The sequence below is a fragment of the Helianthus annuus genome, chromosome 13 (genome assembly GCF_002127325.2).
Source record: "Helianthus annuus cultivar XRQ/B chromosome 13, HanXRQr2.0-SUNRISE, whole genome shotgun sequence".
NCBI lineage: Eukaryota > Viridiplantae > Streptophyta > Magnoliopsida > Asterales > Asteraceae > Helianthus > Helianthus annuus.
This window is the reverse complement of record NC_035445.2, coordinates 27120843-27192931: the sequence shown is the minus strand read 5'-3', so window position 1 is coordinate 27192931 and position 72089 is coordinate 27120843. Positions and strand designations below refer to the sequence as shown.

Sequence of the window (72089 nt, the reverse complement as noted above, 5' to 3'; positions counted from 1 at the left end):
AAAAGATGTCACCCTGGAAGGGTGTGCCAATTTGTTAATTATCAGACTAGTTAAGCTCTAAATATATAAAATCATTTGAAGGAATCGAATGTATCAAGATCAAATAGCTTATGAGCTAAAACCCATTTAAGGAGCTTGGTGGAACTCGCACTGAGACCCACACTAATGGTTTAAGGATATGTTTCCCCAATAAGTCAAGAAGCATTATCATCTAATGATATGCATATTAATGAAGATTTTTGGTTTGATGAGAAGCCCGTATCAATTAAAGATCGGCAAGTTAAGAAGCCCCAAAAGGATACATGTACCTATTATAGAGGTCAACTCGGGAGCTTGGGAAAGCTCCAGATATGCTATACAAGTTAAGTCCATTATGCAACAAAAAGTACTTCCAGCGTTTTAGCAAATCTCGAGGTCAAGATTTCTTTTATGTGGGTGAGGATGTAACACCTCGAAAATTCATGTCCAATAATATATCGACACGTGTCATGGACTTTAAACGTGTAAAAGATTACTTTAGAGGGACTAAAGTTGACAAACAAAGAAACTATGTGAATAAAAAGGGTTCAAAATGTCAACAATGAATACATATATCTTTCAATAACCCTACATGATGTTTATACCCTTAAACGAATAAATCATGGATCATACGAAGCTAATTGTGAAATAAAGTGAGGAATTACAAACTACAGGGGTTAAATGTGTCAACATGTTTAAAGTATACCTCTGAGTGACCTTTTAGCGAACCCAAAGCTTTGTAATGATTAATTATACTCACGAGAATAAGTGATAAAAAATTTTACAAGGTTTCGATAAAGTATGAGAAAGTTATGACAATATTCGTATACGAGGGGTTAAAAGCGTCAACGTTGAAATTTATGACTTTTTGGTGATCGTATGAATAACCGGGGACTTAACAAAGTTGGTTTATGACTTGGGGTCCTTGAAAGTCAAGTTTGGGGGTTAAAATGCAAGAAACCATGTTAAAATCAAGTTTGGAAGGACCAGGGGCCAAAAGTGCAATTATGGCAAACTTGGAACCCGGATGAGGAGCCATACCGGGCGCGTAAGCCCTCAAGGGATCCTTACGCGGGGCGCCTGAGGTGCCTAGATGCAAAAAAACTTGGCAGCTACCTGTTCCAGCAAGTTGCACCGACTTAGAAGCTTGTTTTTCGATTCTATGAGCTTGTTTGATGGTTTTTAAGGGCCTAGTGACACTTGGAATGATCAGGGAACATTCATAGACTTTGTTGGAATGATCTTAGAGATCTAGAAAACCTATATAAGGGCCATGAGTTCATTTGTTCAATTGCTCATTCACTTCATATCTTCACAACTTCACTTCTGGAGGTTCCTTGAGCTCAAGCACCCTTCCTAGTGATCATTAGTCGTGCATAGGACCTTGGTAAGCATCATTAACCTTCCTAAATTCAGTTTTGCTTAGTTTGTTAGCGTTAAGTGAAACCGTCGTAATTAAGATTTGACTTCGTCATTAATCTTAATTTGTCCAGTCAAATTTCAAACTGAAAGTATCTATGAGTTGGTAATTATGTGGGCAATAAACCCTTTAAAGGGCACCCTTTGATTCCCACTCTAACTAGGTCAATTGTCGAGTCAAAGTTAATCTTAAAAAGTCAACAGAAAGCTAATTTTCAAATAAATGCGTAATTAGCAATGTAGAAGCTATGCAACCTGTTTTGTCATTAAAATAACTTGGTAATTAATGTAAGAACATGTCTAAACATGTTCAACTCGACAATTTTCAGTTTAAGCTTGCTTCGGAACCGAAAGTCGCAAAAGTAGACTTTTGCTTTGACTTTCAGTTCTGACCCATTAGAGCATAGTTTAGAAATGTCATAGAGCCTTATTAGGACCAGGTTTCATGTTAGTATAACCCTCTGTGATTATACAACTTGGTTCATTAGTTATCCGATTCATATGCATATTTCCGTTAAATGCCTAAATGTTGACTATTATGCCCATATGACCTTAAAACATGAATTTTGAAAATGTAAAAGAATAGAAATCTTAGCTACTGATTTATAAACTTGTACCTAGAATTTGACATCAGTTTGAGGTCTAGATTAAGAGTTACGCTCCATAGCGTAATTAGAAAACTTTTTAGTAATTAAATGGCGTAATTAGCATATAGCCTATCTAAACCCAATTTTTGATACCAAACTTTTTGCCCACTGATATAAAATAATATTTTGGGATTTTTGGAGATTTTTTTTATTTTTAGGCTGAACATAACCTAGAGTTCTAAGCTTAATTCGGTAGTTGTCGGTTTTACCCTTTAGGCTATAAAATGAGTTTTACCAAACCTTTTGATACCAAACCTTTTTCTACTAATCTAATATGATAAATAGAACATCTTAAGCCTTTAGGAATAATAAAAATATCAGTCTTTCTTATAAAACCCAGAAATAGCTCAAAATCGCCTTTTTACGCGTTTTTAGCGCATAGTATGTATTAAAACCATTTTAGATATATAAGACTTGATACCTACTGATGTTTTAAGTGAATTTCTATACTTTAGCAGTAAGAAAAACTTTTAAACTCAGATTTCCAGATTTGACCTTTAAACCTTAAGTGAAATTACCAAAATGCCCCTTCGATGCATAGTATGGTTAGAAATGATAAATTTCACATATAGGTTATACCCTACTGATATAACTTAGTAAATTAAGTATTTTTACTGATTACATCAGACCCGAAACTCAGAATTATATTTAAACTCTTTTATAACCTTTTAAATGACCAAAATGCCCTTACGGGGCATAATTTGAGTTTAAATTCATATGGGGCATAATAGAAGATATCTTACTGATGTCACAACATATTGAAGGCATATTAACTTAGGAAACCTGGATATGACTCATTTGGTTACCCGTTACGCACTTTTCGCGTTCGGATCGGCTTATGTAACTAGATTGCATATAATAGCCGAAACGGGTCAAACCATATCATTTTCATCTCAAAATCCAGAATGTGTTTAGTTTACCCATATTAAACAAGTGTCCAAGCTTGTCGGGTCAAAACCACATTCTAAACCGGACTTCGCTTTATCATGCGTTGAACCGTGTCTTCCTTTTGAAAACTAACCGGTCTAAGTCTAAGCTTAATTAAAGACCCGTTAGAATTCTAATAGGTTATTAAAAACCTTCGTTCCAGATTTAGGAGCCCAGTAAAAGCTACCTGTACTTGCTTGGTGGTATACGGCTGGGATAAATTGTATAAATTTGCTCAGGTAAATACTTTTAACTTATTTTCCTATACGGGCTTAGGGTACGGTATATTAAAATACCGCTTGGTCGGGCATTGAATTTTCAATCGTATGAAGGTTAATTTATCTGATATGACCCGTTTAAATTGTTTTATTTGCTTAAAACCTTTGGGGAGTTAATGACCATGTCCCGGATATCCTTGGCATCAATCATGAAATGGCCACGACCTAAGCACGGGGTTTAGGCTTACACTTGACAGTGCCTATGTAAAAACTGGTAATCCACTTAGAGGAATCAACCTTGTGGGCATTATACCTGTGGTGTGTCTATTAATCTTTAACCCGGTATACAGGCCGGGGTATTATATACAACTAATTATCCCAAGTTATAAAAAGTTTTGTGCCATGCGCACTCAAATTAATTTTCTTAAACATTTTCAAAATGAGCCAGTTAAATTGTATTTACCAATGTAAACTGACGTATTTTCCAAAAAGGCAAAGTGCAGGTACTATACGTAATAGGCTGGCTACTCCAGGCATCAATAATCAAGTCTCGCAAGCTCTAGATGTTAAAGTCTGTTGAACAATTTCCTTTTTCTTTCGATCTGCCTGTGGATCATTTTCAACTATCTTGTGATACTTAATATTACAATTTATTTGGTTGAAATGAATCTATCTTTCTGCTTCCGCTATGCATTTAAATTTGTGCTGTTTGACTATGATGATATCAACTACGTCACGATACTCCCCACCGGGCCCACCGGTAATACGTGGAAATATTGGGGTGTGACATACGTGAATTCCATCCACTGGGATGATAACTGTTTCGTTGGTTCGACCTTTCTTGAGGTTCGACACATGAAATGTGTCGTGTATGTTATCGAGTTCTTCTGGAAACTTTAATTTGTAAGCTACTGTACCAACCTTTGCCAGAATTTCAAAAGGCCCAATGTATCTCGGGTTTAGTTTTCCGCATTTCCCGAATCTAGCTATGCCTTTCCAAGGCGAGACTTTTCATAAGAACTTGTCTATTACCTCAAAGGATAATGGTTTGTGTCTTCTATCTGCATAGCTCTTTTATCTATCACGAACCGCTTTGATACGGTCTCGCATTTTTGATATCTTGTTAGTAGTCTCTTGGACTAGTTCGGGGCCAACAAGTTGTTTGTCATCGACTCCCACCCAACTTGGCGGTGATCGGCACTTTCGTCATATAATGCTTTGAATGGGGCGGCTTTAATGCCCATGTGATAACTGTTATTATATAAGAACTCTACCAAAGGTAAATGAGTATCCCAGTTCCTGCCTAAATCCATCACACAGGCATGAAGCATGTCCTCTAAAGTTTGGATGGTTCGTTCGCTTTGGCCATCGATTTGCGGATGAAATGTTGTGCTCAGATCTAAACGAGATCCAAATGATTCTTGAAATGACTGCCAAATCCGTGACACAAAGCGACCATCTCGATGCGCGATGATTGAAACACGCACTCCATGAGTGCCACAATCTCTTTGAGAGAAAGTTCACCTAACTTCTCGGTACAGTCTTTCTCGCGAATCGGTAAGAAGTGAGCTAACTTGGTTAATCGATCAACGATAACCCAAATCATGTCATGATCTCGAGAGGTCCGTGGGAGTTTTGTAATGAAATCCTTTGATATCTGTTCCCATTTCCAAACGGGAATCTCGGGTTGCTGTACTAAGCCAGAGGACTTTTGATATTCGGCCTTGACCTTTGCACAAGTCAGGCATTTCCCAACATAGGTCGCAATATCTCCCTTGAGATTAGGCCACCAATGGTATTCTTTTAAATCTTGATACATTTTATCGGATCCTGGATGTATTGAATATCTTGACTTGTGTGCTTCGTGCAGCACCAAGTCTCGTAGGCCACCAAAATATGGAATCCAGATCCTTCCCATGAAATATAGAGTATCATATTTATTTGTTTCCATGTGTTTTTCCAATCCCCACAAGGATTCTGCTTGAATGTTTTCCGGCTTTAGAGCTTCTTGTTGTGCATCGTGCACTCGAGTAATGAAGTTCGTTTGAATTGTCAACTCTAAGGCTCTTACCCGTAATGTTTTGACTCGTTCTTTCCGGCTTAAAGCATACGCTACAACGTTTGCTTTGCCCGGATGGTGCTTGATTTCATAGTCATAGTCGTTCAACAATTCCACCCAACGGCGTTGGCGCATGTTTAATTCCTTTTGACTGATTATATGTTGACGACTCTTGTGATCGGTGAATATGGTGCACTTGGTACCATAGAGATAATGACGCCATATATTTAAAGCGAATACCACCACGCCTAATTCTAGGTCGTGAGTGGTATAGGTTTTCTCATGAGCTTTTAACTGTCGTGAGGCGTACGTGATGACTTTTTCACATTGCATTAACACGCAACCCAAACCTTGATGTGGTACATCATGTAACACCTCGAATTTTTGTGTCCAATGATGTGTTAACACGTGTCATTTGAATACACGTGGCATCCATAATAAATAAAGGACTAATTTTGACAACCTTGAAAGTATATAAATTCGAGGGTTATAAATGTCAACAAGGGTAAATATACTGTATAATAACCCTAAATAAATGCTTGTACCTTCAAACGAATAAATCATAAATCGTACGGAAGCGAAACGCGGAAGAAAGTGAGAGATTACGAGCTACAGGGGTTAACTGTGTCAACATGTTTAATTATACCTCTGAGTGACCCTTTAACGTTCCCAAGGCTTCGTAACAGTATTATAAGCTCACTAGAATATACTGTATAAATTCCGCGAAGTTCCGTCTTAAAACAAGAGAGTTATACTCAAATTCGTATGAGAAGGGTTAAAAGCGTCAACAGTGAAAGTTAAGGCTTTCCAAAATAATTAATAAATTAACAAGGGACTTTATAATGCGGGTAAATAACACGAGGCCCCTATCGGTAAATAACCGAGGGCCAAACCGCAAAGTTACCCCTTCAAACCCGAAGGGTCAGGTAAATCATTACGAAAGATTTCGTTATTAATTACCAGATTCTGATAATCATTACAAAAGATTTTAAAAATCTGAAAAACAGACCTCTCGCGACCCGCGTGAAGGTTAGGCTTAAGTGTAGGCGGGCCGCGAGCCTCCTAAATTACACGCCTGATATTTGAACTTTAGGCGACCCGCGTTAAAGGAGCATGGAACTTCCATGCGGGTCGCGTAAAGTGCCCAGATGCAGAAACTTTGTAGTTTCTTGCCTTTTGAGCATTGTGAACGATCAAACCTCAATAAATGAGGCATGGGCACCCTACACTTGACCCATATCACTCAGGAGACATCTACCCATCATCATGATCAGTGTAGGTTGTTGTGTAGTGATCTAGAGAGCTTTCCTTGGCTATAAATAGCCACATTATGTGCATAACATTCACACAACACAAAACACATTCATCTGATCATTCCAAGAGCTCTCTAGCATCCATCTCTGCTCTATAAGCAAGAACACACTTCTGTAAGTCGTTCACAACCATTTTAGTCATACATTTCCATAGTTTTAGCCTATAAACACAACCGTCGTAACTAACGGTTGTCATTACAATAACTTGCAAATGGTTCAGTCTTATGACGAATCAAAAGTGGTTATGAGTTGGTATTTATGTGGGTAATAAACCTCTAAAAAGGTTCCCCCTGATCACCACTCTAACTATGTCAAATATCGAGTCAAACGTGCGGTTAAAAAGTCAACAGAAAGCTATTTTAGCGATTTATGCATAATCTGTAATATATATGCTATGGAACCTGTTTTGACACTCATAAAATATGATATTAAGTATATAAACTTGATTGCGCTCGTTTGAATCGACCATTTGCTATATTGAACCGGTTCGGAGCCGAGTGTCGCAAAAGTTTGACTTTTGCTTTGACTTCAGTTCTAACCCGTTTTAGTGAGGTATAGATATACCTTAGGACTCTCTTAGGACCAGGTCACATGTTGGTGTAAACCTCTGTGATCGGTTCATGAGTTATCCGAGTCTTTTGCGCATTTCCGTCATTCGCCTAAAAGTTGACCGTAACGGCCTTTTGAAATTAAAACGAGTATTTCGGACACGTGAATGGACCAGAACCTTGCTTATTAAATTATAAGCATGTCCTTAAAGTTTCACGTCAATCCGAGGTCTAGAATGAGAGTTATGCTAAATGGCGCATTTAAAGTAAACTTTAGTAATTAACGGCGCAATTAGCATAACACCTATCTAAACCAAGATTCCGTCACCAAAACTTTTACCCACTGTATTAAAATAATATTTTGGGAATTTTAAAGATTTTTAATAATTTTTACCTCGCTCATAACCTGCGGTTATGGCTACGGTTCGGTAAATACCGAATATGCCCTTTTCGGCCAAAACATGAGTTCTACAAGGTCTTTTGACCCGATTCCAGTTACTACTGATTTTAAATAATAAATAAAGTATTTTAAGCTTTATAAGCTGTTCGGGAAACTCAGATTTCCTGTAGAACTCGAAAAGCTCTTTAAAAAGTCTTTAAAATGACCGAAAAGCCCCTACGGGGCATAATATTAACTTAAACTCGTTACGGACGTCACGGAAGGTATCCTACTGATACCACAACCTATTTAAGGCATATTGACTTAGGAAATAAGCGTACGACTCTCATGGTTAACCGTTTCGCCTATTGCGCGCACGGTTCGGCTTATGAAACTAGTTTTCATAAATTAGCCGATACGGGTCAAATTATATTATTTGAACCCCAAAATCCAGAGTGTGAACCATAAACCCGTATAAAACAAGTCTCTGAACTTGTTGGGTCAGAATCACACTCCATTCTCGGTTTTCGCCTTTTCGCGCGATTAAACCATATCTATATATATCGGAACCAACCGGTCTAGGCTACGGCCATTATAACGACTCGTTGGGATTCTAAGAGGTTAATTAAAACCTTCGTTCCAGATTAGGAGCCCCAGTAAAAGCTATCGGTGATTTAATCCAAATTAAGGAAATATACTTGCAAAGGTAAATACTTTAACTTATTTCCCCTATATGGGCTTGGGTTACGGTATATTAATACCGCTTGATTGAGCATTATATTCTTCCATCGCTTAGGTGGTTAAAGTAAAATAATATGATCGGCTCATTTAAACAGTTTTGTTGCTTATAAGCCTTTGGGGGGTTTAATGACCGTTGTCCCGGATATCCTTGGCATCATTTTACGAAATGGCCACGACCATCGACATCCCGGTGTAGGCGTACACCCGGTATATAGTGTCGACATTAAATTAAAAGACGTAGCCGTTGGTTTTTATACTACGGTTTTACGCAAACGTGGTGTGTCTATAAATCTTTAACCCGGCACGACCCGGGCTACTGAACGCATAAAAGAACATGTAAAACGTTCACAAGATTTTGTTATAATTTTCCCAAGTTATAAAAGAGTTTGTGCCTTGTGCATTCAAATCAATTTTTCATAAACATTTTCAAATGTGTCAGTTGAATGTATTTACCAGTGTAAACTGACGTATTTTCCCCAAAAAGATTAAGTGCAGGTGCTAGACGAAATTGGCTGGTATTAGCTGCCTAAGCATCACGAATAGTCTCGCAAACTCGATGCCGTATCTGAATGAACAATATTTATTTATTTTGATCCGCTGTGGATACATTCGACTTCTGTAATACATTTGATATTACAATCAGAGGTTGAAATATATTTATTTATCTTTAAGCTTCCGCTGTGCATTATATAATTGTGTGGTTTGACTATATTGTTGCCAACATCGTCACGGTAATCCCCCACCGGGCCCACCGGTGAGACACGTGGAAATCGGGGTGTGACAGGTTGGTATCAGAGCCAACATTAAGTGAATTAAACACTATCCTGATGTGTTTAATCTCAATGACACAATTGCACATACTTGAGTCTAGACAAGAACTTAGGACAAATTCGAATTTTTATTCCAATTTTGTCTTTTCTTTTATTATTTGTATTTAAAGTTTTATTAAGCAGGAAAATGCCACCTGTTATATTCCGAGGAAGAGGAAGGGGAAGAAGAGGCAGAGGAGAAATCGTGACACATCACGATAACGAAGCTGGACCATCTGGTACAAGACATCCTTCGATGACACGGAGCGAAGAGCCACAACGACGAAGGGATCTTTACGAACCCGCGAGGCATTCCACTTCGCACAGCTCGACGCCATCCTACCGGCACTCCTTTGGGCCAAACTCAGAAAATGATCCCAACAACCCACAACCTTCCTTCATACCTCTACAACGTTCGGTATCGCACCGAAATTACGACGACCCTACTCCCTACTACATAGGTCAGTTTAATCCGGCTGATTACATACAGGAACCTTCAGGTTTTGTTCCACTAGGGCCACAAGACCACTTTTCTGAAGATCCCATGGAGGAAGATGAGGATCCTACTGAACCTGCGCGTGGTACGCCCACGCATCCGATAGAAGTCTCTGATGGGTCATCCTTCCATGGCACGCCCTATCAGGGACCAGACAGTTTCCAAGCGTTGTTTGACCGACATGAGTGGTACTACACGCCACCTCAACAGACATCTCACCAACCGCGACATCCACAGGATCCCTCTGAGGATTCACGCTTTGTGGCAGTTACGCCACCACCTCCGCCACCGGCGCAACCAGTAATACCTGATCCGCCGAGGCGTAGGAGGACAAATGCTCGTATGTCTACACGAGGAGGAGGGGGTATTCACTTCAGCACTCCTCGACATTCTAGTAGTAGCCACTATCCGCCACTACAAGAAGAAGGACCTTCAAGTCCTATACAGGAGGCGAACTCCGCACCAGCTGCACAAAATTCGCCACCATTTGGGTATGACCAACCCATACCAGCTTACACGGGTCCAACGGCTTACAACCCGTTCGAACCATCACAAGCACAATACAACTACGGCTATGAGCGCGACCCATATGTGGTGTCGGCACGATATAATGCGCACTACCCTGATGGAGCACATGGAAACATGGGACCACCGGATTACTCAACTCATGGGTATCCAATACCTCCCAGACCTCCAGTTCCGCATCAAGCGCCACAACCACGTTTCTCTCCTCCTGAACAGGAAGAAATACTCCATCGACTAGATCGTGTGGAGAGAGAGTTCGAGGAAGAGAAGAAAAGCCACCGAGGATTTCTCAAAGGCTTGGCAAACCTACTAAAGGGCAAAAAGAAGAAACGTGACCATTAGCCCTTAATAGTTGTACTAATGTAATTTCTACTTTGAAATAAGTCCCTGCGTGGACATTTATCGTATTCAGTCTCTACGAAGACTTATCTTTAGTCCTTGCATGGACACCTATCTTGTACTAGTCCCTGCGTGGACTTGTCACTTATTTTAAACTCCTATGGGGGTATGTACTATCTGAAATACCCGTTTAGGGCAATATGTAATTGTATTTGAGATTATGGAATGTATGTTATGAGTTTTGTTTTAATATGTATAAAATAAATCAAAACCATTCCTTTTATATTGATCTGCCTAAATAAAGAATCTTAAAAGGTGAAACCTAGCTTGGTGTCTTTTAAGATCCAGTCAAGATGGTACGACCTAATTGAAAAGATTCTGATTCCCTGTTAACCTCTGTACACATGTTAACGATCATGGCAGATGTGATTCGTTAAAATCACGCACGTCATTCTTATACAATAATCCTTTAAGGATTTCAAAACCCAACTAAATGATTTATAAATCATGGGTTAAATCACCAATGAAGGTGATCGATATTATTAAAACATCCATTAGTGATGTAGTGCCTACGGGCCAGTATTATAAAAACATCCATTAGTGATGTAGTGCCTACGGGCCAACCTTATTAAAACATCCATTAGTGATGTAGTGCCTACGGGCCAGTATTATAAAAACATCCATTAGTGATGTAGTGCCTACGGGCCAACCTTATTAAAACATCCATTAGTGATGTAGTGCCTACGGGCCAGTATTATAAAAACATCCATTAGTGATGTAGTGCCTACGGGCCAACCTTATTAAAACATCCATTAGTGATGTAGTGCCTACGGGCCAGTATTATAAAAACATCCATTAGTGATGTAGTGCCTACGGGCCAGTATTATAAAAACATCCATTAGTGATGTAGTGCCTACGGGCCAACCTTATTAAAACATCCATTAGTGATGTAGTGCCTACGGGCCAGTATTATAAAAACATCCATTAGTGATGTAGTGCCTACGGGCCAACCTTATTAAAACATCCATTAGTGATGTAGTGCCTACGGGCCAGTATTATAAAAACATCCATTAGTGATGTAGTGCCTACGGGCCAGTATTATAAAAACATCCATTAAGTGATGTAGTGCCTACGGGTCAACCATATTAAAAACATCCATTAGAGGTGTAGTGCCTATGGGCCGTAATAATTGTCTTATAAAGACAAAAGGCAGTGGTAGTCTATGACTCCCTGTCAGAAAGAGATAAAAGAACTACGGTTCAATTCTCTATGCCTTTGATTCTCTGAAATCTCGGCTAATAATATAAAACATCATCATGATGAGGCTTTATGCCGCCAATACTATTTATATAGCTGAAATAGGATATATTCAAATCTTAATATTTAATGAAATAATAAGTTAACCAAATATGGTCTCTGTACCATGGTTGACAAATTGTCATAAAAGACAATTATATAATAATCTCCTGAATAAAATTTTGTTATCTTCTGTAACAGATTCAAGTTACAATGGCGGATCCCAATGGAGAGAACAGCCACACAAATGAAGATGACTATGACAATACGACAGTGCATCTGACAGGCGCACAACTGAAGGCTCTGATTGACAATGCTGTTCAGGCAGCTATTGATCGTCAATATACTGAGTCCCAAGGCAGAACCGTGTCAAAACCACCCTCCAAACCAAAGACACACTCCAAACCACCCTCTGAACCCAAGAAAGATGACGACAAACACTCGTCCACTGAGCACAGCGTTCATCGCGATAGAGAATATACTGATGCATCCAGTGCTAAGGGTTGCACCTACAAATACTTTGTATCATGTAAGCCCCGGGAATTTACAGGGGAGAAAGGTGCTGTTGATTGCATCACCTGGCTGGATGAGATGGACACTATAGTGGACATCAGCGGGTGTGCAGCGAGGGATGTGGTGAAGTATGTGTCCCAGTCTTTTAAGGGCGAGGCCCTGGCATGGTGGAGGGCGTTGGTGCAGGCATCTGGTAAGTCTGCTTTGTACAAGATGACATGGGAGGAATTTATTGCTCTCATTAAAGAAAACTACTGCCCTCAGCACGAGGTTGAGAAGATAGAGGCTGATTTTGTCTCACTGGTGATGACGAACCTGGACTGCCAGGCGTATTTGACGAGTTTCAATACCATGTCTCGTCTAGTTCCATACCTTGTGACACCAGAACCCAGAAGAATCGCCCGTTTCATTGGGGGATTAGAGCCTGCAATAAAGGCTAGCGTAAAGGCTTCTCGGCCGACGACCTTCAGGTCAGTTACTGACCTCTCCTTGTCTCTCACCTTAGACGCTGTCCGTCTGAGGACACTAAGGAACAAGGAGGCTGAGAAGAGAAAACGTGAGGATGATACCTCACGAAGATCAGGGAAGAAGCACCGTGGAAACGGTGAAGGCAAAAGAGGGTCGGAGGCAAAGAAGGATGGGCAAGCTGGTGAAAGGCCCAACTGCAAGATCTGCAAGAAACCCCACTCTGGGAAATGCAGATTTGCATCAAACTCACAGTCGCAATCAAAGACTCCTTCCTGTGGACTATGCAAGTCCAAGGATCATAAGACTGTGGAGTGCAAGAAACTCAAGGATGCAACCTGCTATGGTTGTAATGAAAAAGGGCACATCAAGAGTAACTGCCCTAAGTATGCCAAGAAGGCGGAAGAAACAAAGAAGTCAAATGCGAGAGTTTTTCGCATGGATGCAAAGGAAGCGGTCCAGAACGACAACGTGCTTACAGGTACTTTTCTCGTAAATAATATATTTGCAAGAGTACTATTCGATTCTGGCGCTGATAAATCCTTTGTAGACCAGAAATTTTGCCAACTACTAAATATGCCTATCAAAACCCTTGATGCGAAATACGAAGTAGAGTTAGCAGACGGCACAATAGAAACCGTCTCAACTGTTCTAGAAGGATGTGAAATGTCCATTAGGAACCATTCTTTTCCTTTATCTCTACTTCCCTTCAAATTAGCGGGTTTTGACATTGTGCTAGGCATGGACTGGTTATCCCATAACCAGGCCCAAATCATTTGCGGTAAGAGGCATATAGTGCTAAAGACTCCGAGTGGTGAGTCACTTACCATTCGAGGAGATACGCAGTACGGGTTGCCCGAAGACGTATCCATGCTGAAAGCTTCAAGGTGTTTGAACAGAGGCTGCGTAATTTACATGGCTCAGGTGATAATTGAAGAACCGAAGCCGAAGATCGAGGATCTTCCTGTCATTTCTGAATACCCCGAGGTTTTTCCTGAAGAACTACCTGGTTTGCCGCCAGATAGACAAGTGGAGTTCAGAATAGACATCATTCCTGGAGCAGCTCCGATAGCAAGAGCACCTTACAGGCTAGCTCCAACGGAAATGAAAGAACTGAGGACCCAGTTGGATGAGCTGCTGGCGAAAGGTTTTATCAGACCTAGTTCATCTCCCTGGGGAGCTCCTGTCCTATTTGTAAAGAAGAAGGACGGATCGATGCGGTTGTGCATCGACTATCGAGAACTAAATAAAGTTACCATAAAGAATAGATATCCTTTACCAAGGATCGATGATCTATTCGATCAACTGCAAGGAGCAAGCTACTTCTCCAAGATCGACTTGAGGTCGGGTTATCATCAGCTAAGGGTCAGAGATGAAGATGTACACAAGACAGCATTTAGGACTCGCTATGGTCATTACGAGTTCCTAGTGATGCCTTTTGGGCTCACAAATGCACCGGCTGCGTTCATGGATCTCATGAATCGCGTCTGCAAGCCGTATTTGGATAAATTTGTCATAGTCTTCATCGACGATATCCTTATATATTCCAAGAACCAAGCAGACCACGAGAAGCACCTCCGTTGCATTCTCGAATTACTACAGCGTGAGAAACTCTACGCCAAATTCTCAAAATGTGAATTCTGGCTACGAGAGGTTCAGTTTTTAGGGCATGTGGTGAGTGAGCGTGGTATCCAAGTGGATCCCGCGAAGGTAGAGGCAGTTATGAACTGGCAGGAGCCAAAGACGCCTACCGAAATCCGTAGTTTCCTGGGGTTAGCAGGATACTACCGGAGATTTATTGAAAATTTTTCAAGGATTGCTGCGCCCTTGACTTCTCTAACCAAGAAGAAAGAAAAGTTTATTTGGGGCCCAAAGCAGCAAGAGTCCTTCGAAATACTGAAGCAAAAGCTAAGCAACGCACCTGTGCTGACATTACCAGAAGGTACAGATGAATTCGTAGTTTACTGCGATGCATCACACACGGGCATGGGGTGTGTGCTTATGCAGAAGGGCAAGGTGATTGCCTATGCTTCAAGGCAATTAAAGGTGCACGAAAAGAATTACACCACCCATGATTTGGAGTTGGGTGCCGTTGTATTTGCACTGAAGTTGTGGAGGCACTACCTTTATGGTATTAAATTTGTGATTTATTCTGATCACAAAAGCCTCCAGCACCTGTTCAACCAGAAAGAGTTGAACATGAGGCAGCGACGTTGGATGGAAACCTTGAATGACTATGATTGCGAGATCAGGTACCATCCCGGCAAGGCGAATGTAGTCGTTGATGCCTTGAGCAGAAAGGAAAGGGTAAAACCTATTCGAATCAATGCCAAAAGCATTGTGGTCAAGAACAATTTAATTGAAAAGATATTAGCTGCACAGCGAGAGGCTGTGTTGGAAGCTAATTATCCTAATGAAAAGCTGGGAGTAACTGAGGAGCACTTGACTCTTAGCAAGGATGGAATCCTTAGATTGAACGGACGTATATGGGTTCCAATTTATGGAGGACTACGAGATGTTATCCTCCAGGAAGCCCATAGTTCCAAATACTCAGTCCATCCGGGTGCAGACAAAATGTACCAAGACTTAAAGGCAAATTATTGGTGGATAGGCTTGAAAAAGTCTGTAGCCGCCCATGTAGCAAAGTGCTTAACTTGTGCTCAAGTCAAAGCCGAGCACCAAAAGCCGTCTGGCTTGCTACAACAGCTGGAACTTCCCGAGTGGAAGTGGGAATGCGTAACTATGGACTTCATAACCAAGTTACCCAAAACCAGGAAAGGAAACGATACAATATGGGTCATAGTCGATAGGCTGACTAAATCGGCTCATTTTCTACCCATCAAGGAGACGTATAGCTCCGACATGTTAGCCCAACTTTATGTTGATAAGATTGTAGCCTTACACGGCATACCTGTGTCTATTATCTCCGACAGGGATACTAGGTACACGTCTCATTTCTGGAAGAGTTTCCAACAATCTTTGGGCACGCGTTTAAACTTCAGTACGGCTTACCATCCACAGACGGACGGTCAAAGTGAGCGTACTATCCAAACGCTAGAAGACATGCTTCGTGCATGTGCAATCGATTTAGGTGGTAACTGGGATAAAAACCTACCCCTGATCGAATTCTCCTACAATAATAGCTACCACACCAGCATAAAGGCTGCGCCTTTTGAGGCATTATATGGTAGGAAATGTAGATCGCCTGTTTGTTGGGCGGAAGTAGGAGAGGTCCAATTATCAGGACCAGAGATTGTTTTCCAGACAACGGACAAGATTGTCCAGATCCGGGAACGTCTCAAGGCTGCCCGCGATAGGCAGAAGAGCTACGCTGATCCAAAGCGTAAGGATTTTCACTTCGAAGTGAGTGAAAAGGTATTACTTAAGGTGTGACCCTGGAAGGGAGTGATGCGTTTCGGCAAGAAAGGCAAACTGAGTCCGAGATACATAGGACCTTTTGAGGTCATTGAACGTGTTGGATCAGTCGCCTATAAGTTAAACTTGCCTGAAGAGCTCAATGGAATTCACAATGTGTTCCACATCTGCAATCTCAAAAAGTGCTTCGCCGATGAATCATTGGTGATTCCACACACAGATGTGCATATAGATGAGAGCTTAAAGTTCATAGAAAAACCTTTGTCGATTGAGGATCGGCAGGTAAAGAAGCTTCGCAGAAAGCACGTACCGATTGTAAAGGTCAAATGGGATGCTCGTAGAGGTCCTGAATATACGTGGGAAGTCGAAGCTACAATGAAAGAAAAGTACCCCTATTTATTTGAGTAAATCTCGGGTCGAGATTTATTTTAAGGGGGTGAGGATGTAACACCTCGAATTTTTGTTTCCAATGATGTGTTAACACGTGTCATTTGAATACACGTGGCATCCATAATAAATAAAGGACTAATTTTGACAAACCTTGAAAGTATATAAATTCGAGGGTTATAAATGTCAACAAGGGTAAATATACTGTATAATAACCCTAAATAAATGCTTGTACCTTCAAACGAATAAATCATAAATCGTACGGAAGCGAAACGCGGAAGAAAGTGAGAGATTACGAGCTACAGGGGTTAACTGTGTCAACATGTTTAATTATACCTCTGAGTGACCCTTTAACGTTCCCAAGGCTTCGTAACAGTATTATAAGCTCACTAGAATATACTGTATAAATTCCGCGAAGTTCCGTCTTAAAACAAGAGAGTTATACTCAAATTCGTATGAGAAGGGTTAAAAGCGTCAATAGTGAAAGTTAAGGCTTTCCAAAATAATTAATAAATTAACAAGGGACTTTATAATGCGGGTAAATAACACGAGGCCCCTATCGGTAAATAACCGAGGGCCAAACCGCAAAGTTACCCCTTCAAACCCGAAGGGTCAGGTAAATCATTACGAAAGATTTCGTTATTAATTACCAGATTCTGATAATCATTACAAAAGATTTTAAAAATCTGAAAAACAGACCTCTCGCGACCCGCGTGAAGGTTAGGCTTAAGTGTAGGCGGGCCGCGAGCCTCCTAAATTACACGCCTGATATTTGAACTTTAGGTGACCCGCGTTAAAGGAGCATGGAACTTCCATGCGGGTCGCGTAAAGTGCCCAGATGCAGAAACTTTGTAGTTTCTTGCCTTTTGAGCATTGTGAACGATCAAACCTCAATAAATGAGGCATGGGCACCCTACACTTGACCCATATCACTCAAGAGACATCTACCCATCATCATGATCAGTGTAGGTTGTTGTGTAGTGATCTAGAGAGCTTTCCTTGGCTATAAATAGCCACATTATGTGCATAACATTCACACAACACAAAACACATTCATCTGATCATTCCAAGAGCTCTCTAGCATCCATCTCTGCTCTATAAGCAAGAACACACTTCTGTAAGTCGTTCACAACCATTTTAGTCATACATTTCCATAGTTTTAGCCTATAAACACAACCATCGTAACTAACGGTTGTCATTACAATAACTTGCAAATGGTTCAGTCTTATGACGAATCAAAAGTGGTTATGAGTTGGTATTTATGTGGGTAATAAACCTCTAAAAAGGTTCCCCCTGATCACCACTCTAACTATGTCAAATATGGAGTCAAACGTGCGTTAAAAAGTCAACAGAAAGCTATTTTAGCGATTTATGCATAATCTGTAATATATATGCTATGGAACCTGTTTTGACACTCATAAAATATGATATTAAGTATATAAACTTGATTGCGCCCGTTTGAATCGGCCATTTGCTATATTGAACCGGTTCGGAGCCGAGTGTCGCAAAAGTTTGACTTTTGCTTTGACTTCAGTTCTGACCCGTTTTAGTGAGGTATAGATATACCTTAGGACTCTCTTAGGACCAGGTCACATGTTGGTGTAAACTTCTGTGATCGGTTCATGAGTTATCCGAGTCTTTTGCGCATTTCCGTCATTCGCCTAAAAGTTGACCGTAACGGCCTTTTGAAATTAAAACGAGTATTTCGGACATGTGAACGGACCAGAACCTTGCTTATTAAATTATAAGCATGTCCTTAAAGTTTCACGTCAATCCGAGGTCTAGAATGAGAGTTATGCTAAATGGCGCATTTAAAGTAAACTTTAGTAATTAACGGCGCAATTAGCATAACACCTATCTAAACCAAGATTCCGTCACCAAAACTTTTACCCACTGTATTAAAATAATATTTTGGGAATTTTAAAGATTTTTAATAATTTTTACCTCGCTCATAACCTGCGGTTATGGCTACGGTTCGGTAAATACCGAATATGCCCTTTTCGGCCAAAACATGAGTTCTACAAGGTCTTTTGACCCGATTCCAGTTACTACTGATTTTAAATAATAAATAAAGTATTTTAAGCTTTATAAGCTGTTCGGGAAACTCAGATTTCCTGTAGAACTCGAAAAGCTCTTTAAAAAGTCTTTAAAATGACCGAAAAGCCCCTACGGGGCATAATATTAACTTAAACTCGTTACGGACATCACGGAAGGTATCCTACTGATACCACAACCTATTTAAGGCATATTGACTTAGGAAATAAGCGTACGACTCTCATGGTTAACCGTTTCGCCTATTGCGCGCACGGTTCGGCTTATGAAACTAGTTTTCATAAATTAGCCGATACGGGTCAAATTATATTATTTGAACCCCAAAATCCAGAGTGTGAACCATAAACCCATATAAAACAAGTCTCTGAACTTGTTGGGTCAGAATCACACTCCATTCTCGGTTTTCGCCTTTTCGCGCGATTAAACCATATCTATATATATCGGAACCAACCGGTCTAGGCTACGGCCATTATAACGACTCGTTAGGATTCTAAGAGGTTAATTAAAACCTTCGTTCCAGATTAGGAGCCCCAATAAAAGCTATCGGTGATTTAATCCAAATTAAGGAAATATACTTGCAAAGGTAAATACTTTAACTTATTTCCCCTATATGGGCTTGGGTTACGGTATATTAATACCGCTTGATTGAGCATTATATTCTTCCATCGCTTAGGTGGTTAAATTAAAATAATATGATCGGCTCATTTAAACAGTTTTGTTGCTTATAAGCCTTTGGGGGGTTTAATGACCGTTGTCCCGGATATCCTTGGCATCATTTTACGAAATGGCGACGACCATCGACATCCCGGTGTAGGCGTACACCCGGTATATAGTGTCGACATTAAATTAAAAGACGTAGCCGTTGGTTTTTATACTACGGTTTTACGCAAACGTGGTGTGTCTATAAATTTTTAACCCGGCACGACCCGGGCTACTGAACGCATAAAAGAACATGTAAAACGTTCACAAGATTTTATTATAATTTTCCCAAGTTATAAAAGAGTTTGTGCCTTGTGCATTCAAATCAATTTTTAATAAACATTTTCAAATGTGTCAGTTGAATGTATTTACCAGTGTAAACTGACGTATTTTCCCCAAAAAGATTAAGTGCAGGTGCTAGACGAAATTGGCTGGTATTAGCTGCCTAAGCATCACGAATAGTCTCGCAAACTCGATGCCGTATCTGAATGAACAATATTTATTTATTTTGATCCGCTGTGGATACATTCGACTTCTGTAATACATTTGATATTACAATCAGAGGTTGAAATATATTTATTTATCTTTAAGCTTCCGCTGTGCATTATATAATTGTGTGGTTTGACTATATTGTTGCCAACATCGTCACGGTAATCCCCCACCGGGCCCACCGGTGAGACACGTGGAAATCGGGGTGTGACACATCATAATCCCCAGTCGAACTTTTTATCCTTTTGAGTGAGCGAGGTTAGCGGTTGAGCAACTTTAGAAGAGTTCTCAATGAATCTCCGATGATGTCCCGCTAAGCCCAAAAGTTGTCTTACTTCTGTCGGGGTCTTTGGAGCATTCCAGTTTTATTTATGGCTTCTATTTTGGATGGGTCAACATGTATTCCGTTCTCGTTCACCATGTGACCGATAAACTGTACCTCGCGAATCCAAAATTCGCATTTTGAGAACTGGGCATACAACTGTTCTTTCTTAAGTAGCTCCAGAATAGCCCTCAAGTGTTGTTCATGTTTTGCCTCGGTTCGTGAATATATTAATATGTCATCAACGAATACGATCACGAACTTATCGAGGTATGGCTTACATACCAGGTTCATTAAATCCATGAACACGGCAGGAGTGTTTGTTAAGTCGGAAGGCATAACAAGGAACTCATAATGTCCATAGCGATTCCTGAACACCGTCTTAGGAATGCTTTCCTCTTGAATTCTCAGCTGATGATATCCGGATCTTAGATCAATCTTGGAATAAAAACTGGAACCTTGTAATTGATCAAACAAGTCATCAATCCTTGGTAATGGATACCTATTCTTGATAGTTAGTTTGTTTAATTCTCTATAGTCGATGCACATCCGAAAGGTTCCGTCCTTTTTCTTGAAAAATAGCACCGGAGTTCCCCAAGGTGAGCAACTCGGTCTAATGAATCCTTTGTCAAGCAGTTTCTAAAGCTGAGTAGATAATTCCTGCATCTCCGGGGGCGCCAGTCGATATGGAGCTTTCGCCACCAGTGCAGCTCCTGGCACTAGATCGATACGGAATTCAACTTGTCGTTGTGGAGGCAGTCTCGGCAAGCTTTCCGGAATGACTTGGGGATATTCCTTCACTACAGGTATGTCCTCCACCTTGCGCTCCTCGGCCTTCTTATCAACCACATGGGCAAGAAAGGCCATGCATCCTTTTCTCAGACTCTTCTGAGCCTTCTTGCACTTAATAAGTCGTAGTGGCGTGTCTTGATTCTCCTTGTGCACTAAAAGATGTTCTCTCTTCAGACAGGGGAATGCGAATGATCTTCTCGTGACATATGACTTCGGATCAATTACCGGATAACTAGTCTATGTCAAAAACTACGCCGTAACAACCCAATTGAATGGGTGAAAGGTCAACATTGAATTTTCGTGCTCCAAGTTCGAGTGTGCATCCGTTAACGTCTTCTCCCGACTCAACTAATTTACCGTTGACCAATACTATGGAATGAGCGGACGTTTAGCTTACTTGACTGTAGGCTAAGTATATTTTGAATTCTTAGGGGGGGGTGAAACTAATACTGATACCGGTATCAAACAAAATGGAGGCAACGGGTCGGTTGATAGGAAGCGTATCGTGACCCTTAATGACTTCACGTGACTCCGCTAACTCCCCATTAGCTAACTTGATAAAGCAAGACATGTCTAACCTACATGACTCTAATTCGTGTATATGCTTAGTATCTAAAGACACTAAGTTAAGCCAACGTTGGTATTCAAAGAATTAATACATGCTGGTTGTAGGGTAGAACGTACCCATGGCAACATTGGGATTTTTGGGGAGTATTCATAATTCTACCCATACACACGCTCATTCACTTGCTTAATTCATCCTTAGACATCCATGTTCGTAGTGGTCTCTTTGCCACAGTTAAAAATCTCCTTGTTCTTTCTTGAGTATAAATAACTCATTAGTTTCCATTTTGTGCCCAGTCTAACCACACTGCTACTCTTGGAACTTTTGCAAGTGCCATCATAATGAAAGTTTCACTTGTCTCTTTTAGGATTTTAACAAGTTATTAGCATACTTCTTGATGTCAGCTTTGTATCTCAGGGCTAAACCCCAAATGTAGCGCTCAGTGCGTTTGGATTCAGGTATTATCCAGTATGCAACAATCCTTGAGAGATCGTAGAGGCGTCGGGGTAACCAACAACATTAGCTCTAATCATGATCGAGTTCTAGAGTTCGGTTCCCAGCCTTGGAATTTTTCTGCTAGCGAGCAATACTCTTCTCGCATAAGATCCTTGAGTTCTTCCCACGACAACCCCTTTGTTGTATTACTTCCTAAAGTTTGCACTTGGGGATTCCACCAAGTTATCGTTTCATTCAATAGAAGACTACTCATTTACCAAATCGTTTACTTAGGAGTACATTTACTAGCACGGTTAACTGACTTCATTGTCTTTATTTTGTATACAGAACATACCGCGCCTCCCGTATCAATGAGGTCTCGCGCTTTATAATCCGAAAAAGCCTTAGAATTATAATCTGGTGTGATTGCATCTCCAAGTGTGGCATTGCCACTCGTTCTTGTCCCATCGGGATTTGAACCACTTGAACTGCCAGTACCATCAGTACTATCACCAGTGTCGACTCAACAGCCTTATTTGTGCAATTTCCGCAACCTCATGTTGTTCCATAAAAACTCTAGTTCGACTTTAATAGTAGGGCGCTGATTAACTGACCCCTTTTGGGCGTAGATTTTCTTTCCGGTGCCATATTTTTTTGATACATAGTATCAAAGGATCTAGACTTGTATGCGGACAGATATAGTCTACCATGCGCCTAAGAATTTAGAATATAATTGATCATGGAAACCTCAAGATCGCATTGTTCATATATGTTTTGAAACAATGATAACATGAATAACCGCAATCCAAAATGCGTAATACTTCTTGCGTGTATTGGCCATATGCCTAAGTGGGAAAAGAAGTAATTTGTTGAGGAGAAACAAAATGGTCGTCTCCATCCTTACAGTATGTATTCCATACTTCAGGGACCTCGATCGTCCAAAGTAGAAAATCCCTCGCCGCATTAACCCGTGTGACGAATGCGCTGATATCCCTTGAGCTCCACGAGCCCGACAAAATTGTTATAATTTCCATAGATGTCGAATAAAATGCAATTAAGGGGTTGTAGCATGGCTCATGCCACATCATTCCTTGGAATAAAAACAAATGTAAAACGATGGAGTTTAATGTAGTCATTTCCAATGACTTAGATAAAGTAAGTTGTCATAGTCACCAAAGAACCAACTCATGTTCAAGACTTCGGAGAATGTTGAGGAAAATCTTCCATTAGTGGCTAACAAGTTTTGTTTGCTTTCGATGACTAGTCTCGGACGACTCGTGTTATAGATCGAATGTTAGTTTCGAACAATACGTGTGGTCTTCCTGTATCATAGAGTGTTATAACAATCCTTCCGGTTAGCGTTCTACTAGATAGAAACTTGAACAACTTAGGGATTTCGTATAGATAGTGATCGTTAGCTTGACCCGCAGAGCCCACCAGGATTCCCATGCACTACAAGTTGTTATTATGTGGGCCCCGGTAATAATAAATTGTCTTGCATGGTCACCCTAGTGTCTCTCGTTCAAAGCAGATGATCAGCCAGAGATGGGACACACTATCTACATACCTTCAACGTAGAAGGGACATTCGTGATGGTCCACATGTTAACGCCCGTTGTCATTATTCATGAAAGGGCAGAACGTTAGACAAAATAGAATAAAAAGAATCCGTAACAATAACAACTAGAGGGGCACCTTCAAGATGAGTACTTCATCTTCCTTGTCTATACGAGAGTGTCATCAATCACGATTAGTATGAGCCTCATGGACCTCGTCCCACTAGTAGAGTTGTTGTCCAAGGCCGCCACCTCCGCCTCGTCGTCACTACCGAAGCTAGACATATACCATCCGAGGGGAAACAACCATCTTCCATGGGATCAATGCTTTAGGGTCTCGTAATAGACGCGAGGTCGTCATTCTCATTGCGTGAGTCAAGGTAATAATAGAATTCGCAGTCGAAGGTATTTTCGTTCATGGCAAAATATTCTATACAACACATATATAAATATATTACAAATCTATAATCACTAAATCTCATGATGTTTTGTTCTCGTGTTTCACATGTAATCCTTAATGTTTTCGAGTCTATTCCTTTTAGACTAACCATGTATTGATCCTTATCTGTTACTTATGATTGAGCTCACGTGATAGATCCTCATCTTATCGTGACACAATGAAAACCTTTTGTCATTTTTGTCATACTTTTGAAATCATTTTGTAATGTTGTCAACTTTGTTTTCATGTGTGAGCCCTTAGTGATTGTAGACCAAACTTAGTAAAAGTTTTTCCCCAGTTCACTACAATCGGAGCTCCGATACCAATCTATCACACCCTGCTAGATGCAGACGTGTGTCATGTGTGACTTAAGAAAGGTAATCATTGCATCCAATCGTGTAAACAAATATAAGTTAACGACGATGCTAGCCGAAATATAGTTATAGAGTTTCATTATACTTCGAACAAAAGATTGTTATTGTCAAAAAAGGCATTCGTTGTCATGTCATTCCCATTTCCTGTTGTCTATCACCAGCTCATGTCTTGTTTCCTGAAATACTTGTAGTTTTAAAAAGTCAACAAAAGTTGAGCGAGTTCATGCAGTTATTGTTATTATATGAAATCTCATAAGTGTTATCTTGTAAGGAAATCATGGTATGTAATTAGCATTCATGGATTTTAAGAATCTATCAGTGTGTAGCTTGCAACCTGACATATGTGCCATAAGTAACCAACCCGAGATAGCTTTGACATCATAGGGATCACAAAAGCACTCCTAAGGGTATGCCAACCTAGAGTGGAGCGTGCCTCAAGCTCGATAGATCTATACCTTTTGCACCTTGGTCACTAACTGATTAATGGTTACTAATGTCATCATCCTACTTACGCACATTGATCATGTTATCATCTAAACCCATAGCTAGCATACCGTTTGTTATCACATGTATTTCCCCTCGATTGTTTTAAAAACAAAACGTTGAAATCATTGAAAGGAGGGACATGAACTCACAAGTTTGCGTTCCGTGTATTGTAATACCATAAGTGAGCGTCCGTACGCGTGAGTAACCTACATGTGTACAAACTTTGTTAGACACTTAGGTCTTATCGGACCTCGTACAAGTTGTTCATCTTGAATTCTTATTATGTTTTCACTTGTCATATTTGGAACAACTTTGTATTTTAGAGTGTTGGTAGTCTGTTCGTTCGTTCGGTTGTTATATATGTATGTAATTATTTCACAATTATATATATGTATAGATTTTGTATGCATTGAATCATGTGTGAACGGGCCTCGCTGTTCACATGTCCTCGTTCCTTGCATGCGTGTCATTGGGCCTCGTCCATTTGATTGGGCCTAGCCCATGTCGTTGGGTCCAGCCCATGTCATTTATGTTATTGGGCCATGCCCATGTCTTTTTAGTCATTGGGCCTTGCCCATGTCTTTTATGTTATTGGGCCTTGCCCATGTCTTTTATGTTATCGGGCCTTGCCTATGTCTTTATGTTATTGGGCCCAGCCCATGTATTTATGTCATTGAGCCCTTGCCCAAGTATTTATGTCATTAGGCCATTGCCCATGTTTTAATGTTATTGGGCCAAGCCCATGTATTCAAGCAATTGGGCCTAGCCCAAATGAGTCTTATGAGTTCATAAATTTAATAATCTTGCATTTTTATAAAAATTCACTAAGTATAGGATTTTTAATGCATTCTTTTCCTTATAAAAATACTTAGTAATTTTTATACTTTTCAACTTTCCGGATTTTTGTTATCGGCAGAATATACATCCACTAAGTGTCTAAAAATATCTTATTTTTAGACGTGTCGTCGTAGTCGTTTAATAGGTATATTTCCGTGTCGAAGAATCGCCCAAATGTCGTAGTAACCTCTCGTGATGGCGTTTTGAGGATAGTGTGTATATGTATTTATGTGTATTTATACTTGTTATCTTTCAAGTGTTTTCTTAGTATCCCTTGGGTATTATTTAGATTACCCTAATTGTATCTAAATACATACACTTAACACGTAATATATACACACCTTGATATGTTTTCTAAATATATATAATTCCATATATATATATATATATATATATATTTATAAGTTTCCCTCTTTAACTTATAAAAATCCTTATAAGTAATTTAGAATCTTACTTAAATGTTCAGTACTTAAACTTTATCCCAAAAAGTTTATTTAACCATGATTAAAATCCTCAAGTGTGATTAGCCATTTTAATCACACTTTAACCCCTATTTAATCATGTTTATGATTTTAGAAAATTTCGCCATAGTTTCCCCTAAACTATGACGTTTCCCACGTTTTCAAAACGCGTTTAAATCATCAATTAATTTTCCAAAAATCACCACACTTACCAAATATCACACAAATCATGTTTAAATCACTAATCATACTTATTCCTTCAAAGATTCTCATGAGCATTACTTTTCTTAAACTTTCAAGTCTTCAAAGTTAACCATTTATTAAGTTAATTACTTACATAAACTTGATTATACTTGTTATTCACTTTTAAAAATTCCCACATCTTTATGTAAAAATTTCCAAGACTTTTACATAACACTTTTGTTAACTAATATCACATAAGCTTATTTTATGTTAAAAATCAAGTTCATTAATGTTTTAAAAACCTTGATTCATGATCATTCTATGTTTAATTTTCCAAGAATCACTAATCAAAGTTTACATACATAATGCTCATAATCTTTGAAGTTGATGATCTTGTGTGATTTAAACATACATATGTTTAAATCACATTTTTAAGTGTATCAAGGCTAGATTAACACTAATCTAAAATACTACATGATATAATTCACAAGATCGTCATAAATCTAGACTTTATATCACTAATCCTTACAAAATCAACATAATCATCAAGATTACACAATCTAACTACACTAATCTACACACATAATCACATAATAAATCATGATTAGTGGATTATTAAGTTTGAGATTAGGGTTTTTGATTATATTTTTCTTAATCTTCAAGATAATCAACTTTTACTTCTTAAATCTACACATAATAAGAAACTTAAAAATGATTAAAGAATGCTTACAATTTTGCGCAAGATAAACAAGATGATTAAGAGAATATTAAGCCTTCAAGAACTCCCTAAATGCTCCTCATGCTTAATCCATGCTTATATATCCTTGAAATGGCTAGATTATGTGTTATTTATGGTGTTTATGGGTGGAATATGTTGAGTTTTGTGGTGATCTTGTGGCTACCAAATTGGGGGGGGGGGTGAAAGAGGGGATTTCTTGATGTTTGAACTTTGTGAAATGAAAGTTAGATATGAGATACATTAACTAGTTCACTAAACTAGTGGAAATGGTGTTTTGATACTTTAGATGCTTTCCGTTTGGTCGCCGACTAGTTTACGACACTTTTGCGTCGTACCGACGAAGTTTTGTCGCAAGTTGTTATTCCGCCGTCAAGCGATGCATGAAGTGATTTCGAGTCCGGAAATAAGCTTAACTAGTTCACCATGTCTTACGTTTAGTTGTTTCGGCGTCGAAAAAATTAATTATTAGCTTGTCGGTTCAAAAACAGACAAGTTGTGGGGGTTGCAACGCAGCGCCTAAAGCTTATGTTTCGAACACCCCATTAATATCCTCATATTGTTTTCATGTATTTGTTATCATTTGTCATTATTCCGGAGTCTCGGAAATGCTAAATTATTAGTTCGGACGAATTAAAAATGTTTTATTTTTAGCGAAACGGACGGTTTTGTATTTAGGGCGTTGTACCGGAAAGTTAGGTATTTTTGCAAGATGTGTTTTCATATTAGTGTTTTCATATGTATACGGGTTCAGTTATGTTATTCATGTGTCGTTTTTCATATTTTCGTTTTGTTTCAGCAATTTTGCTAGCATGAATAGTGTAACCGTGAATAGTGTGCGCAACACTTTCTACCAACACTTTTAGGACATAGTTTAATTGTTTTCGCGACATGACGAAAACCAACATATGTTATAGTATTATTCTCTTGTCCTGCACTGTTAGCATTGTACGGTCCAGTTACGTAAATAAGTTATGCTAATTGCAAGAGATTATATAGTAAAAATAGTGATTAGATTGTACGGAAGAACCGGTTAATTGCCATTTGTCACATATTGCTTATACAATTTTGAATTTAGTTGCAACATCATCATTTCTATCTAAGTTTTGTTAAAATCAAACTTACATAATATTAATGATTTTGTTTTTTTATCGTTTCAAAATGAACCGATGCCATCCGAACTTTGGTAGTAGTATACAATATTTGTTTTTTTTGGTTTCCGATATAAATTTCGATGAAAACGGAGTTCTATTTGTAATAGAGTATTTTTTTGTATTGTAAGTTATAGCAAGTGTTAGTACCATACTGGTATCATGATGACCCGAACTGATACCGTCTCAACAATATCGGTACTATGTTGATTTCGGCTGAACGACATTGGTACTGGTATTTGTACTACCAGTATCGTTACAACATTGGTACCGCTACCGATACTATGAGACCATTAATTATATTTGTTCATTTAATGGAAAATACTTGTCAATAAACTTTTGAGTATCACGACTTCATTTTTGAGTCATATCTTTGGGTTGCGATACTGAATGCTAGTACCGTATTATACCATACCGTAATAAACCAAATCGATACCGGCCGAATTCACGTCACAACGTGGTGATAAATTCCACTTATTTACATCAAAAGGTTTTCTCACAACCTTTTTCAGCTACTTTTAGTCGTTTTAATATAAACTAGTGATATTCCTCGCGCTTCGCGGCGGGGATTAAGTCGGTATCAGTTTAGTTTGTTATGGCATCTGTACTAGCTATAGTAATTGAGAGAGAAAACACTACATCGATCGAAAACAAAAAAAAAACACATATCGATACAGTACCTGTGTTGTTCAATTGATATCGTTTCGGCTCATTTGCATTTCAATTCATGTTTTCTTTTATTTCAACATTATGATAAATTATTTTTTTAAACGGATATTGTGCCGCTATCGTACCAAACCCAATCGAAACTGATTGAACAACATTTATATCGGTGCCGGTAGTTATTTTTATTGTTTTTGCTTTCGATAACCTGATATTGTATCGCCACCTTACTGCACCGAACAACATCGGTACCTATATACATTCATTTTTATGGTTTCTTTTTTAATAATTGGTACTTTGATCTTATCTTATATGTTATATGGAAAAAATATGTTTAGATCAATTAAAATAAAAAAAAGATTAAAAAAAACTTAGAAAAGAAAACAATATTAAAAAATAAATTAAAACATTGTTACTCATCTCTTTCTATTCATATATATATATATATATATATATATATATATATATTGGATGGTTCAAATGAGAAGAAATTTTTTTGTAAGAATAAAAAAGAATAAATTTCAACCAATAAGAACCCTTCATTTTACTTCATTTAATTTTTGTATTTAATATTAGTGTAAGGGTAAGGGTATATTGGTAAACTTAAATAGATCATTAATTGGTAGTCTTTCTTTTTAATAACTAACTACATTAAATTTGTAACCTATTTTTAAAAAATATATTTTTTTCAAAGAACAAAAGAAAAATAATTTAAAGTGTAGGATGAATTACGAGATGTGTATGATGAATTACGAGGTGTGTAGGATAAATTTAATATGTGTAGGGTAAATTTCAAAACGTGTAGGATAAATTTTGATGCGTGTAGGCAAAAAATATAGTGTGGAGGATGATAGTGTTTATGACTAATTAATTAGTCAAAAAACAATCATAAATAAGAGGAGAAAAAATTCTTTATTACAATTGTATCCTTTGTTCTTTTTCTTCTCAATTTAATTTTCTTCTCAAATAAACCTTCTTATATATATATATAATTAATAAATCAAATGTAGTAATGGTAACTTCCATTCAGTGAAATTTCGTAAGCAACTAGGCAATTTTTTAGATAGTTATCTAAAATAAAATAATATCAAATAGAAATATATTTTGACCCTAAAGATCCCCGACAACAAAAAATGCCAAATAGAAATATATTTGGACATTAAAGATCCCCTATAAATGAATCACATTTGCCATCAAAACAACCCTAGCTTTCTTTTCATGCTTCTCAAGCTCCATGCAAAGGTCACCATCTTCTTCTTCCTTCTCCATGAAAATCAAAACCCTAATCCAAAACCTCGTCTTCTCCCAACTAATCCGTGTCACTCATGTTCTCCTCGTAAAAGCTAAAACTGTTCTTATCGAGATCGCGGAAGAAGCGCGTCTTAAAAACATTCAAATCTTGGTGTCTTTAATCTTCAAGAAGAAGAGAAAAAAGAACAGACTGTATATCGGTTCGTTTAGGTTTGGTTATAACTCGAGTCCCTCCCATTTTGTCCCACAAATTTCAACTTATGATGAATTTATCGATTATGTGTACTACGATTATTCTTTTGAAGAGGAGGTGAAACCAGATTCGCAACTCTCGGGGTACCTCCATTGGCTTGAAGAGAACACCAATGATACTTGTGAACTCATCGAGATCAACGAGATTGATGATCTTGCAGAAAGATTTATAGCAAATTGTCATGAGAAGTTTGCATTGGAGAAACAAGAATCTGATAGAAGATTTCAAGAAATGATGGCTAGAAGTTTGTGAATTGTAAAGGATGGAGTGGTATGATTGATCAACACAAGTTGCATGGTTATGGTAGGTTTGGTTTGCTTAAAACATGGGCTTTTTAGATTAGATTATTGTGCAAAGCTATTAGAAGTTAGAACTGTGTATAAGTAAACGATCCATAAAATATATGTTTCGGTTGGACCCCCCTTGAACTTAATATATATATGACACTTGTTCACCCTTGAATTGGTCTCTTTATTTTTTTTATTTTTTTTTTTGAACGGTAGATGAACTGGATTTTCAGCTTACTCCAAAGGGCCAGCATATGCTGTTTAAACCCCTCACCCCAAGTTCGAATCCCTCCCAGAGGTGTTCTTCCATATTTACATAATTTTGCACTTAGTAGGAATCGAACCTGAGGTCTCTTTATTTACTCCGCCATCGACATGCTCTTTCTTTATATATATATATATATATATGTATATATATATGTATATAGAAATGGGATCAGGTGAAAACGGTGAGAACGATTTTCAGCCGCAAGATCTTTGTTATTTGTGGTTGAGAGTGCTATGGTGGCGATTTTGTAAATATTGGGAACCTTACAACTACCATGAAGGATAAATTGAGAAGATTCAAACAATTGTGCACATGCTAATCACATGTCATTTCTCCAATCATATTTAAATGTCCATAACTATTTTTATAGATGATTATTTTTTTTAAATTATCCCATAAAACCCAGCGTTTTTTTATCTTTCTAACGAGTATATTATTGATATACTTTTTTGGGAAAAAATGAACTGGGTTTTTTATGGCGTTTTCACCTGGCTTTTATAGTGTTTTTCTGAACTACGTGTTTTTATGGTGTTTTCAACTAAGTTTTTTTATTGCGTTTTTTTCTGAACCGAGTGTTTTTATGGTGTTTTCAACTGAGTTTTTCATAGTGTTTTTCTGAACATGATGCTTTTAAGGCGTTTTCAACTATGTTTTTTTATGTTGTTTTTTTTTTAACTAAGTGTTTTATAACGTTTTCGATGAGTTTTTCATGTTGTTTTTCTGAACTTGTGTTTTATGACGTTTTTATTGGAACACCCAATTCATGTTTTTTTTTAATTTCAAAAGTATAGCAATAGTATACTCGTTGGAAATATAATAAAACACTCGAAATTTTTGGTGTAATTTTTTTTTAAATAATCACGTATAAAAAAGTTACGGGAGTTTAAAAAATATGTTGGAAAATGCATGTGACTTGTATGTGCATGGTCTTTGGCATGTGAGTGGCATGTGCATGACTTTTTTGACAATATTACCTTTAGTGTAAGAAAGCATCAACGCCATATGTCAACACCAAAATCGTTGTCACCGTTTTCATATTTTTAAGTGTTTTCTCCAAACCCATATATATATATATATATATATATATATATATATATATATATATATATAGGGGATGGTTCAAATGAAAACCACTTTTATTGTGAAAACTCGAAAACTAATTAAAAAAAGCCTAAAACACACACAAAAAATTTTTTTTTTTCAATTTTTTTATAAAAATCGTTGGTTTTTATATATAAAAAAAAACTTTTTTTCAAAAAAAAAAAAAATTTGTGTAGTGCACATGTGTAATAATACACATGTGTAGTACACATACACAGTTGTAGTATTACACATGTGCACTACACAAAAAAATTTTTTTTTTTTTTTGAAATTTTTTTTATATAAAAAATCCTGCGAATTTTGGTTTGCAAAAAAAATAAAAAAAAATTTGTATGTTTTTTTGGCTTTTTTAATTAGTTTCGAGTTTTCACAATAAAAAGTGGTTTTCATTTGAACATTCCCCTATATATATAGGTAGAGGATCCTGTAAAAAGTGCTCAAAGTGTGAGAAGTGTATTATAACACTATATATAATACTATATAACACCATATAAACACCGTATAACAATATGTAACACCATATAATACCATATAACACTATGTAACACTATATAACATTATATAACAAATATAACACTATAGTTTGTCTGATAGCATGTCTATGATAGATGTATAGTGTTGTATTTGTTATATAATGTTATATAGTGTTACATAGTGTTATATGGTATTATATGGTGTTACATATTGTTATACGGTGTTTATATGGTGTTATATAGTATTATATATAGTGTTATAATACACTTCTCACACTTTAGGCCCTTTTTACACTATCCTTACCGTATATATATATATATATATATATATATATATATATATATAGGGTAAGGATAGTGTAAAAAGGGCCTAAAGTGTGAGAAGTGTGACAAGTGTATTATAACACTATATATAATACTATATAACACCATATAAACACCGTATAACAATATGTAACACCATATAATACCATATAACACTATGTAACATTATATAACATTATATAACAAATATAACACTATACATCTATCATAGACATGCTATCAGACAACCTATAGTGTTATATTTGTTATATAATGATATATAGTGTTACATAGTGTTATATGGTATTATATGGTGTTACATATTGTTATACGGTGTTTATATGGTGTTATATAGTATTATATATAGTGTTATAATACACTTCTCACACTTTTTACACTTTGAGCACTTTTTACAGGATCCTCTACCTATATATATATATATATAGAAAAAGTATATCGTACATTACGGCATAACGTACTCCACGTACGACAACGTGCGTGATTTGTTATATAACATGTGTGATTAATGTTTTCAATATGCGTGATTATTGTGTTTCAACATGCGTGATTTTGGATTTTTGAGTTATAACGTGCGTGATTTTAAAATGAACGTGCGTAATTACCTGCCGTACGTGATGTACGTAAAGCCATAATGTACGTTAACCTTCCTATATATATATATATATATATATATATATATATATATATATATATATGGTAGGGTTCATGCAAGAACCACCTATATTGCGAGAACCGTGAGAACCAATGTGAACACAACAAAATAAACTCACTACACCACCCAAAACCTAAAAAAAAACTTTTAAAAAACCTACCCCCACCCACCCCCCAAAAACCTAAAAAAACTTAACCCCCCACCGCCCAAAAACCTACCACCCCCCCCCCCCAAAAAAAAAGCTAAGTGCTAAAAACAAAACCATAAAGCTAAACCTCCCAAAAACCTAAAAAAACCTAACCCCCTGTCACACCCCCCAAAATACTACATGCGGAAACCCCGCTAGGCGTGTGACGTACCAGGATCCAACCACTAATCATATTGAACTATTAACAAGATATTATAATAAATTCCCATTTATTAAATTAAAACATTCTCAAAGTTTAACGTGTTCAGCGGCAGCATAAAGTAAATTATTGTTTAATGTTGCAAAACCAAATGTATGAAAATCAATAAACTTGTCACATGTTTCCAAAAGGCTCGACCCATTACTACTCTAGCAATCCCAGACAGCAAGTTTCTTGTCCAAAGAATCTAACGACCTGCGAGCATGCAACAAGTGTATCAGCACAACGCTGGCGAGTTCACAGTTTTTACAAAACGTTTAGTTACCAAGTGATTAGTCCAGTTTAATAACAATGTTGATAATAACTCGATACCGTACAAGATGGCGTCAGTTTGTTTGGCCGTCCCCAATGGCCCCTATCAAAGCATTGGTCGTGATTAAGGTCATTAGTTCATGCCCGTCCTCTCAGGTACGGTGTGAGGTTGCCAAGCCTAATAGCGCTATCAACTAATACCCCGTTACCTCTCAGGTAACTATTCGGTAGAAGATAGGACTTAAGGTGATACGATTGAGTGTATTATCAAACATCCCAGTTTTTACCCAGAAAAGACTTATTCCCCTCAGGAATACCCGTTTGATTGTCCCACCCACCAGGACGCATGCTCAAAAGAAGTGAACTCACCTTGGATTTGCACGGTAAGACTAACTACTTGTTTAACAGATGATCAATTACTTCCGAACATAGTTTACCGATAACAATCAGTTTCTTAATCTCGTCATACATATCATGCCATATAAGACTCATGTAACGCACACATATCATCATACAATTGTAACAGTCGATCACACCAAGCAATCAGTAGCATACATCAAAGTATCACAAGTCTTAACAGTGTGCGAGTCTACGGCCCAATACAAGTAGAGCCCAATCAGTGGAATATTCACATAAGGTGTGTAATTGAGTTGGACTTGTGCGACTCATATGTGGGTCGGTGTGCGACTACCTCTTTTTGGGCCTGTCATAGGGCGGCCCGATAGATTTCCCAACCCAACCAGTTAATGTGCGACTGGACCACGAAGTGTACGATCACAGCAACGGTTTGCGGCATGCTTATTTTGTGCGATTGGGTTTAGGCTGTGCGATTGGTGTGCGGCCCAAACACTTGTGCGATAAATCAAGAACTATACAAGCATGTTTGTACTAACCGAGAGATCGAAGAAGGTGTGCTAGAACTTGGATTATGCTTGCAAGGAAGGAGAGAGCTTCGGCCAAAGAGGCTGCCGACGATTCAAGGGAGGAGAAGAGAGGTGGTTAGGGTTTGCTAAGAACTTTGTGTTGGTGCAATAAGGAAAACAACACACCACACGGTGTGTATACGTTCACGTTTTGTGGGCCGGCTCAGTTAAACTCGATAGCATGAATGGGCCGATACCAACCATTAGGGTGAGGAGGTGTGCGAGTCTAGAGTGTGTGCACGATCCGGATTAATGTGCGACTAGACAACCTCATGCATACAAACCAAAACCATTCTCAGTTTTCACAAATAAACTCAGGATCATTCGTTTATCATCAATTATGTCACAATTAGGTAACATACAAGGCGAGACAAAGAATCAGTACAATGAAAGGATTCCGAAAATTACGGGTTGTCACAACCCCCCCCCCCTCCACCCCCCCCCCCCCCCCCAAAAACCTAACCCCCCACCCAAGCTAAATACTAAAAATTAAACCACAAAGCTAAACCCCAAAAAACCTAAAAATAAAAAAACACACAAAATTTTTTTTAATAAAAATCGCTAGTTTTAGTCTCCAAAAACTTTTTTATTGATGAAAAGTAGCAATTTTTATTAAAAAAATATTAATTTTTTTTTGTGTTTTTTAGATTTTTTTAGGTATTTTTGGTTGTGTTCACATTGGGTCTCGCGGTTCTCGCAATAAAGGTTGGTTTCAAAATGATTCTTCTCCTATATATATAGGAGAAGGATCCGTTAGGAATCATCCTTTATTGCGAGAACCAATGTGAACACAACCAAAAATACCTAAAAAAATATAAAAAACACCCAAAAAATTTTTTTTATATTTTTTATGGAAAATTCGCTACTTTTTGTTATTAAAAAAATAATTTTGGCTACTAAAAGTAGCGATTTAAATAAAAAATAAAAAAAAAAAACTTTGTATGTTTTTAGGCTTTTTAGGGCTTTAGTTTTTAGCATTTAGCTTGGGTGGGGGTTATGATTTTTTTTTTATGTTTTTAGTGGTATAGTGGGTTTATTTTGTTGTTTTCACATTGGTTCTTGCGGTTCTCTCAATAAAGGTGGTTCTCGCATGAACTGTCATGTCACACCCCAACCGATGGCGGAATCATCGGGGCGCGGCACTAGCCGAATCAGATTGCTCAAAAGAATCCATAACAACTATATTGCGATAATATTCATTACATTTGTCATCCCATACTAACAAACTATTCAATCACATAAGTTATCACAGATTTCTTGTCCTCTCGAACAATTCAAATCCGACAACCTAGATTTTAGGTGAGTTTCTAGACTTCCTAGCTTGATTTGATGTAGACTTCGACTAAACCTGCAACATACGTTAAAATATTGTCAATACAAAAGTATTGGCGAGTATACAGGTTTGATATGTAATAGTATAATAGATTAAAAGTGCTGCGAATTCCCACATGCATAAACGTAATACACGACATATATACTCACAAAACTGATACTACCAGCTAAGTCCTCGATGCTCGACTCTTCGATGGCATAACTAGACCCCGTCGGGCGAAATAGTACTATACTAGTCGTGGTGGGACGTCACGAGTATAAGTCCTAGCATACATGCAACTAGCATCACGTATATCTATGCAATCTGTTATTCGCAAGGGATAAATTGTCCAATTGAATCATTCGTTTGATAGGTTCGACTTATAAGGAACGTATGTTACACCCAAAATTCGATAAAAAGGGGTCAAGTATACTCACAGTGCGTATTCGGTTGGATTGACGGGATGGTGCCTGAGAATGTCCTGATTTCAGACTAATTACATGGGTATCGGATTACGCGTTAAACGGTATCGAATTACGTGAAATTGGACGAAAATCGAATTGAAGTTGGCCCATTCGGATGGACTGCTCGATCGAGTGGGCTGCTCGATCGAGTGGGCCATTCGATCGAGTGGGCCGTTCGATCGGCTGGTCCAGCCGATCGGCTGGGCCGCTCGATCGAGTGGGCCGCTCGATCGGCCAGCCTGTCCAGCTGTTTTCGATGATTTTTGAGTGTTTTTCGGTGTTTTTGGTCGAGACGTTGATACGACGTGTTGAACAACAGAAATCCCATCAATTCCGACCTGTTCTAACGGCCGGGAATCACCCCGTTGCATCAGAACTGGCCGTTCTTGGCGGTTTTTCCGTGTTTAACCCGAAATTTGGTCGTCTCTCCGGTAGGAATCAGATCCTTGACCAACACGACACTAAGAACGAGTAGAAGGTCGGTCTAAGCTCTGTTTCTATCGTCTCTATGTATAGATCTGGTGTGAAAACCTTGATTATTCTTGCGGAATCCCTTGGATCTGAGTTGTTCTTAGTGGAATGAGGCCAACACTTGAATTTTCTAAGTACTTCATGATGACGTCACTCTAGAACACCTCAAATCTGTAACTTCTTGGTCAGAGTCATTCTTGCTTGGGATGACATTTCTCTTGAAGTTCATAAGAACTTCATGGTGACATCACCCTAGAATGCCCCAGAATCCAGAGATTTCACGGTTGAAAGTTGGGATTTGAAAGGTAGAAAGGTGTAGGATTGAACATAGATCATAGAAGTACAAAATTTGGGTTGAAAACTTACAAGAATCGGGAGAAATCGAGAGAAAAGTGGTCAAAAGCGTCCTAGTCGAGTAGCAGCAGCAACAACAAGTGTTTGGGGTGAAGAGGGGTATTTATAGGCAACGAGGAAGGAAAGGAGGGCAGGCTGGCCTGTCCTGTCTGATAGGCTGGCCTGTTCGATCGGCTGGCCTGTCCTGTCGCCTGGCTCGTCCTGTCCAATAGGCTGGCCTGTCCGATAGGCTGGCCTGTCCGATAGGCTGGCCTGTTCGATCAGCTGGCCTGTCCTGTCGGCTGGCCTGTCCTGTCCGATAGGCTGGCCTGTTCGATCGGCTGGCCTGTCCTGTCGGCTGGCCTGTCCTGTCGGCTGGTCTGTCCTATCCGATAGGCTGGCCTGTTCGATCGGCTGGCCTGTCCTGTCAGCTGGCCTGTCCTGTCGGCTAGCCTGTCCTGTCCGATAGGCTGGCCTTTTGATCCTCGTTTTTGGTGCGTTGCGATAGTTTGGGCCACATTTCCATATATTTATATTATTATTTATTTATTATAAATAAATCACAAAAAAAGGTCGTATATACGTATCTATATATTCAATATTCAGTGCGATGATCGAGTTACGCGTGCCTTCGAGTGCGTTCTTCGATGTGATGTGCCACAGTGATTATCGGGGTACTACTTGCTCGTATTGCCATCATCGTCATGACTGCTGGAGACATGGTACTCACCCGATAGTCTTTGTTAGCGTTGCTTGTTTACGTTTTGACACCTCACGGTTATCGAGGAGGGTAGATTAAGTCCTCACTCAACAGCATCGTGAGTGTTATACTCTATGAAAATAGGTTTGTAATAGCGATAGGATATGTGTCATTATTCGATGATACTTCGATTTAGCGATATAACTGATATAGTTACATTATGATCTGAATCTCTTGGGCTAGGCGTAACAAGTGTATCAAGTAGTAACAACGCACGAAAGTGCGGGTTGTTACAGTCTCCCCTGCTTTAGGAAATTTCGTCCCGAAATTAATCCACTAGTAGGATTACCAGTGTTGAAGTGATTTAGAGTAGCCACTAAATTCTTCGAAATTAGCGAACGTTTGATTAGAATTTGCCGAGTGAGAGTGTTATGATGACGGGTGATAACAGCGAGTAAGACGGTTCGTATAAACCAAGGTGATATCACACACAAGACTGCGATTTCATAGCATTGCGAACCATTAAAAGTCGATCAATTAGGAAAGCATGTTTATGAAAATTTTCTCATAGTGTGGCGTTAGCTGTACTGATGTCCACACACAGTGCTATAAGAAGGGTTGGTTTAATAAAAGATTTTGAGTTTTACATTTTTAAAAGGAATGGGCGGCAAATTAAGTTTTTAAGAAAAATTTTCCTACAACGTGAGTTCGAGCTGAAACTCGATTGTCGAACCATCGTTTTCGGGGAGATTCCTTTTTGTCTTTGCAAAAGTTTTAAGGAAAAACTGGACTTATGAAACTTCCATTGGGCATGGAACTAAACTGATTTGATGTTCTCTCCATGTTGTAAGGAAATTTCACTCATCCAACAGTTTTTAACAAAATTTTATGAAAATCGGTTTTCTTTAACAGTACGGAAAAATAATTTGCATCGAGCCCCACGTGGCACTTTCCCACGAAAGTTTGTTAATATGTTTAAAACACTTATATATAGGAAGTACCAGCGGCGTATCCACCATGTTTCGCTCATATTACCTCTGTTTCGTGAGGCGGTGTCACGTGTGCCGATAAGACACAGATAGAATTTCGTTTCCTGAGTCGAAGATGGATGCGAATCGAATTGCGGACAAAGCGTTGATAGTGGGTGCGAGTAGTTCGATCATACGAAATACTGATATGGTTTACTGGGTTAGACGATGATTGATAAGCGATGCCAAATAACACGACTTTTTATTCGACTAGATGTGATTTCGATTGCGAATGATGCGATTCGATTCGATTTCACATAAAACCCACATGGCATGTTTCCACGAGAGTTGCTAATACGGCAACGCCGCGTTTCCCGTATTAGTTTCATCTCGTGAAGCGATGTCATGTACCCTAATGCTACACAAACTGCGATGACTTCCAAGCGACACTCGAATATCGATAAGCAATGGACCCTGATAGATGATAAGTGACGATTGTTGCGTTGCAGACGATATGAGATTCGATTGAGTTATATACACCACAAACAGTAGCTAATGCTAGCCCATATGGCCTTTTTCCACGAAAGTCTGCTAATATGGTTAAAACACCACCGTGTTTCGGCCCTATTAGCTTTGTTTCGTGAAGCGAGGTCGTGTGTGCTAACGTAACATAGATAACACGAACATCGATAAGTGATAGAAGCGTCGAGATGATAAGGTAGGTGCGAAATGCATCACAGTGAGAAGCGGCGAGTGATTGTCGATTCTCGTCCCGCGATTCACGATAAGCAATCCACACGAAGCGATATAGGTTCACAAAATAGCTGATAGCCAATGATAGAATTTGAACACCTAAGATTGAATTTCGATTCCGATTCCCATAATGAGTAATTGTGATAGATTCTGGCAAAGCTGCGTTCGAGTTGCGTGGTAGACTTACGATCAGTCCTGCGTCGCTCCAATTGCTCTTCGGGGTGAACTTACCCAAGTCCATCGATGTGGCAATTGCGTTGCGTTCGCAGACTTACGAAAAGTCTCGCGGCGATGCGATTTGGTTTTGTTACGCCTTGCGGTTGATTCATATTGTGTCGAAAATGACCATTATAATATAATAGGTCTAATAACGTCCAACTCCACATGGCACTTTCTTCACGAAGCTTCGGTAGTATAGTAAAGCACACCTTGCGTTACCCCTACTACTTATGCCCCGTGCTTTGGTGTCACGCTTTGTTGACATGGCCAAGGCCCTTGACCATGCTTTTAAACGTTATGGCACCATTAGAACTTCACTACGATCTCCGTGCACTGACCAAAGTAATCCCGTGTGCACCCGCAATTAGTTGTTCCTTGCACGTCTATCGTATCTCGTCGTAAGAGTGTTATAAGGGTAAAATACATTGTATAGTACATAGTGCTAGTGTTTAGATGGTGCTCGAGTATAAGAGAAATAGAATCCACATACGACGATAGATGAAGTAAATTTCCACACATGAAAGAAATCGATAGCGATAAGTCGTATTATTACAACAACATTAGAATCAAAATAACGTTGTTGTGGAGGACACCTGCGGAGACTGCGGTTGTTGCTGACTTCTTTCAAAGTTATGGCCCTGCGCGGCAGTGCGACGTATGATGTCCATACCAGTTGCAATTTGTGCAATAGCGGCAATTTGCTTCTAGCGGGTGATGATACGTGCATGTGAAACACAGGGGATGAGGCCCATTGTAAGCACGTTTCGGTTGCACTGGGACTGCTCGGAGAGGTTCGGGTTGCGGCAGTCCAGTTGTTGAAGAGTCTGGACTCACGGTCTTTCGTTTGCGGCTAGGTTGAGCTTCCTGAGATGATGCAGTGTCGTTGTCGGATTCGCCTGATGATTTGACAGAGACATTGTCGGAGTGATCCTTAGAGGAACCTTCAGTGGAGTAGCCGGATGATTCCTCGTCCGATTCGCCAGAGGAATCGTCGGATGAGTTGAGGATGATTGCTTGATGAGCTTGTTTGACAGGCTTTTTGGAGAAGAACCCGTCCAAGACTCGTTTACTGTTGATCTCTGCGGCTAAACGGTAGGCTTCTTCGATGGTAGCAGGTCTTGCAGCTTCTACAAAATCGCCCACACTCTCAGGTAAGCCGCGGAGGTACTTCGAGATGGCTTTCCTTGAAGTGTCAACTTGGCTTGGGCAGAATGCACTAAGCTGTTTGAACCTTGCCGTATAGCCGGCATTATCACCTTCGGTTTGCTTGATCCCCCAAAATTCGTTTTCTAGCTTCTGGACTTCATGAGGGGGACAATATTCTTCCTTCATGAGTTCCTTCAGCTCGTCCCAAGAGAGGGCGTAAGCTGCGGAGATCCCACGTTTGTTGCGTTCGGCGGTCCACCAGTCGAGTGCTCGTGATTGAAATACCCCGGTAGCACAAGTAGTACGGAAACTATCGGGACACCCACTTTGTTGAAGGGTGACTTCGATGGAATCGAACCACTGGAGTAGTTGGGTCACACCTCCTTCACCTGTGAATTCCATCGGGTCACAGGCTTTGAAGTGTTTGTAGAGAAAAGTGGATTGAGGCGCTTCCGTCTTAGAGTCCTTCGCGGCTCGAGGGTTACTGAGAGAGTGCACTTGAGCGACAATTTGAGGAATGAGCTTGACCACTTCCCTGGTCACAAGCGAGGCAATCCTCTTATCGGCGCTTCGTTTGGCTCTTCTCCTAGCCATTCGTCTCGAGGTAGAGTTGTTGGAAGGCATCTAGACAGGAAGAGAGTTGGAGTGAGATTCGATCATAATGATTTTGAGTTTGCGATGCGATTGAGCGCGATCGAAATTTGTAATGTGCAATATAAATAGACTTCACATAGGAGCCACATAGGAGACACGAACTTCCTAGATTTCACCCAATGTCTTGATCGTACTTAGATATAGATAGTTGTAGTTCATACTTACACACACATATATATTACGGTTTAGGGTGCGCGAGGACGCGTTAAGGGAGGGATTGCGAGAGGAATCGGACAATTGGACATTAGTTTTGTTGCGATCATTCAGTCTTTGTTTTGGATTGCGATGGCTGTGCGAGTTGTGCGTTTTCCTAAAACAGGGAGCGAAAATTGATAATCGCAATTAAACACATAAAACGTAACTGAGTTCATCAAATCGTAAAATCCGGTGAGTTGTAGGCTTATTAAGATACTCGGAGTGCCTCGGGTGTTTAGGCGTCGACTACCCAAGGTAACTCAATCACACACAACAAGTTCGTGCACACGCGTTGACTCTGGGGGTTTATGCTTCCACTGGGATGCAGCTCATGGCATTCATCCTCCAAGTCATCGCGACGCTCGAGTCATTGTGATGGTCGAGTCCCTGGTGAGAGCTTTTTTTTTTGAAAATATTTTAGGGAGTGGAAAGGTTCATTAAGGTATGGGTTTCACCCCTGACTTAACAGTTTCGTTCCCAATTTGTGGTTACGCTCATCGAATGAATCCGAGAGCTTCACTAGAATTTCGAAAGGGAGGCTTTCGTCGAGGTAGGGATGTCACTCCTGACTCAATGAAAGATCCTCGTGCTAGAAAAATGCGCTGAGTGAGCAATCCTATCGAGAGTTGCTGGTTTTCACACCTGGTCTCGACTAGATCGCTCGGTTGTGAGATGCGAGTATTTTCAAAAACATGTGTATTATGTCCGCCTTAGGAAAGGCTAGTAGTATTCCAGCCTTAGGAAAGGCTTCTTCGTGTGAAGTTGTAATATGCGGGGTCCACACAAAGTCATAGTTTTCGCAATTTCGATCAGAAGTATCAGGTAGGCGCAATACAAACCCTACTGGGTTCGTACGAGGCAGCCTGTGGGTGCTTAGACTATAGACTAGGTCATTTTCTAAGACGTCGACCCGGACTAGGTCGAGTCTTGCCTAATTCCCTATAGTTATGGCTCTGATACCAATCTGTCACACCCCAACCGATGGCGGAATCATCGGGGCGCGGCACTAGGCGAATCAGATTGCTCAAGAGAATCCATAACAACTATATTGTGATAATATTCATTACATTTGTCATCCCATACTAACAAACTATTCAATCACATAAGTTATCACAGATTTCTTGTCCTCTCGAACAATTCAAATCCGACAACCTAGATTTTAGGTGAGTTTCTAGACTTCCTAGCTTGATTTGATGTAGACTTCGACTAAACCTGCAACATACGTTAAAATACTGTCAATACAAAAGTATTGGCGAGTATACAGGTTTGATATGTAATAGTATAATAGATTAAAAGTGCTACGAATTCCCACATGCATAAACGTAATACACGACATATATACTCACAAAACTGATACTACCAGCTAAGTCCTCGATGCTCGACTCTTCGATGGCATAACTAGACCCCGTCGGGCGAAATAGTACTATACTAGTCGTGGTGGGACGTCACGAGTATAAGTCCTAGCATACATGCAACTAGCATCTATGCAATCAGTTATACGCAAGGGATAAATTGTCCAATTGAATCATTCGTTTGATAGGTTCGATTTATAAGGAACGTATGTTACACCCAAAATTCGATAAAAAGGGGTCAAGTATACTCACAGTGCGTATTCGGTTGGATTGACGGGATGGTGCCTGAGAATGTCCTGATTTCAGACTAATTACATGAGTATCGGATTACGCGTTAAACGGTATCGAATTACGTGAAATTGGACGAAAACCAAATTGAAGTTGGCCCCTCGGATGGACTGCTCGATCGAGTGGGCTGCTCGATCGAGTGGGCCATTCGATCGAGTGGGCCGTTCGATCGGCTGGTCCAGCCGATCGGCTGGGCCGCTCGATCGACTGGGCCGCTCGATCGGCCAGCCTGTCCAGCTGTTTTCGATGATTTTTGAGTGTTTTTCGGTGTTTTTGGTCGAGACGTTGATACGACGTGTTGAACAACTGAAATCCCATCAATTCTGACCTGTTCTAACGGCCGGGAATCACCCCGTTGCATCAGAACTGGCCGTTCTTGGCGGTTTTTCCGTGTTTAACCCGAAATTTGGTCGTCTCTCAGGTAGGAATCAGACCCTTGACCAACACGACACTAAGAACGAGTAGAAGGTCGGTCTAAGCTCTGTTTCTACCGTCTCTATGTATAGATCTGGTGTGAAAACCTTGATTATTCTTGCGGAATCCCTTGGATCTGAGTTGTTCTTAGTGGAATGAGGCCAACACTTGAAGTTTCTAAGTACTTCATGATGACGTCACTCTAGAACACCTCAAATCTGTAACTTCTTGGTTGGAAAACATAGATTTAGGCGGGATTTATGTAAAACCATTTGGAAATCACCTGGATCCGAGTCATTCTTGCTTGGGATGACATTTCTCTTGAAGTTCATAAGAACTTCATGGTGACGTCACCCTAGAATGCCCCAGAATCCAGAGATTTCACGGTTGAAAGTTGGGATTTGAAAGGTAGAAAGGTGTAGGATTGAACATAGATCATAGAAGTACAAAATTTGGGTTGAAAACTTACAAGAATCGGGAGAAATCGAGAGAAAAGTGGTCAAGAGCGTCCTGGTCGAGTAGCAGCAGCAACAATAAGTGTTTGGGGTGAAGAGGGGTATTTATAGGCAAGGAGGAAGGAAAGGAGCGCAGGCTGGCCTGTCCTGTCCGATAGACTGGCCTGTTCGATCGGCTGGCCTGTCCTGTCGGCTAGCCTGTCCTGTCCAATAGGCTGGCCTGTTCGATCGGCTGGCCTGTCCTATCCAATAGGCTGGCCTGTTCGATCGGCTGGCCTGTCCTGTCGGCTGGCCTGTCCTGTCGGCTGGCCTGTCCAGTCGGCTGGTCTGTCCTGTCCGATAGGCTAGCCTGTTCGATCGGCTGGCCTGTCCTGTCGGCTGGCCTGTCCTGTCGGCTGGCCTGTCCTGTCCGATAGGCTGGCCTTTTGATCCTCGTTTTTGGTGCGTTGCGGTAGTTTGGGCCACATTTCCATATATTTATATTATTATTTATTTATTATAAATAAATCACAAAAAAAGGTCGTATATACGTATCTATATATTCAATATTCAGTGCGATGATCGAGTTACGCGTGCCTTCGAGTGCGTTCTTTGATGTGATGTGCCACAGTGATTATCGGGGTACTACTTGCTCGTATTGCCATCATCGTCATGACTGCTGGAGACATGGTACTCACCCGATAGTCTTTGTTAGCGTTGCTTGTTTACGTTTTGACACCTCACGGTTATCGAGGAGAGTAGATTAAGTCCTCACTCAACAGCATCGTAAGTGTTATACTCTATGAAAATAGGTTTGTAATAGCGATAGGAGATGCGTAATTATTCGATGATACTTCGATTTAGCGATATAACTGATATAGTTACATTATGATCCGAATCTCTGGGGCTAGGCGTAACGAGTGTATCGAGTAGTAACAACGCACGAAAGTGCGGATGTTACATGTCACACCCCAACCGATGGCGGAAACATCGGGGTTCGATCGGGTAACGATCTGGTTGGTAGGACACTTAGTGAGAACAAGTTCACAGCAGGGTTGTCACTCGATCGGATAGCAATCCGATCGTGTGGCAATCCGTTGGAAATGACATTGCGTTGAACACGTTGAAAATTGTTTAAGTGTTGAAGCCAAGTGCACTCCGATCGGATGGCTGTTCAATCAGATAGCAATCTGATCGGACGGCAATCCGTCCCAACGGCCTGGTCGACTTGACACTTGTTTATTTTGAAAGTTTTGTAGTTTGATCGAGACGTTGTGATAACGTGCTAAACAACAGAAACCCCATTAAGGCCCAAGTGACCCGATCGAACAGGAATCACCCTAGCCCGATCAGTCAACTGTTCGAGACGGTTGTTCATGTTTAACCCGAAATCGGTAGTCTCGTCAATAGAAACATATCTTGAACCAACACATCACTAAAAAGGAGTAGAAGATCAGAACGAGCTCCGATTCAATTGGTTTTGAGTGCATTGAGTGTAAAAGAGTTGAAAGAAAGTTAGAAAACCATCTTTCAATCCTTTTAACCATGAATATGTGTAGATCCATGCGAAAACATTGTTTAATCTTGTGGAAATCCTTCAGATCTGAGTTGTTCTTGGTGGAATGAGGCCAACACTTGAAGTTCATAAGAACTCCACGATGACATCACCCTAGAACACCTCAAATCCACTGATTTCACCGTTAAAAGTTGAGACTCAAAAAAGAAAATGATGAAGAAGTGTGTGTAGATCATAGAAGTACAAGATTTAGGTTGAAAACTTACAAGAATCGCGAGAAATCTAGGGAAAAGAGGGCTTGAGTGGGCCGATCGGATGGCCACTCGATCGGTTGGCCACTCGATCCTGGTGTCCGGCGTGTTGAGTTTTGTCGTTCCGACTCGCGTGTTGAGCGTTGTGATGCATTTCGAGCGAGCGATGCGATAGAATTACCCATTAGTTACACAAATAACCTAACTACTATATCTAACATACAATCACTATAAATAACTTGCGTTTAGCGGTTGCGATTAAGTTGCGATGCGATAGTGTTGCGATTGCGTTTTGATTATTCTCCACAAACATAAAGTAAACATGCACTGGTAACACATAAGTAACACACACACGTAAAACCATATTCAGAATCTATCCATCAAGGCGCGACTTCGATTGCGATGCGATTAGCGATAAAGTGATAAAACATGCGATAAATAGCGATTAAACCTCGATTATTAACAAGTACTCCACATAATACAACTAATGCGATAAAATAGATAGATTAACTATAAGTCAAAGAAGTCAAAACAGGAGTTGAGCAAGGAGTGACAGATCGCAATTAGCAATCTTTTCTTCCTTTGACTTCAATCTTGACTTTGACTTTCATAACACAGGGTGTTACAGCCTCCCCTACTTAAGGGAATTTCATCCCGAAATTAGGCTTTAGCCGTAACAAACAACTACGAGTACTGCCCCTTCGTGTCATTTTCGAGTTCCTAGGTGAACTCTGCGCCTCGTTTGCCTTCCCAGCGAACCTTCACAATGGGAATGCGTGAGCGCCTGAGCTTCTTGGTTTCTCGATCCATGATCTCGACAAGCTTCTCCACGAAGTGTAATGTTTCGTCCACTTGGAGATCCTCTAGCGGAACTTGTAAATCTTGCTCAGCTAGGCACTTTCTGAGGTTCGACACATGGAAAGTCGGGTGAACGTTGCTAAGTTCCTCCGGTAGTTCGAGTCTGTAGGCCACTTTTCTGATCCTTTCCAGAATCTTAAAGGGTCCAACATATCGAGGCACAAGCTTTCCTTTCTTGCCGAATCTGACCACACCCTTCCAAGGTGATACCTTTAGAAGTACATGGTCGCCAACGTTAAATTCAAGGGGCTTGCGTCATCTATCGGTGTAACTTTTCTGACGACTCCGAGCTTTCAGCAGGTTGTCTCGAATTTGGAGGATCTTGTCAGTCGTTTCTTGCAGTAGCTCGGGACCGGTTAGCTGCGCATCTCCGATCTCATGCCACACAATCGGCGATCGACATTTTCTTCCGTACAATGCCTCAAACGGTGCCATTTGTATACTAGAATGCTAACTGTTATTGTACGAGAATTCGACTAAGGGTAAGTAAGCGTCCCAATTACCACCGAAATCTATTACACATGAGCGAAGCATGTCTTCAAGAGTACGAATCGTTCTTTCAGTCTGACCGTCGGTTTGGGGATGGAATGCGGTACTTAGATTAAGCGTAGTACCAAGAGCAGATTGAAACGTTTCCCAAAGACGCGAGGTAAACCAACCATCACGGTCAGAGATGATGTCACGAGGTGTACCGTGTCGACAGATCACTTCGTTGGTGTAGATTCGGGCTAATTTTTCTACCCTGAAGTCTTCTCGTATCGGCAGGAAATGAGCAGATTTAGTCAAGCGGTCAACGATAACCCAGATGCTATCGTGACCTGAGGTCGTATGCGGAAGTTTCGTAATAAAGTCCATGGCTATGCTTTCCCATTTCCACATCGGGATCACGGGTTGCTCAAGCAAACCAGAGGGCTTTTGTTGTTCGGCCTTGACTTTCAAGCAAGTCAGGCACTTCGAAACATAGATAGCAATGTCCTTCTTCATTCCAGGCCACCAGTATCATTGACGAAGATCATGATACATTTTGTCGGCGCCAGGATGAATGGAATAGCGAGACTTGTGGGCTTCATCCATCAGGATTCGTCGCAAATCAGTACGTTTGGGAATCCAAATTTGGTCCAAATAATGGAAGATCCCATTCGATTTATTCACTAACTTCTCTCCGTTATGATAAATCCTTTCCTTCTTCAAAGTGTGTCCGGTAAAGCAGGCATGCTGAGCGTCACAGATGAGGGTTTCGAGATGATTCTGGGCGTGAACATTACGAATACTATGCAAATAGCTTCATCTGCTGAGGGCGTCGGTAATGACATTTGCTTTGCCAGGATGGTAATGAATCTCACAGTCGTAATCGTTGAGAAGTTCTACCCATCGGCGTTGACGCATATTCAATTCTTTTTGGCCGAAGATGTGTTGTAGGCTCCTATGGTCGGTGAAGACTGTACACTTTGTACCATAAAGGTAGTGTTGCCAAATCTTCAACGCAAAAACAACTATGCCTAGCTCGAGGTCGTGGGTTGTGTAGTTCTTCTCGTGGATCTTGAGCTGAAGAGATGCGTAAGCGATAACCTTGTCTCGTTGCATGAGGACACAACCAACACCAAGGTTTGAGGAATCACAATAGACAATATTGTAAAGCATTTCCGTCGGGTAAAGCAAGAACAATTTTCAAGAAGTCAACAATGAATCGACGGTAATAGCAAGAACGGGAGCATTGCAGAGCATATGCTTGAGAGTTTGAAAGGCAGTCTCTTGTTCAGTTACCCAAACAAAAGGCTTGTCTTTATGCGTCAAGGAAGTAAGCGGGACAGCGATTTTCAAGAAGTCAACAATGAATCGATGGTAATAGCCCGCCAATCCGAGGAACGAACGTACATCAAACGGTGATTTTGGAGTAACCCAACTCTTAACAGCTTCGATCTTCGCGGGGTCGACATGAATACCTTGACTATTGACGATGTGACCGAGGAATTGAACCTCCTCCAGCCAAAATTCACACTTGGAGAACTTGGCGTAGAGTCGATTCCCCTGGAGTAACTCGAGAATCAAATGTAGATGTTGCGCGTGTTCGGTTTTCGACTTTGAATAGATAAGGATATCATCGATGAACATGATGACGAAGCGGTCAAGAAATGGTTTGCACACACGGTTCATCAAATCCATGAAAACGGCAGGTGCATTGGTTAAACCAAAGGGCATTACGACGAATTCATAATGACCATAGCGGGTTCGAAAGGCGGTTTTTGGAATATCTTCCTCTTGAATACGTAACTGGTGATAACCTGAGCGTAAATCGATCTTTAAGAAACATGTAGCACCTTGCATTTGATCAAACAAATCATCGATTCGGGGCAGGGGATAGCGATTCTTGATTGTCAGCTTATTCAACTCCCTATAGTCGATGCACATCCGGAACAACCCATCCTTCTTTTTGACGAAAAGGACTGGTTCACCCCAAGAAGATGTGCTAGGGTGAATAAAGCCTTTATCAAGTAATTCCTAGAGTAGACTAGAGAGTTCATGCATTCAGACGGAGCGAGGCGATAAGGAGATTTAGCAACAGGGTTGGCTCCAGGAATGAGGTCAATACGAAAATCAATATCACGGCTCGGTGGTAAACCAGGTAGATCATCAGGAAAAACATTCAGAAATTCACAAACAACAGGAACTTTATCGATTGCCTTTACTTCCTTTTTCTCCGCTACTACTACGTGAGCCAAGAAAGCTTGGTATTCCTTGCGGAGATACTTGCTAGCTTGAACACACGACATGAGTTGGAGTTTCTTCGACGCGACTTCACTATAGACACACAATAGATCACCATTAGCGAGCGAGAAGTGAATCATCTTATCGAAACAGACAATTTCAGCACGATTTTCCCGAAGGAAATCCATGCCTACTATGACGTCAAAACTACCGAGCTGCATTGGGATAAGGTCGATAAGAAAGATGTGATTGTTGAGTTCGAGAGTACAATCACGAAGAACAGAATTGACAGCGACGGTTCTTCCAATGGCAACTTCAACATCGAATAACAAAGGGAGATGGGCGTGCTTACGATTTAGGAGCTTTTCGAATTCTAACGACACAAAACAGTTATCGGCTCCAGTATCAAATAAACACGAAGCATATATACCATTCACAAGGAACGTACCTTTAACCACATTATTGTCGATCTGAGCTTGGCGAACGTTGATGTTGAAAGTACGTCCGCGTGCTGCGTGCTGCTGCAGTTGTTACTGTTGTTGCTGCTGTTGCTGGGGCTACTGCTGTTGTGGCTCTTGCTTCATCACTCGGTTTGGGCACATGTTTGCAAAGTGGTTGTGATCACCACACGCAAAGCAAGCTCTAGCGTGGATCGCGGGTGTAGGAGCCGCTTGTTGGCCTTGAGGAGCGGGAAGTAGAGCTTGTTGAGCAGGAGCTGGAGCTGGAGCTTGACGAGGACCTGTACGGCAGTTGGCGGTGAAGTGGCCGTACATGTTGCAGTGCACGCAGTACCTGCAGGCGATTCCCACTGGGTGATGATAAGTACAAGTCGGGTAAGCCGGGTGAGGACCAGTGTAAGCACGCTTGGCCAGCGGTGCTTGAGTTACTGGTGCCGTGACTTGGCGGTGTTGAGGCTGCTGTTGAGCTGGTACAGCTTGAAGCGGGGCAGCAGTGGTGACAGTGCAATTTTTGCTACTGTTGTTGTTCTTCATCTTGCGATGAGAGAACTTTGATGACTGCGGAGCGGCGGCGGTTTCAGCAGTTGTAGCTTGATGCAGACTCTTCGAAGCTTTATCCCAATAACCAGCTTTGACTCGCTTGTCATTGATTTCAGCAGCGAATAGAAAAGTTTCCTCGATGGTCGACGTCTTGGCAGCTTGGACGAAATCAGCCACACAGTCTGGCAGAGCACGGATGTATTTCTTGAGGGTGATTTCGGGCGTGGAAACTTGCCCAGCGCAGATTATGCTGAGCTGCTTGAAGCGAGCAGTCAAAGCGGGGTTTTCACCATCCTTCTGCTTCAAATGCCAGAACTCGTCCTCCAACTTTTGGAGCTCGTGGGGAGGGAAGAACTCTTTCATCATCAGGTCCTTCAACTCATCCCACATCAATCCATAAGCTGCGTCATTTCCTCTCTTGTTTCTCTCGGTCGTCCACCAGTCTAATGCGTGGGACTGGAAGACACCGGTGGCGTTAACAGTTCAGAGGTTGTCAGGACAGTTGCTCTGACACAGAGTGACTTCAATCGAATCGAACCATTGAAACATGGCCGTAGGACCATCTTCGCCGGTAAATTCTTTTGGACCGCAAGCTTTGAACTGTTTGAAGCTAAAAGTAGACTTTGGCGAATCTGTCCGGGATTCTTCAGACGATTTGCTAGCGTTTTCGTTCAATTCACTGACGATCTGGGGGATGACTTTCGCTATATGCTTAGCGACCAGAGAGGCGATGCATTTGTCATCGTGGTTGCGGGGCGCTGATCGTGAGTGAAAAGATCCAAATGAAGACATTGTCTGCAACAGACATCGCCATAGGATTCAAAACGCTATTTCGATTAAGCCTAACATGGTCTAGCGAAGCACCAAAAGCTACTTATATAAAGCACAGGAACACGTCTACCATACAAGCACATAATCACAGAACACATAAGCACGTAGGAGCACATAAGGCACAGAAGCACATAAAGCATAGAAGCACATGAGGCAGTCAGAAAACAGAAACCAATCATTCCAAGTCCGCGCGTTCGAGAATAGCAGTTGCGAATAGCGAGCACACAGCGAGTATCATGGCATAAGCGAGTAACATATCATGCGATTATCCATAAGTAGCAAGGATTTGTTAACGGTGTATAGTGCGTGTTGTGTGATCAGCGGAAGCAAAAGGCGTTAGATCAAAACCAATAGTATCTCAAAATGCTAACAAATAAGCATAAAACCACGTAAAACACATAAAATCCCACATAAAACGACAAATATTAGAGTCAGCAATTGCGGTCTCAGAATCGAAACACATAAAATCAGCGATTGCGAGCTTGAAATCGAAAATAGATTGTCTAAGGCTTGATAGACATTGACTACCCAAAGTGATACGACTATTCTCAAGGACTCTGAGTCTGCGTGTTGGCCTAATGGACTGTGCTCTATCACCGGTATGCGGTGAATGGCACGCATCCTTTCGGCTACTTACGCAACTCGAGTCGTTGGAATCCATCGAGACTTCGGTGAGAGTTTTGTAAAACCAAAATAGAGAGCGGAATGTGTCATCAAGATTCGGGTTTCACCCCTATCTTAGCGACTACATTCCTGTTTGTGTGATGAAATCACGAGGTTGAGAGAAGAATCCGCGTCGAAGTACGGATTTCACTCCTGATTCAACGCAAATTCTCGTGTTTTATAGTGAAATGTGGGTCGAACAAGCGATCTAATGGAGAGTTTGCGGTTTTCACACCTAATCTCGACCTAATCAGTGGTTCATTTTCGAAAATAGTGCAGTGCGACTACCTTAGGAAAGGTAGTTGTGATAAGCGTGAGTGCGAGTCGATCGAGAAATAGCAATCAAGCTCGTACGGAACCCCTAACAGGCTCGCACAAGGCGGTCTGTTGGTACTTAGACTATAGACTAGGTCGTTTCTAAGACACCGACCCGGACTAGGTCGAGTCTTGCCTAATTCCCTATAGTTATGGCTCTGATACCAATCTGTCACACCCCAACCGATGGCAGAAACATCGGGGTGAGGCACTGAGCGAAACAGATTGTCCAAGAGAAATCCATAACAACTAAATTATCGGATAATTAACATTATATCCCATACCATAACTTATTAAGTAAAACAATTATTACAGACATAGATATCTCTAGGCAAATCATTGTTCCGACAACTCAAAATAAATAAATTGTTTGTTTGTTTCTAGACTATCCTAAGCTTGATTCCATGATAGCAAGCAAAGCATCCTAAGCATTCAAACACCTGTCACATACGTTAAAATAGAGGTCAATACACATAGTGTAAAGGTGAGCATACAAGTTTAATAGTATAATAGATTGCGAAAATCGTTTACGCATAACCAGCATGTGACATGTACAAAGTGAAGGCAAGTAGGTTATCGACAGAGAAATATGCACAGACGTGACTACGAGTTGTAGAATGCGCAACACATATCCCCACTGGGACACGTGAAGTAAAGCCCTTAACAACCCCTGTCCATGACAGGTACTGAGTCCAAACTATAGTATTATCGTTGCTAAGGTGTCAGGCAACAATGACTGTGTTAACATAACATACAAGCATTCATCGAATAACACGAAACATGCAATATTGATTAGCGTAATAATAGTGTTTGCATTGTGTGTCAATTGTGATTTAGAATAAGTAACGTATGTAACACCCAAAAGTGCGTAAAGCAAAAAAGGGTTCGAGTATACTCACAGATTGTGTTTAACAAGTAAACACTCTCTTGGATTGAAGGGAGCGCTGAGAGAGATTAGCCTGAACAGTTAACGATAGTATAAACGATAAACGGCACGTAAAACGGTGCAAAGTACCAAGTGTCGGATGGTAATCCGATCGGATGGCAATCCGATCGGATGGCAAGTCGATCGGATGTCAATCCGTTCGGATGGTCATCCGATCGGATAGCCATTCGATTGGATTGACATCTTGTTTGGTAAGGATGTGTTTGTGTATGATGGCTTTGAAGTTTTTGTTGTAGCATTTTGAAAACAGAGAAGTATCTCTACCCTTCAGGTCGATCGATCGAACGGCGGTTCGATCGGGTAACGATCTGATTGGTAGGACACTGAGTGAGAACAAGTTCACAACAGGGTTGTCACACGATCGGATAACAATCCGATCGGGTGGCAATCTGTTGGAAATGACATTGCATTAAACACGTTTAAATTGTTTAAGTGTTGAAGCCAAGTGCACTCCGATCGAATGGATGTTTGATCGGATGGCAATCCGATCGGACGACAATCCCTCCCAACGGCCTGGTCAGCTTGACACTTGTTTATTTTGAAAGTTTTGTAGTTTGATCGAGACGGTGTGATAACGTGCTAAACAACAGAAACCCTAGCAAGGCCTAAGTGACCCGATCGAACAAGAATCACCCTAGCCCGATCAGTCAACTGTTCGAGACGGTTGTTCATATTTAACCCGAAATCGGTAGTCTCGTCGATAGAAACAGATCTTGAACCAACACATCACTAAGAAGGAGTAGAAGATCAGAACGAGCTCCGATTCTATCGGTTTTGAGTGCATTGAGTGTAAAAGAGTTGAAAGAAAGTTAGAAAACCATCTTTCAATCCTATTAACCATAAATATGTGTAGATCCATGCGAAAACATTGTTTAATCTTGTGGAAATCCTTCAGATCTGAGTTGTTCTTGGTGGAATGAGGCCAACACTTGAAGTTCATAAGAACTCCATGATGACATCACCCTAGAACACCTCAAATCCACTGATTTCACGGTTAAAAGTTGAGATTCAAAAGAGAAAATGATGAAGAAGTGTGTAGATGATAGAATTACCCATTAGTTACACAAATAACCTAACTACTATATCTAACATACAATCACTATAAATAACTTGCGTCTAGCGGTTGCGATTAAGTTGCGATGCGATAGTGTTGCGATTGCGTTTCGATTATTCTCCACAAACATAAAGTAAACATGCACAGGTAACACATAAGTAACACACACACGTAAAACAATATTCAGAATCTATCCATCAAGGCGCGACTGCGATTGCGATGTGATTAGGGATAAAGCGATAAAACATGCGATAAATAGCGATTAAACCTCGATTATTAACAAGTACTCCACATAATACAACTAATGCGATAAAATAGATAGATTAACTACAAGTCAAAGAAGTCAAAACAGGAGTTGAGCAAGGAGTGACAGATCGCAATTAGCAATCTTTTCTTCCTTTGACTTCAATCTTGACGTTGACTTTGACTTTCGTAACACGGGGTGTTACATGAACCCTACCATATATATATATATATAGGGAGAAGATCATGCAAGAACCACCTCTTATTGTGAGAACCGCGAGAACCAATGTGAACACACCAAAAATGCCTAAAAATAGCTAAAAATCACACAAAAATTTTTTTTTTAATATTTTTTATATAAAAATCGCTACTTTTCGAAGCCAAAAAAAATTTTAATTTAAAAAAAAAAAATTTGGCCACTAAAAGTAGCGATTTGAGCATAAAAAATATTAAAATAAAAATTTTAGATTTTTTTTATTTTTTTAGATTTTTTTAGGTTTTTTTGGGGGTTTAGTTTTTAGTATTTTAGCTTGGGGGGGGGGGTGGGGGGTGGGGGGGTTTAGGTTTTGTTTTTTTTGGGGGGGGGGGTGGGGGTTAGGTTTTTTTTAGCTATTTTAGGTTGTGTTCACATTGGTTCTCAAGGTTCTCACAATAAGGGTGGTTCTCGCATGAGCCCTTCCCTATATATATATATAGGGTGGGAGTTGGCTACGAAGTCCATTTTTTCTACAAAGTGTACAAAGTCTTAAAACACCTTAATGTCAACCATAAAACACACTCAAAACCCACAAATAACATAGTAGAGATTATTAAAACACCATATTTGTGGGTTTTGTGTTTTGTTTTGAATGATAAGGCTTTGATTATCGAATGACTAACATTAGTGTGTTTTATGTTGATTATCATGTTGTGTTTTATATTCATAGGTGTACGATTGTGTGTTTGAAGGTTTTAAGGAATGTTAGGGTTTGGATATTATGTTTTAGTGATCTTCACTATGTTATTTGTGGGTTTTGAGTGTCTTTAAGGCTAAAATGATGGTGTTTTAAGACTTTGTACACTTTGTAGGAAAAATGGACTTTGTAGCGAAACCCCACCCTATATATATATATATATATATATATATATATATATATATATATATATATATATATATATATATATATACATACAAGGGAATTATAATTATAATATAACATCAAAAAAAAAAGAATTTACAAAATCAAATAATTCATCTCTCTTTTCAAAATCATTCTTAATAAATCTTTTACACATGTGTAAATTCAACAAATTTACAAATATGCAAATGACAAACTTACACATGTGTAAATTTTCTTTATTTAAATTTATATGTAAATTTAAACGTGTAAATTTAATTTCTAATATTGTTTTTGAATAATAATGATAAGTGTAAAAATAAATTTTGAATTTGAATTGTTTTTGACCAAGTTCTCGTGGTTTTTCATTCGTTCTCACGCTTCTCGCAATATTTAACGTTCTCATTTAAACCCTCCCACACACACACACACACACACACACACACACACACATATATATATATATATATATATAAGGGAGGATTATGTTGAGAACGCTAAATATCGCGAGAAGCATGAGAACGAATGAAAAACCCAATCAAAACTATTTTTTTAATACAAACCTCATTGTAATTAAAATACAACATCAAATAATTCATTTGTCCTCTCAAAATCACTCTTATTAGAATTTTATACATGTGTAAATATAACAAATTTACGAATGTGTAAATGACAAACTTACACATGTATAAATTTTCTTTATTTACGAATTCACATAAATTTAAACGTGTAAATCAAATTTCTATTATTGTATTTGAATAATAATAATAATAATAAATGTAAAAAAATTTTGAATTTGCATAGTTTTTTACCTGGTTCTCGGGGTTTTTTCATTCGTTCTCACGTTTCTCGTAATATATAGCGCTCTCATTTAAACCCTCCCATATATATATATATATATATATATATATATATATATATATATATATATATATATATATATATATATATATATATATAGGGATGGGTTAAAATGAAAACCACCTATAGTTGCGAAAACCGTAGGACCCACTTTTCCACCATTGATCTTTTGAGATTGATGGTTGAGATTAAAAGTAATTAAAACACATATTTAATTATTTTTGTCTTATAATATTTTTAATATTTTATTGTCATAAGGGTATTTTAGTAAATTTGCTATTTTTGTCTTATTTGGTTATATATATCTTTATATTTTACAAATCAGATTTTTTTGACTTACAAAAATGTTTTTGATTTATTTGGTTATTAATATTTTACAAATCAGATTTTTTACAAAAAAACAATTTTTATAGATTTTTTTACAAATCAGATTTCTATGCCCCGGTTTTAAACTTTTTTTACGCCCTGGTTTTAAACTTTTTTTACGTCCCAGTTTTAAACTTTTTTACACCCCAGTTTTAAACTTTTTTACGCCTCGGTTTTAAGACTTTTTTACGCTCCGGTTTTAAACTTTTTTTACGCTCCGGTTTTAAAGTTTTTTTACGCCCCGGTTTTAAAAAAAAATTTATGTCCCAGTTTTAAACTTTTTTTACATCCCGGTTTTAAAAAAATTTTACGCCCCGGTTTTAAACTTTTTTTACGCCCCGTTTTTTTAACTTTTACGCCCCGGTTTTAAACTTTTTTACGCCCCCGTTTTAAATTTTTTTTACGCTCCCGGTTTTAAAAAATTTTTTACGCCCCGGTTTTAATTTTTTTATGCCCCGGTTTAAAAAAAATTTACGCACCGGTTTTAAACTTTTTTTACGCCAAAATTTTAAACTTTTTTTACCCCCGGTTTTAAACTTTTTTTACGTTCCGGTCTTAAACTTTTTTACGCCAAACATTTTTTTACGCCAACAACAAAAATCAAACCCATCTATGGATCTTGAAACCCGACCCGATCAGTATCAAAACTCGAAATCCGACCCGATTTTGGGTTTACGAAATTTTAGAATCTTAACAAAACAAAACTCACCCAAAATCACGACTCATAGATGTCTCAGATAAATTGATACTTATCATCATCCGGAAATATAAAAACCAACAACAAAAATAAAAAACCATCCGTGGAAAAAATAAAAGTTGCCTTCCGAAAAAAGTAAAAGTTGACTTTCGAAAATAAAAATAATCACTTTTGTATTTTAAAAATATATAAAAAGGTTATTTTTTACGTCCCTTTTCCCCTAAATTTCCAGAAATAACATATTCAATCTATAGAGTTTAGTAAAGTCAACATTCAATATAAATAAACTAGTTGAATTTAGGAAGGAGCAGGTGTAATTGAGGTCCATCCGTTTCATAAATGGTTTAATTTAAGAAAAGGGTAATATTTGTGTCTCATGATACTACTTCATTTTTTGCGTCCAAGATTTTTTTAGCATTTAATTAGATTCAATAATATCTAGTGTTTTGCTGGTCTTTTTTAAGATCTGTCTCGTTCAATTAATCGTTTTTGTGTCACATAGATATCTGTTTGGCGTTTTTGGCGTTCCCAAATTCATTAAAATTAATTAATAATTCTAACATCTTGGCATCCATGGTGTTAGGAAATTCATTATATACCTTTAATAATTCAAAGTTTTCATTTTTTTTGGTGTTTTCGTAGATTTTACCAGTTGAATTAATCCCATATATCTTATAAAGGTAAATTTTTTGGCGTTCATGACATTCTTAATAATTCATTAATAATTCAAAAGATTACAATAAGACGAACTCAAAACAAAAATAATAGTCTTCTTTGTATGGAATTACATCAGAGATGTACCCATCGCTTTGTTCATCGCTTTCTTCAGATTCATCATCATGTTGTGCATTGGCGTATAACGCCATTATCTCGTCCCGTCTTTGCTGCAGCCTATACTTAAATGTCATGACAACCCTGGATCATGCATCGTTCAAAGGTGTTAGATCACAGAGTTGTTCAAGAAGATGTAGTCTCCCTGTCTTCAGCATTTCGTCCATCGGCAATGAATATTCCACCCCGTGTTGATAAGTCACTTTAACCGTTCTTGCTTGTTCATCCAAACCCCACCTGCTAACTGTTGGTAGACCAGTATCATCAATATCATCATCATCTGTTGGAAATTTTCTCTTCAATCTTCTTATTACCTTTCGAGTTCTTTCACAATCGTCGGCCATTGGAACCCCAATGGCCAGAATATCCCTCTGAATGGATTCATCCATACTAAGTATGGCATTGATTGTCATGACCTTCACCCTTCTCCTGTCAGAAAACTTTAGGACAAAACGTCTCTCCGACCTATCAAACCTCCATGCAATAACTTGAGCCATTTTTTTAAGTTTTTGTGGCGTTTTAGACAAGGTGTGGCGTGTTAGAGAATACATGGAATGTTAAGTTTTGTTTACCTGTTCTACTTATATAATGACTTTTTTTGCCGCCATGTAGGATGCAGTCCTATAACGTGACAGGTAATTATGGCGTCTTTGAAAAGATAAATAAGTTCAAGTACCGATGTAGTGGGTTTTAATTATAATGTTAGTAATAAAGTTTCCGTCGTTTCAGTTTACTGTTTGTTCAGCTTCATATGTTAAGGCTGTAACACGTTCCATCTTTTTAGATTTTGGCGTTTTGTATTTTTAATGGTGTTTAGACAAGAAAAAGGCACATTGTTTTGTTCTCTTGCACATTGTTTTATACATTTGTTCTAAAAAAATGCTTGTAAAACCTCAAGATACCACAAATTTTATTATAGTTGTAGAGTTTGGCGTTTGTGGCATCTTGGTGTTTTACAAGCATTTTTTATAGAAATAATGCATTTTTTAGTGGAAAATTAGATAACAAACCATAGGAAAAAATAGAAGCGAAAAAAAAATAAATTAAAAATACTAATCGAATTTCTCTTCGAAATCTTCACTATCATCAGTCTCTTTCTTCTTTGAAACTACAAGAACTGTCACAAATATATGGTGTTTTGGCTTTGGTGTGATTTATTGTTGTTTGTTGTTGAAGTGGCTTTTGTGGATGTTGGAGACATAGATGGATGGCGTGTGAGTGGGGTTTTTGTTTGGTCTTCATCTTTATCTTCATCCCACTCTCCAGTGTCATCGGTCTCTTCTTCTCATCCAAGCTTTCTTCAAGAACAAAGAAGACAAAATGACATATGACTGCCATCAGTCTCTTTTTCTTGAAGATTTGTCCATCTCATGCAACAAAATCTTATTGAGTTACCCCCTCAGCTAACAATCCATTCAGTGAAACTTCACGCAGAACATTACTGAATATCCAAGAAATGATGTTTGCCATCTTTGATTTTTTAACTTTTTGGCATTTTTACAGTGAGTGGTATTTAAGAACCATGGCGTTTGTTTTTTTGGTTTGATCAATGGAAGGTGTTGAGACGTTTCTGTTTATAGGATGTCTTTGGCGCGTAGTTTAAGCGGGATATTATTAATAAGTGCAATTAATAAAATATCTGTCTTTTCATTTACTATTTGTATTTCCTGTTATGCTCAGCTTTATCTGTTAAGTCTATAACACGTCTCATCTTTAATGGCGTTTTATATTTAATGGCGTTTTTGTAGGCTAAGATTATAAAATACACCAATTTAAACACAAAAAAATCCACGCAGGAAAAATAGTTTTTATTAGCTGGCGTTTTGTATTTAGTTGGCGTTTTATATTTAATGGCGTTTTATGAGAGAAACGATGTTTACCCTTTTTACCTTTAATGAAGCACGTTCCAAGTAATAAAATTGATGTTATTTACGAAAAAAGCCACCGCGCCAATCTTGTCCATAAATTGTTTTGATCTGACGATCCATAAGCGTTCTCACTGTTCTCATAGTTTTCACCGTTTTCCCTAAATCCTGACCATATACATGTGTGTGTGTGTGTGTGTGTGTGTGTATAGAGGGTGGGGTTACTCTACAAAGTGTGTTTTTCTTACAAAGTGTAGGGAGTGTTTTGGGCCATTGGATGAGTAGTTTTAATGGTTGAGATTAGATGAGTGACATTTTTGTAATATAAGAATTTTATTTAATGATTGATTTAGTTGATTGAGGGCATTTTGGTAATTGAGCATGTTTAAAAAAAGAAACAACGATCATTCCTTCTTTCTTGCACCACATTCTCTCTCCTCATTAAACAAAATCTCCTAAAATCACGGATGAAGTTAAATATAAAAGATTTGATTGTGTTTAAAATCTGAAATTTACAAAATTGGAGTTTGATTTGTTTTTATCTAGGGACGAGAATCAGAGTTCATTTTGTTTATTTATTAAGTATTGTGTTTTATATTAGTGATAAAACACATTGTGAAGAAACTGCGAAAAAAAAATCTAATAGGACCAGAAACTGATAAAACACACTAAGAAGAAACATGCGAAGAAAAACAAGAAACATGTGAAGAAAAACACACTGCGATGAAAATATGAAGAAAAACACACTGATAAAACACACTGCGACAAATCTATGAAGAAAAACACATTGATAAAAACACATTGTGAAGAAAAAATACACTGAAGAAACAGTCAATAAAAAACATACTAATAAAACACATTGCGAAGAAACCAATAACCTGTAAAACACAACGTCAATACATACAAAGATGTGTCCTGTAACTGGTAAAACACAACGTCAAGAAATTGTTCAATAATGATAAACTGGTGTGTTACGTGTGAAGAAACCATAAAACAAATAAAACACAACGTCAAGAATACATGCACATTGCAAAAAAAAAAAAAAAATAACAACAACTTAATAATACTGGCATGTCGAACAACTAAATCAGGATGCATTTATCATTATCACAATCAGTCATTGCATTAGACACCAACATTTTTGATCCGCAGTATGCAATCTGAAGGATAAGAGAATGATGCATGTTTGATTCTGCGTAACTGATAGAATTCCATAAATAAGATATATGGTTTTCTTAAAAGTCTCACTTTGTTGTTTTAGATTTATCTTTTTCAAAAATAACTCTTTTAGTAACTTACCATTGTATCCTTTTATTAAAATTCTCTAGATGACACATGTTATAATCATATCACTTGCTACACTTTCTAGAAAAATATGACTTTGTAGCCAACTCCCACTATATATATATATATATATATATATATATATATATATATATATATATATTGTGAGAACTCTAAATATTGTGAGAATCATGAGAACTTGGTAAAAAAACAATTAAAATTCAAAATTTTTTACAATTATTATTATTATTATTATTATTATTATTATTATTATTATTATTATTATTATTATTATTATTATTAGGCAAATTGGATTTAAATAATCCCAACTCACTGTTATTGGCCAATAATAATCCCAACTCATTTAATCACCAATAATAATCCGAACTATTCACTTTTGTTTGTAAAATACTCCCAGTTAAAAAAACACTAACTAGGTTAAAAAATTGCAGATGTGGCAGGTGACATGGCAGTTGACGTGGCATTTTTTGCTGACGTGGCTGTCTACGTGGCATTTTTGATGACGTGGCAACTGCTGTGGCAGGTGACGTGACATGCCACATCAGCAATTTTTTAACCTAGTTAGTGTTTTTTTAACTGGGAGTATTTTACAAACAAAAGTGAATAGTTCGGATTATTATTGGTGATTAAATGAGTTGAGATTATTATTGGCCAATAACAGTGAGTTGGGATTATTTAAATCCAATTTGCCTTATTATTATTATTCGAATAGAATGTTAGAAATTAAATTTACACATTCAAATTTTTGTGAATTCGTAAATAAAGAAAATTTACACATTACACATGTGTAAAACCACAGGAACTAACTATGTAATTAACTCAAAGAGTTATTTTAAAAGGAGAAATGAACTATTTGATGTTGTAATATCTTTTTTTGATGTTGTATTTTAATTACAATGAGGTTTGTATTAAAAAAAAATTGATTTTGATTGGTTTTTTCATTGTTCTCGCAATATTTAGTGTTTTCAAGATAACACTCCTATAATATATATGATACTAGTTCGATCAACACTTTAGTGATAATTATGTCCGAAAAAGATAAACCTAATTTTTTTTATTAAGTTTATGAGCTTACGCTGTCCTTGAAGGATTCGTAACAAACTAAGAACTGTTCAAAATACAGGTAGAATAAATAAGATAGTAATAGTAATGCTCAAAATGGTATCTTTATGATTACGGAGCTTTAAGAGTAATGATACGAAATGGTAGGATGTATAAATCTGAGAGATTTATCAATAAGAACCCAACATACTTGATAAACATTTTTAGTTGTGTTTTACTCTAACTCGAGTGACCTAAAATCATCAAACTCTTGAACGCCTCTTACATGCGGATATGAAAGCGAAACCAAAATCATCAAACTCTTGAACGCCTCTTAGATCGAGGTATAACTTAAAAAACACTGAGTCATCATAAGACATGTCTAGTTTGTTTTAGAAGTAGTCAAAGGTAGTGGTGAGCAATAACCGAACTGTTAACCGAAAGCAGACCGAAAATTGACAAAATCGAAACTGAATTAACCGAAAATCGATTATCGGTTTTTTTGTACCATCGGTTAACCGGAATTAACCGAACTGAATCATTTAAATCTTCATATATATCTAGCTTTTATACCTCTATTTCATGTATTTCATGTTTTATATTTCTTTTTCATGTATTTATACATCCATTTTTTTTATTTATACATTCAATTTATGTATTTATACATCTATTTCATGTATTTATAACTCATTTACATGTATTTCTAAACAAAAAAAAAATCTAGCTCATGTTTTGTTTGGTTATTAACCGAAATTAACAGAACCAAACCAAAAACCGATAAATTAACCAAATAAACCGAATCAAACCGTACACACCCCTACTCAAAGGTTTCTAAGCGGTGTGTTGTTGTACATGGTGTAACAGCGAATCATCATGACAAAATTGTTTTAATCACTTTGTAATGGTTCTTAAACCAATTAAAATTATAATTAAAGACGTTCACTACACTTTAATTTTTTTCATATAATAGCAGATTCTATTTTGACATGACTATGAAAGTAAGGCTTTGGCATTAGTTGAGATACACACTTGAGGCATACAAAATACACACCTATAACTTAGTGGTTTAGTAGTATGGTGTTTATCATCATAAAAGTTACGCGGGTTCAGATAATTATATATACATGGTTAGGTGGTATTTTGGTATAAAAAGTTGTTAAAAATCATACTAAATACACACCAATAAAATAACCAACCATCTAGTGGCGGAGCATCGTGGTGGCCCGGGAGTGTCTCGGCCCCTCCTGATTTTTCGCTTGTAGTGTTAAGTTTACCGAAAATTTTCGATTTTTTTGTAGTGTAAAATATTGGATTTAAAAAGTCTGGTCCCTGCTGATTTGGATTTTGAGAGTCTGACCCCCACTGATTTTTCGTTCAAACTCTGCCACTACAACCATCAAGAGTTCTTTTGAACTACAAGTTTCAGGTTCGATTACACATGTTCGATCAAGTGATCTTCAATAGTACACAATACTTCAGTTGTTGTATTAGAAGTCACGCGTGCCTCTCAGAAGAGATACATCATCATTATCATACTCAGTGAATCCCACAAATAGCAAAGCTAAGGTAAGGTCTGAGAAGGGTAAGATGTAGACAGCCTTACGTCTATGCGGTAGGAATAGAGAGGCTGCTTCCAGTGACACCCCCGACTCGATAGTAGTTTTGCATCAAACCTTGAACATAAGTCTTGGACTTTATCTAATATGAGTCCTTTTTTTGTTGTTTCTCGTTCTTTACTATATTCACCGTTTTTAATTTATTATGAGTGGTATTTTTTATAAATATCCTTCATATTCGCTAATTTACTAAACAAATATGAAGATGCAGCTCATTTGTTTACGGTCATAACAGCTTATATAATCGATTTCTTTCTTAAGGTCTTTAGTTTATAGGGGATGGTTATCTTGAGAACACTAAATATTGCAAAAACCATGAGAACGAATGAGAAAACCAATCAAAACCATTTTTTTAATACAAACCTCGTTGTAATCAAAATACAACATCAAAAGAAGAATCTACAACATCAAATAATCCATTTCTCCTCTTAAATCACTCTTATTGATTTTTTTTACACATGTGTAAATACAACAAATTAACACACATGTAAATGACAAACTTACACATGTGTAAATTTTCTTTATTTATGAATACATGTAAATGTAAATTTAAACGTGTAAATTTAATTTTCAACATTGTATTTGAATAATAATGATAAGTGTAAAAGAAAATTTTGAATTTGAATTGTTTTTGACCTAGTTCTTGCAGTTTTTTTCATTCATTCTCATGGTTCTCGCAATATTTAGCGTTCTCATTTAAACCCCCCACCCCTATATTCGTTTATGTATAGATATTATACATATGTATTAAATATGATTTACTAAAATACTTAGAAAGAAAAATTATTAAATGAATATCATGTATATTATACGATAAAGAGTATATTACATGTTTTGTCCTTTATGTTTACACCACTTTGCATACGCTGTCCTTTAGCGTAAAAGTTTGCAAGTTTTATGTTTTATGTTTCAAAATCTTGCACGTTTTAGCCTTTAGGCCAAACCCAGTTAGATTTTTTTGTTAAATATGGTCATGTGCCTTGCACATAAGGGTATTCTTGTCATTTTACCTCCCGACGATGATTCCATATAAGGAAGTGTATTATTGTTCCTGGGGTTATTTTCTGATTGGATTCGTGATGGTGAACATTGGGATGGCAAAATTTTTGTGATACCTATCTGGATGCCGCAGATTGTTCCGGCGAATGTTAAAGCTTGGTAGTGGACAGTGGTGCGGTGGTGGTGGCGCGGTGGTTGTGTTTAGAAAAAGCATTGTGTTTGTGCAGGGAGATAAATTTATTATGTTATAATTATTAAAATGGTTTTTTTAAATAAATGGGTAAACAGGCCGATTTACCCTTCACTTAACGGTTAAAATGAATAGAGTTGGGGCCAAAGGACGTAGCTTGCAAGATTTTGAAACAGTAAGTACAAAACTTGTCAATTTTAAAGACAAAGGACACCGTCTGTAATTTGGTATATAGATAAAGGACAAAACTTGTAATTCACTTTTATAAATATTAAAAACCTTGAATTATCTCTCTCTAATTGCTCTCTCTCTCTCTCTATCACACATTTTCCTCTCCCTTCTCTCACTCTTCACCCACTACCACCACCTCCACTTCCACCCCCACCACTACACTTCAGCCGTCGCCACAACCTCCCACCACCAACTTTCAGCCACCTCAATTGCTCAGATCTGAACCACCACCATCGCCACATCACCAGAGACGATACAGAATGCTCAGATGCAGCTGCCACCACAGTCGTCGCTATCTCTGCCGTCTAGAACCCAATTTGCAGCACCACATGCACCTAGGGGTGTTCATGAGCCGAACCAAACCAAACGGAGGTCTGCTCGTGCTCGGTTCGGTTTGAAACCGAGCCGCTCGGTTCGGTTCGGATTTAGGAAATCGAGCGGAAATCTTATGCTCGTGCTCGGTTCGGTTTAGACCGAGCCGCTCGGTTCGGTTCGCTTTTGCTCAGTTTTATTTAGCATTCCTACACAGCCATTCATTCACCAAAATTCACCAACTTATATGTCTCACACACACTTGAACAATTTAACAAAATACAAACATAAAAAGTCCCACAAAAATAAACAGAAAATGTCATCCAAATGTTTAATGTTTAAGAACATCTAAAATGCAAAATAACTTCATAAACACGCGTTGAAGTCATTCTGGACATCTTCAATAAAAAATTGAATTCAAAACATAAAATTTGATACAGTAACATCAATTCAAACCCCATAAAACACCCCTATTTCGGTTCTTTCAGGTGCATAAATCTGTCCACATATCTTAATCTATCATGTAGTCATATGAACAAAAAGTGTCACCTGTAACCGGATGGATGGATGTCGGTGGCTGATGACTTGAGAGTTGAGAGAGATTAGGGTTTTTTTTTTTTTTGAACCGAAGATATGAGGATTCTAGAGGCTGGATATGTTACATGTTTATTATATTTAATAAATATAATATATATATTTATTACATATAATATATATATTAATAAAAATAAATTCGATCGAAACCGAACGAGCGACGAGCGAGCGTACCTATGCTCGTGCTCAGTTCGTTTTTAAACCGAACCGAGCTGCTCGGCTCGGTTTTAACCGAGCAAGGAATCAAACGAGTAAATTTCCAAGCTTTTTCGAACGAACGATCTTCGAGCGCCGAGCAGTTTGGACACCCCTACATGCACCTGAGCACATTTGAAGTAAATGGGCTAATATGTATTATCCTTACACATAAATGCAATTTAGGAGTTTTCTTAATTTTAATATCCTTAATTGCTGCTCTGTGGTTAATCAAGAATCCCTAGTGGCTATACTAGGTGTATCTAATTTGGTATTTCTTTCCAGTTATTCGTTTTTGCAGTTTCTTACTCAATTTTGGTATTTGGGATTCATTGCATGTATTTGTTGCAGATAATTGTGAACTTCCCTATTTGGGTTTTCGACGGCTAGCTTAGGCAAATAGAGCTATATGTTTTGATAATCATTGGGGCTTTTTGAGTTTTTGTAATTCAAATGTTGATTAATTCATTCAAATATCTTGAATAAGTGTGTCCAAAAACTTGGTAGTGGTGGTGGTTCAGATCTGAGCAATGGAGGCGGCGGCGGTGGTGGTGGTGGTGGTGGTGGTAGTGGTGGGAGATGGGTTGTGACGGCTGAAGGTTGGTGGTGGGAGGTTGTGGTGGCGGCTGAAGGGTAGTGGTGGGAGGTTGCGGCGGTGGGTGTTGGTGGTGGGAGGTGGGAGGTGGAGGTGGTTGTAGTGAGTGCAGAGAGAGATGAGAGAGAGAGGAGAATGTGTGATAAAGAGAAAGAGAATCAGATAGAGAGAATTCAGGGTTTTTAATATTTATAATTTATATTTTATTTCTTACACAATTCGTTCCTTGAATATCAAGTTATTTACTCAACAGTCCATAGGGAGGTAAAATGACAATAATACCCTCATGTGCAAGGCACATGACCATATTTAACGAAAAAATCTAACTGAGTTTGGCTTAAAGATTAAAACCTGCAAGATTTTGAAACATAGAGCACAAAATTTGCAAACTTTTACGCTAAAGGACACCGCCTGTAAAGTGGTGTAAACATAAAGGACAAAACTTGTAATTTATATACTATTATTTTGCAACAATGTTGTGCAATAGGAGTTGTATTGTGTGCATTGTGATTTGTAAGATGATTGTGCAACAATGTTGTGCAATAGGAGTTGTATTGTGTGCATTGTGCTTTGTAAGATGATTTTTCACTATGTACTGAACCGGTACCGGTACCGGTACCGAATTTACCGAACCGGGTACACCTTTGGTACCGACTTTTGAGATTTTCGGTACCGATACGGTACGGTCCCGTTCGGTACCGGTATTTACCCTCAAATACCGGTACCAAACCGTACCGAGTATATTCGGTACCGATACCTACTTTTGAGGATTTTCGGTACCGGTCGGTACCAAGCCCATCCCTATTTGCAAGAACCTTACAATTTATAAATTTATGCTTGGTTTTTGTTATGATTTTGTAACATTAATATTATTTGATCTAGCCCATTTCATTGACCTGCACTTGATTACAGTTTGCACGAACTCAAATTTATAAATATGTGTTTGCTTTTTGCTATGGTTCTTTAGCATCATATTATGTGTTCAACTCAAAAAGCCCCGCGACGCAACGCGTGCGGGTCTTTATCAGGGCCGGCTCTGGGCCCGGCAAACCCGTGCCGACGCCCGAGGCCCAAAATTTCAAAGGGCCCGAAAAGTGTTTATAAGCTTGTATATATTTATTAAATTATATATTTAGTATATCTATCCGTTTATTTTGCAAAACAGTATTCGGGGTGTAGTGGCAAAAACCATCTCAAAATAATGCAAAGGTCTTAAGTTCGAGTATTTCCTCCATCACTAAGTTTTTATTTTTGTAATTCATTTACAGTTAACCATAATTTTGGGCCAATTCTTTTCGTCGCCCAAGGCCTAAATTTTTTCCAGAGTTTTCAGGGACGGCTTTAGTCTTTATCCTAGCTTACTCTATAATTAATAACTGTTATGAAGACTATCTTTAAAAAAAAAGTAATCCATGCATGTTGTTTGTTCCTTTGTTCCTCTTGAAAATATGAAGACTATCTTTAAAAAAAGTAATCCATGCATGTTGTTTGTTCCTTTGTTCCTCTTGAAAAAACAAACGCAGACGAACTTCTTTCTTAACGAACGTACACAAACTATTTTATTGGTTCGTTAAAGTATTCGTGTTTGTTTCATTTTTAGTTGAGCTTAGCCGAACGAATTGAATACGAAGTTGGCCTTTTATTTTTGTTTGATTCTTTTTAGCATTTCACATCACAATAACAAAGCCATTGGCATTGCTTACAAAAGTAAATAAGTAATCTGTTAATATTTTTAAAATTAAGTCATCATCATTATCATTAGATAGTGAAAATGAAAGGCGACATGATCAAATTAATAACGTTTAAGGGTTTGAGTTTTCATTATCCGTTTAGTCATTTACCACATGTTGGATTTGGGATTTATTAATTATTATTTTCTAGCAAATAGAAATTTAATAACGTTTAAGGATTTGGTATTCATTATTATTTATTAGTTGGTTTTTTTTTCCATTTGAACTCCTTTAAACGGTTATAACTTTTTCATACATTTTTTTTAAATTACACCGTATTAACGAGTATTTAATCATCTTTAATTCGAGCAGTCTTTTACTATAGTTTTCTTAAAAAAAAGATGTACATGATTTTTGAATACTCGTTACGTGATTACGTGATTTTGAAAACCTAGCAAGACTAGATGATTTTGTTAGGACCTAAAGGTTTATGGATTAGTAGCATAATGGACCAAGATTCTAGAAGGTGGGTATTAGAGTGGGCTTTAAGGAATATGGACCTAGGGTTTTGGGGGAAATGATCCCTAAACCTTTCTATAAATAGCAAATGACAATTTGGAGCATGGGTTGGTTGTTTTGTTTTAAAAAACTTGTATTAGACAAATCTTTGTATGCAAGTTTAAGCATTCCAATCAACAAATCTTTCTTCTTGTTCTTGTCATTTCTTGAAGATCATCAAGTTTGGATTCCGCCCATCCTTGGTTTGTTTGATATCATTGTTTGATCCGTTTTTCGATACTTACAATTGGTATCAGAGTCATTTTGATATCAAACATTCAAGAAATTCTGAATTTTTGTTGAAGATCTTCATCGTGTTCATCGCGCTCTTCATCGTGTTCTTCAGAATTTTACCAGAAATCACCATATTTTGGTATTTTGATCAGCTTGAAAGTTGTTAAAGGACTAGGATCAGTGTGACAACCGGTAATTTATGGCTCTAATTACGTGCAAAACGAACATTATGACGATTAAAGTAGTGTAATTAGACGTAACTTAACTTAATTAGGCCTTTAGTATGCCTAGGAACGTCTATCCGACTTTACAGTGCACGAACGGTGGTTTACGTAAAAACCTGTTAAACGCTAAACGACAACGAACTGAAACCGAACAAAATACTGACAACGCCAACGAATACGAAATTTTTATGATATATTTAGCCTCATAAATTTACGTGATTTAATACAATAATTTTATTTTGCGACGTTACGGGGATTTCGGGTTTTGAAAACAAGTTCGTGAGTACGATTGGGCCACTCAAAACACGGGATTGGGGCCCACAAGCCCACTAAATCAACACTTAAAACCTAGTATATATAACTAGTTAAAGTTAAAACCCTAAATCACTTCTTCATTCCCCCAGCCACACACCACTCCCTTTCCCCTCCCAAATAAGGGGGTTCGGAGTGGAAAGAAGGTATTAGTGCGGTCTTTAAATGAATCTGTTGTCGATCAATATAAGGGGTTTCGGAGTGGTTAGAAAAGCGAAGTGGATTAGAGATTTACTCAGGGTGGAGAAGGTTGGTTTTTTAGAGGTTCAAGAGGCTTGGCAATCGAATATCTCTGATTCGGATATTGACCAGTTTTGGGGTCGTTTTGGTTGGGAGAAGGAGTTTATCGATCCTATTGGGAGGTCCGGGGGTATCCTCAGCATCTGGGACCAGGTATGTTTTTGAAAGTTTCGGTTCATAAGGACTTTAATTTTCTTTTGATCTCGGGGTTCATTAAGGGTTGTTCGGATATGGTGAATATTGTTAATATATATGTGCCTCAAAAGCCTGCTGATAAGTGTAGTCTATGGGGTAGAATTCTGTCAATTATGAGTGGGGGTCAGGTTTATGGGTTTTAAGCGATGATTTTAACATTGTTAGAAGACCTGAGGAAAGAAAGAATTCGAAATTTAAACCGTGTTGTGCTAGGGATTTCAACAATTTCATTTTTGAGGCTGAGTTATGTGAATACAACTTAAAGGGCAGTAAGTTTACATACATGTATGAAGGCAAAAAAGGAAAGAAATTCAGTAAGATTGATCGTGTGTTGGTGTGCAAAAATTTCCAAAACTTATGGCTGGAGGCCTGTGTGCGTGCTCTCCCCAGAAGGTTTTCGGATCATTCCCCTATTTTACTAAGTGTTTCAAATCTTAATTTCGGCCCGAAGCCATTCAGATTTTTCGGCTCTTGGCTCGATAGGCCTGATTTTGCTATATTGATTGAATCTAAGTTGGCTGATTTTCAGTTATCAGCCCCCCCGGATTGTGTTTTTCTACAAAAGTTAAGGTTTCTTAGAGATGAAATAAGAAAGTGGAGAGACAAGTTGAGAATTAAAGAAGGTGAAGAGGAGATCGGTGCTACAGAAGAGTTGGAAGTTTTGGAAGATGTTATGGAAAACAGAGAATTATCTGAAGCTGAAGAATGGGTGAGGATGGAATGTTTAAAGAAATTAAAAATTATTGAAGATAATAAGGCTAGTGACCTTAGATAGAGGGCCAGAATCAAGTGGGCGATGGAAGGGGATGATAATACGACGTTCTTTCATTGTTATGTGAATAAAAGGAAGGCCTCAAATGGGTTACCGGGTCT

General features: G+C 38.6%; 1 protein-coding gene across 1 annotated transcript; it reads left to right on the top strand.

The window, feature by feature from the left end:
• The first annotated feature begins 29767 nt into the window (after positions 1-29767).
• LOC110902469 lies at positions 29768-30679 on the top strand. The gene has a single exon (XM_022149094.2). It carries the CDS (start codon positions 29948-29950, stop codon positions 30467-30469), a length of 522 nt encoding a protein of 173 aa, XP_022004786.1. The 5' UTR covers positions 29768-29947; the 3' UTR covers positions 30470-30679.
• Positions 30680-72089: the final 41410 nt, after the last annotated feature.

Excerpts from the sequence above, each read along its gene's own strand:
- LOC110902469 (XM_022149094.2), top strand. The coding sequence starts at position 29,948 with ATGCAAAGGTCACCATCTTCTTCTTCCTTCTCCATGAAAATCAAAACC.